Source organism: Podarcis cretensis (assembly GCF_951804945.1).
Source record: "Podarcis cretensis genome assembly, chromosome: 7".
NCBI lineage: Eukaryota > Metazoa > Chordata > Lepidosauria > Squamata > Lacertidae > Podarcis > Podarcis cretensis.
The window spans coordinates 32013825-32085913 of record NC_137176.1 but is presented as its reverse complement, the minus strand read 5'-3'; the positions used below and the strand labels follow the sequence as shown (position 1 = coordinate 32085913).

The 72089-nt window shown below is 43.9% G+C and overlaps 1 protein-coding gene and 1 long non-coding RNA gene across 2 annotated transcripts; both read left to right on the top strand.

Annotated features, from left to right (window-relative positions):
* The first annotated feature begins 31945 nt into the window (after positions 1-31945).
* Positions 31946-45512, top strand: LOC307219820. Its single transcript, XR_013840580.1, has 3 exons — positions 31946-32240; positions 39226-39339; positions 44945-45512. It is a non-coding gene; the product is annotated as an uncharacterized lncRNA (long non-coding RNA).
* A 3358-nt stretch (positions 45513-48870) lies between these two features.
* LOC307219570 (uncharacterized protein) lies at positions 48871-52295 on the top strand (the record flags this gene model as incomplete). Its single annotated transcript, XM_079982814.1, has 3 exons — positions 48871-49435; positions 49769-50043; positions 52263-52295. 3 exons carry the CDS (start codon positions 48871-48873, stop codon positions 52293-52295), a joined length of 873 nt encoding a protein of 290 aa, XP_079838940.1.
* Between the last annotated feature and the right edge of the window lie 19794 nt (positions 52296-72089).

Below are 72089 nucleotides of genomic sequence, written 5' to 3'. Positions count from 1 at the left end.
ACAAAAGCACACCGGGAAGTATGTCTGAACTAAGAAGGTGAAAGGGAGGGGGGATTCTGAGAAGACCATCATAGGAAGGATTAGGGGAAGAAGAGGGATTAAAGGAGAAGGAGAAAAGTGATTGATGCACAAAAGACATGCCAGCTATTGCACACACAGGAGATAGTATGAAAGAGGGTCACCTAAAGCAGCTTTCCCCATCCTGGTGCCCTCCAGATGTTTTAGACTCCAACTCCCATCAACCCAAGCCAGTGATTCCTTTGTTACATCATTGTCTGGACATAATGTATTAAAAGAATACTGATGGCAGAGGCAGAATTGGGCTGAAGGCCATCAATATGCACTGGGATGGATCTAATTGGGTGCAGGGATACCGGGGGTGGACTTTGGTAATCTTTGGTAGTGTGGCACCAAAATCTGGCACCCCCAAACGAATCTTCTCAGTTATGGATCTTCTCAGTTATGGATCTTCTCAGTGCCTTGTGAGGGGGAACTGCCCTAAATCTGGTGTTGGGACTGCAGCCTAGTATGAAAACAAAACAAAAACAAAAACAAATGGACGATTACCTAATCCTATTGGGATCTGGGATTATTATTATAATTACAAATTTTAATTATTATTTTATGATCTTTGGATCATATTTTAAGAATGCCTGTAAGATACCCTGAACTGCAGCAGAAAGAAGGGTGGGGTAGAAGAAAAATAAAGAAATAGAATAAAAATAACACAGAAAACAGCTGCATTGCTTAGAAAACCCTAGTTAATATTAATAAAATGATGGTGTGCTTCATATTGTCAGCTTGATCGAGTTTTGGAAGCAGATGTCACTTTCAGTAGATTCCTCTGCTTTCCTTGCAATGTTAATTGAGGGAATTGTTTGCATTTTAATAACTAGTGAATTAGTTCATGCGAGGACAGCTGGCCATCACTGAGAGAAATCGGAAAATCATGCCAGACATGGTTGATGTTAAGATGTCTCCCCTCAGTGTTGTGCATCAAAGGAGAATGCTTATTAGAAATTGTGCCTGCTCCAAAGCTTTGCCAGTGACGAACAGAGCCACTGTTTGGAGGACTCACCTCTCCAAAGAAAAAGTGGTCTTTTTATTTTGTTTATGTTTTGCTTTTTTAAAAAAAACATTATAAGGAAGGGTTAGTGCTCTGGAGATATTCTCAAAAGCTTGGATGGCTTAGGAAAGACCTTGTGCTTCCTATGTTCCAATTGCCCCTATCTCCTTAAATGAGCCTTGTACATTAAATGCTGACCTCATTTTGGAAGGCAGGCTGAGCATGGGCTGGAAAGCTCTCAGCCAAGAGAAAAGCCCCTGGGCCAGCTTCCATGTACAGATGATCAGGGTGTCTCGGGACAAATGAAGAGTACTGCGTGCTGGATGCCGACTAACTGCTTCCTCGGAAAAGAACACTCTGTAATCTCTGCGCCTGCAGCCAGCTAGGGTTGTGTAAAAGACACTGAACCCACTTTCATAATATCGACAATGCCGCTTGTATTTTTAGTTTCTGCCCAAGGGTATCTACTGAAAGGCTGTGTGGTACAGTACAGGAATCACATTTTTCAAGTTAAAAAAAGCAGCAGCAAAGAGTGAGAGGCGCATAAGACTCCAGTATTTTCTCTCTGAAATTTTTTTAGTAGCAAATGTACATGAAAGGTATTTAGGCTACTTAGCTAGTCAGCCTTATCCCAAAACAATAGGAAGTCATCTGCTTCAGGTGCCAGATTCTTCCTCTGCATATCATTACAAAAATGAGGTGGGGTTGTAGGTCACATGGAATTTTTGCTTCGGGTTGAAAAATGTCAAAAGCTATCAAGAGTTTAGCCTTGATCCAGGTAGGAGCACGTATGATGCAGGGCCTTGTCTGCATATGTGTCCCCTGCTCTGTGAACATGATGCAGTACAGTATATAATGCAGCCTGTACACTGCTATGCGCAATGACGCCACCTTGCAAGAAAAGCAGAAGTTGGGACTGTCCCCAGGTCCACACTGTATGACGAGATGGTCAAAAGGGTCAGATTCAGCACCAGTTTAATCTGGCTGAATCGGGGTCAGCTGTCTTGGTGCACAGGTTGATCACATTTCCCATGTTATTTAAAAAAATGCAAGGGTGATATAGTCAGAGAATGGGGTAGTAAGATTTGAACATGCACAGTAAGTTAATGAAATGTTAACACTGGAAATAAAGTGAGTGGTACTTTATCCAGTTGTGTCAATCTGCTCCTGAAAGGCTGTTTGCTGCAGCGGTGGGCATCTGTGAACAGAATGGAGAGGGAGGCAACTTTGGGGGGGCATGTGAATGCTCCCTTTCTCCTTCAGTTCCTTGCACGACCTTTTATGCTGTTCCAAAGAGTAAGAAACCCAGGAGTTGATCTGTGTGTGTGTGTGTGTGTGTGTGTGTGTGTGTGTGTGTGTGCAGGAACTGAAGCAGAAAGGGAGAATCAGCAAAAATCACACATGCCCCATGCTTCCATTCACAGAAGCCTCCATTGGACGCTTCTGCGAGCAGAGCAACATAACTGGGTACAACCCAGGATTTTTATTTGTTTTTGTTTTAATTAAGCACATTTGGTTAAAAGTTTCCGAAATCAGGGCAACCCATTCCTATTCTAGAGAGTTTTCATATTGAGTATTTCCAAAAGCTTTCTCTATAAGGATAGCAAACGGGAGCGAATTACACCCATCGTTTAAAAGACCTAGCGCATTATCTTCAATCTGCAGCTATTAACAAAGTAGGTCAGCTATGCGCAGGGCTCACAGGTGTCTATAGCAATGTAGCACAGTTTCTACGCAGGCCTTTTTGCTGAGGCCTGTAAAATCTCAGTTTCGGCTTGCGCAAAGAAACGGAAAGATGTGGGGAGAGGGAGCAAGAGATTTGGGAGGGTGGTGGTTGGCACAAAGGAAAAAAACAGGAGCAGGGAGAGAATAATGAAAAAGCGAGGACCTTCCAAGAAAGCCACCATATTCAAAGTCACAGGAGGAAGGAGAGGAGAAACAGGGTATGGAACCTAACTGTGCCGGTTAGGTCATAAGTCCTTTTTCAAGAACATAAAGCAAATGGAAGAGCAAATTCACCCCAACTCGCTTGAGTTGCAGGAAATAAAAATTGCTGCCAAACTTTCAAATTATGTTTCTGGTTTCAAGGAAACCATATCTACATCTATATTTCTCTATACCAGATCCATGGACCTTGCAAGAAATGAGCCTGTCTTAATGATAACTGCAGATCACTGAAGAGCTCAGGATAACATTTTTTGTTAAAGCATTTTTGTAAAACTTTGTGATAGACACTGCAAATAGAAAAACCCCAAAACAAACAAACAAACGGAGTCCACAGTCTGCTTGCGTTCACATTCTATTTAACATTCACAATAGCAATGGCAGCACTGAACATTTTCCCACCACTATATCGTGCTTTGAGGCTGGGGGATTGTCCTATCACCACAGTGTAAGTGCTAACCAGAAGGTAGATACCTAGACCCCTTACAGTACCAATTTTACATTGATTGTGGAGACCCAAGCAAATGACCTTGAAGTTATCATATTCCACTCTATTTGAAGTGTTGCTTCATTTCCATAAAATGGTACAGCCACAAACCTTTACAATAACTCATATAACTAAAAGAATAAGCTTGGTGCTATTCTTTTTCTCTTTTTTTTGCTTTCTTCTTCTTTAAAAGGAAAGTTGTGCTGCTATTCAAATAATCTTCTTGAACAGCAGAGAAATCCAGTGTGTCCATCCTTGTTTTTTATTGGCATGTGACCATGTATTCACTGCTGCATGGGAAACATCGGTCCAACCTGTCCAATGTTTTTTAGCAACTGTAAAAAACAATCAAATGTTAGCTCCTTTAATAACTAGTTATTCTTTCCCTCTCTCTTTTTTAACTGCCTAAGGCCAGGATGAACCTGGCGAGTTCCAAAGAGGAAGGGAAGCCTTTTCCAATCATTTGTTTAAACAGAACAGAGAGAGAGAGAGAGAAACCAGAAGCGGAATGAGCATAAACTCTTGTCATAACTATTTGAACAAGATAAAAGGTTAGATCAAGTGCCTCTTGGTCAAATGGCCATAAAGAGGGATCATAACCCAGTGAATCCACCTCATTCTTCCTGCTGCTGTTGCTGCTGCTGCTACTTTGTTCCTGGCTTTTTCCTGGCTGCCACTTTTCATGTGGTTAGCCACAGCCACACAGAAAGCTGTCTTATTTTTTATGCCCTTCTTGATTTGCAACAGAAACAACCATAAATCAAACCTCCTGCTTTTTAGTACTTGGGAGACCAAATTGGTAGTTTAGTTTTGTTTAAAAGTTCAGCTGTACAGAGCAAAGCAACAAATACTGGGGTGGGTGGGAATAATGTTTTCCAAGCTATCAGATATTTCTTCCAGGACAAGAGTACTCCTTGTCTTCCTGCTCTCAATCTAAAAACAAAACTGGGAAGCCACTGAAAGAACTCCACCACTTTGCCTTTTAGAATGTCAAATGTCAGTGTGTTAAGCAGGTTAGAGAATTGCACTGAGCCAATTGGCTTATTTGTTAGGATCTTCGTATGGGGTCAAATTCAATTTAGTTGTGTCAGCTAGTTTCTGAGAATAGGCTGTGCTTTAGAGTACGTTTTGCAGCACAAACAAGGAGCACAGGAGGACCAGCCATAAACATTGCTATTGTTAAGCATTTAAGCATCTGAAGACCCACCAAAACAATTGGTGGAGTGTTACCGATCCAGTAACAAAGAAGGAAAACTCTGATTCTAAACCGTCACTGCCTTGCTACTACAGTGGAACCTTGGGTTGCAAACATGCAGGAGGCACGTTCATAACCCGCAGCGTTCACAACCCGCAGTGCCACGTCTGTGCATGTGCGGGTCGCAATTCGGCACTTCTGCGCATGCACAAAGCGTGGTTTAGTAGTTCTGCACATGCATGAGCGCCGAAACCCGGAAGTAACCTGTTCCAGTACTTCCAGGTTCAGCGCAGTGCGAAACCTGAAAGCGCATAACCTGAAGTGTCTATAACCCGAGGTACCACTGTATACTCGTTTGTGAGAAAGGCTTCGGGAGTAAACCCCAAGGAAAAATCTGTACCCACTGCCTTGGGGGACATCTTCAGGAACAGAAAAGGCCAAGGAATAAACCCTACACATATCCAGAGTGGAGTACCTAAGACGGTTGGATGGTGTCTTGTACACCTCCTTCTGGCATCTCCTGCAGCCAAGCTGGTGCCACATGTATTGCTCTGCTTTCCTTTGGACCACATCAGCAAGGTCAAGGGAGGGGTGTGTGTCTTGTCATCTGTGCAGCCTAGGACCTCCATACCAGGTTTGCGCCCCAGAGAGGTAACTTTGGTGCTGCTATCACAGCAAAAAAATGCGCAGGAGGCAGCAGTTAGGAGTTACCAGTCTCTACAGCCATAGAAGGTGCTGTGATTCTCCAACAGTTTGACTTCACCCCCAGAGGCATATATGTCCTGCAAGCCTCAGTTCAGGTACTGCTACCCAGAGCTCCAGCCTGACTCTGACACACAAGCCCTAAAGTAGGAACAACACTGTGGATATCCTAAGGAGCTTGCTGCATTTCTTTTTTTTTTTTTTTTATAATGATTTTTATTAATTTTCCACACATAAAATGAAGAACAATGTAACACAATATTACTTCATAATCATCGGTTCATAGCCTTTTTTCTTTGACTTCCCCATACCTCCCAATCCCTGCATCCTTGTTTAAAATTCTTTAGCAACCCTTAAGTCCATTGTCTTAATTCTTTTTCAAAAATATTTCTTAAGTTTTTTTGTTTACTGCTGCAATTCTTTACTTCTTACCCCCTGACATCTTAACATTCCTCAATTTTACAATTATTTTTAAGATATATCTTGAAGTTCTTCCAGTCCTCTTCCACTGTCTCTTTCCCCTGGTCCCGGATTCTGCCCGTCATCTCAGCCAGTCCCATAAAGTCAATCACCTTTGTTTGCCATTCTTCCAGAGTAGGTAGTTCTTGCGTCTTCCAATACTTTGCCAGTAGAATTCTTGCTGCTGTAGTGGCATACATAAAGAATGTCCTATCCTTCCTTAACACCACTTGGCCCACCATACCCAAAAGGAAAGCCTCTGGTTTCTTAGGAAAAGTCCACTTAAGAACCTTCTTAATTTCATTATAGATCATTTCCCAGAAAGCTGCATTTCAAAGAGATGATCTGCTCCATTTGTCTTCAATTGCTGGCCTGGGTCACAGTAGCAGCAGCCACACCATACAAATATATGGTTATATAATTAAGAAATGGGTCCCTTCTTAAGTGTTTGGACTAAAAAGTGTATCCCATGAGTGGGCAACTTGTAACCCACTAAGCCTAGTCAATTGTTTGGTGAGCAATTATAACACTTCTGAATCTAGAAACACTTGCAGTGTGCCCTGTTAATGCTCTTTCTTGAAACTACTCGCAGATCTTCCAGTGCAAACTCCCTGCAGAGGAAGCGGGGGAGACTTGCAGCGGTAAATCGCCAGTAAAGTACAAGTGTGCATGGCACTATAATGTGCGTCTTTTGTAGCAGAATTAGTTTTCAAGTTTAAATCATTGTTATTACACAATTAAAGTTAACCTGCATTCCAAGACAATAATATTCTTTTTAAAAATGTAATTACCTTCTCATTTTCCAATAAACGGCAACAATTGCCTAAGGCCAAATAGAAATGTTAAATAATTCCCTTTTCAAGGGTTCTTCCCATTGGTTATTGTTCATGGGGAATGAACAATTGTAATTCATGTAATGAGTGAACTATGGGAAAGGGAAAAGGCTTTGTTGTTTAATGCATCTGTTAAATAATTTGTTGTATGTGGAAATTCTTTCGTACCCATCAAATTATATTAATTCATCCCACTGAAAGCATTTTCCATTTACAGTGTTTAGCACTAAGTTCCGTCATACTTCCACTATGTACTATTTTCTTAAGTGTAAAAAACCTGTATCATGGACAGCATTCATCAAAACCTTGATGACCTTGTATCTTTTCACTGATGCTACACTGATGATCCATTCAGTAAACATGGGAAATGTAGAGCTACACTAAACCAGAGAGGCAAGAAACAGCATAGCTAGCCAATTAATAGAAACAAACCATTCTATGACAAAACACACATGCACACCAAAATGTGGGCATAAATCCCAGGGAAATGAATGGGCTCCTTCACAATGCCAGTGTATTTCAATGTGTCTCACAAAGAATTCCCAGAGGATTGAGCCCAAACTGAAATATGAAAAAATCTGTAGCTCTAGGGGCAAGTTGTATGTGGAAATATGAACACATTATATCTGTGGTTCTGTGGACAGTGTGTTTGAATTATATCCCTACTACTCTGCCAAAGCCCGTGGTCTGTTGATTTGTGTTCCATCACAGAGGAGCATTAACATTTCCCCCCCTCACTGCTGTTTCGCTGGTGACCCTGCAGGTATGCAAACAGAAGATGACTTATGCCTGTGATCACAGAAACACACAAATGGGAATGTGTTTCCTACATACCAATCAGTTCCGCTCTTGTCAACAGACAAGGTGTTGAAATTTTCATAACTCTCATTTTCACTTACGTTGCCAAGTTAGGTTTTTATCCTGTTTGCATCCATGCCCCCCATGCCCCGGCTTCAGTGAGTATCTTGATCAAATTGCAGATATATATAGATGTGTGTGTGTGTGTATGCATCTATGTATTTTCACTTCCCTGATACGGTTTAGCTTAGCTTTCTGTTGCCTAAGGAGAAGCTCACTAGGATCAAGAGAATTTGGATGTGTAAGTTAGGGAGCCAAACCATAGACAGAAAACATATATGTATCTGTATTTAATTGGAATGTGAGCAGAAGCTTGAAGAATTTCCTTGATTAAAGGGTTAACTGGTGCTGTGTCATTTATTGCTTTACTGCTCCTGACACCCGCTCCTGACATTGACAGGTGGAGTTAACTAATTCTAATTTTGTCCCTATCCTCTTGCCCACTGCATTCTTCAAAAGGCAATGCTGAGACTAAGTAGGAGACCTTGCCACCCCTGGGTTGGCTGTTAAGTAAAAAGGCAGGCAGATGGTGGCTGGTTGGGGGTAGACTGATGTTGGTGGGGCAGTACTCTGTTTGCCCTAATGAACCATCCTCTGCTACCTAGAACTCTTTGCCTCCTCAGACAAATGTAGTTCTTCTGTCATATCTGGGTGGCTGCCCTCCCCCATGCAAGCCTGAAAATCCTTATTAGCTGTGGGGATGAAGTACACATGCAGGCATCATTGTCTTTCATATGCTTCCCCCATTTAACTGGTGTGGTTTAACTAAGCCGGATTGGGTGGTGTACATGGGTGGAAGCCTAACTTTTGGGTTCGTAGATATCTGAGTGCAAGTTACGATAAATCGGGTCCTCCTCACAGAGGGCACGTGTTGTGGTGAGATCAGGACTGACCTCATTGTTGGGTGGGTGGGTGGGAGCGACTGGATAGCCACAAAAACCTGATTGGAGGTCCCTTGCCTGTTGGGCAAATCTGGCCAATGAGAATTTTGTGTATTAACCGAGGGACCTTGCTTTGACCTTGCTATTCCGTCGTGGGTTGTCTGCTGTTGGGGCAGGGGCCCAGTAGGAATTTTCCCATTTGGCTGATTGGCTGGTGGGTTTCGCCTGCTGCATACCAAATCGTCACAATTTTGTAAGGTTTGGCTGTTAGGCATTGGTTAAATGGTGGTGTGGAGGGGAGGTCGGAGAACCTGGCCCCTCCAGTGGCAAGAGGTATTCCGTTAAAGGAATCCAGGAACTCGCCATGCTTTTGTCAACCCCTTTTGGGGGGGTAGGACTACGCAAGAGTCCCTGCACTGACGATATGATGGGGCCCAGTTGTTTACCTGCACTGATGCTATGGTGCGGCCCAGTTGTCAGTGTTGCATCCTAGTCAAACCAACGCCTAAACAAACCACTCACTATCTGTAATCAATAAAATTGTGGCCAAAATTATGCCAGTAGCCTAAAACTAAATTCTGTGTCATGTGTGTAATTATTTATGGGGTAGCTCCTGGGGTCTTCACACACAAAGACAAACTTGAATGTGAATTCAGTCAAAACTAACACTTGTTCAATTAAATTGTAGAAACAAATGTACAAGTCTAGTCCTTGGAGATTGTTTTATTGAATTTTATGTATTTTGTATTTTATTGTTGAAAAATTGCTTTGGGGTGCTTCTGGATGTGTGAAGTGATATATAAATCTAAGTAATAAACCGACTTAAGCTCTGCCAAGAATTATCCCCACAACATTCATTGAGATATTCATACTTCAAAAAGAAGTCTTGTCCTTTTCAGAGGAAGATTATCAGCATCCAACACCAAGCAATTTTAAGTTAGTACTTTAACCAATCCTCATTTCAGCATCGCAAGAGGTTGAAGAACAGGTCGTTTCCTTTATTATGAGAAAGGACTGAAGAATTCTTAAACTTGATGAAGCCAATAATGTTGTAAAGAATTAAGCTTTCTTTACAAATGCCTATACTAACCTATAATGAGTAGGATCCTTAGTTAAGAATTCTTGAACAGTTCTCTATAGAATTCTGGGTTGAATACAAACACAGGTTGGCTTAAAATCTATGGAAACACTTTTGTCCTTTGTCCAATTCAGTAATTCCAAAACAATTCCATGCTGGCTCCTGGCTCATTAGTGCACCTTTTGTGTGAAGGCATATACACTCATGCCACACACATATACAGATCTGGAGAAATAGGGTACAACAAGTGTTCAGTTTTAGCATTCCTTCCCACAATTCACAAAGCTTTATAGCATCATGAGACAAGACAATAAGAAGGCATAATTGATGTGTTGCAGATCTGTTCCTGACATCAATTTTGGTGTTGTTCAGTGTAATGTTTATAATAATAATAATAATAATAATAATAATAATAATAATAATTTATTATTTATACCCCGCCCATCTGGCTGGGCCTCCCCAGCCACTCTGGGAGGCTTCCATAGAAAGCAAAAATACACTAAAATATCACAGATTAAAAACTTCCCTGAACAGGGCTGCCTTAAGATGTCTTCTGAATGTCAGGTAGTTATTTATTGCTTTGACATCTGATGGGAGGGTGTTCCACAGGGCAGGCGCCACGACCGAGAAGGCCCTCTGCCTGGTTCCCTGTAGCTTTGCTTCTCGCAATGAGGGAACCGCCAGAAGGCCCTCGGCACTGGACCTCAGCGTCCGGGCTGAACGATGGAGGTGGAGACGCTCCTTCAGGTATACTGGGCCGAGGCCGTTTAGGGCTTTAAAGGTCAACACCAGCACTTTGAATTGTGCTCGGAAACATACTGGGAGCCAATGTAGGTCTTTCAAGACCGGTGTTATGTGGTCTCGGCGGCCGCCCCCAGTCACCAGTCTAGCTGCCGCATTCTGGATTAGCTGTAGTTTCCGAGTCACCTTCAAAGGTAGCCCCACGTAGAGCGCATTGCAGTAGTCCAAGCGGGACTCTGGCGAGACAGTCTGCAGGCAGGTAGGGTCTCAGCCTGCGTACCAGGTGGAGTTGGTAGACAGCTGCCCTGGATACAGAATTGACCTGCGCCTCCATGGACAGCTGTGAGTCCAAAATGACTCCCAGGCTGCGCACCTGGTCCTTCAGGGGCACAGTTACCCTATTCAGGACCAGGGAGTCCTCCACACCAGCCCGCCCCCTGTCCCCCAAAAACAGTACTTCTGTCTTGTCAGGATTCAACCTCAATCCATTAGCCGCCATCCATCCTCCAACCGCCTCCAGGCACTCACACAGGACCTTCACCGCCTTCACTGGTTCTGATTTGAAAGAGAGGTAGAGCTGGGTATCATCTGCATATTGATGAACACCCAGTCCAAACCCCCTGATGATCTCTCCCAGCGGCTTCATATAGATGTTAAAAAGCATGGGGGAGAGGACGGAACCTTGAGGCACCCCACAAGTGAGGGCCCAGGGGTCTGAACACTCATCACCCACCACCACTTTCTGAACACGGCCCAGGAGGAAGGAGCGAAACCACTGTATAACAGTGCCCCCAGCTCCCAGCCCCTCTAGACGGTCCAGAAGGATGTTATGGTCGATTGTATCAAAGGCCGCTGAGAGATCCAGCAGAACTAGGAAACAACTCTCACCTTTGTCCCTAGCTCGCCGGAGATCATCAACCAGCGCGACCAAGGCAGTTTCAGTCCCATGATGAGGCCTGAATCCCGATTGGAAGGGATCCAAATGGTCCGCATCCTCCAGGCGTGCCTGGAGTTGTTCAGCAACCACGCGCTCAATCACCTTGCCCAAGAAAGGAAGATTTGAGACTGGGCGATAGTTGGCCATACTGGCCGGGTCTAAAGATGGTTTTTTAAGAAGCGGTTTAATGACCGCCTCTTTCAGCGGATCTGGGAATGTTCCCTCACAGAGGGAAGCATTCACCACCCCGCAGAGCCCATCGCCCAGCCCTTCCCGGCTTGCTTTTATTAGCCAGGATGGGCAAGGATCCAGGAGACAGGTGGTTGGTTTCACGCGTCCAAGCAGCCTGTCCACATCCTCGGGGGTAACGGATTGAAATTGATTCCATGCAACTTGACCAGACAGAGCTCTAGCACTCTCCCGCCCCGGCACTGCTCCCACGGTGGTGTCTAGCTCCTTCCGAATATGAGTGATTTTATCTGCAAAAAACTTTGCAAAATCGTTGCAGGAGATCTTGGGGTCTTTACAAGGCCCCGGTGGTAAAGGTGGTTCCGTTAAATTACGAACCACCTGAAAGAGTCTCCTGCTACTATTTTCTGCAGATGCAATAGAGGCGGTGAAGAAAGTCTTCTTCGCCGTCGCTATCGCCACTTGGTAGGCTCGACGTTGAGCTCTAACCTGTGTCTGGTCAGATTCGGAGTGAGTTTTTTGCCACCGACGCTCTAGCCGTCTCAGCGATTGTTTCAACGCCCTCAGCTCCGAAGAAAACCACGGAGCTGTCCGGGCTCCATGCAATCGGAGAGGGCACTTCGGAGCCAGACAGTCGATAGCCCTGGTTAACTCCGCATTCCAGCGGGCCACCAGGGAATCAGCTGAAAGGCCATCAACATGGGATAAAGCATCCCCTACCACTCTCTGGAAACCATTTGGATCCATTAAGTGGCGGGGGCGGACCATCCGAATTGGTCCCACCTCCCTGCAGAGGGGAAGGGTCGCGGAGAAGTCCAGTTGCACCAGGAAGTGCAAAATGGGGGCGGGGGTGGGATTTTGCTTATATATAGAATTCCAAATTAGTCCATCCCAGGTATTACAAGAAATATGGGGATAACAAGCCAATCATATTCAGGGGAATCTGACAGTTTGACTCTATTGTATTACAGCTTTACACAGTTTTAACAGTCATTATTACAAATGGTCAGCTTTACTCTAATTGAAAGTTGGGTGATTAAGGAATTAACTTACAATTACAACCTAATTATAGTCACCACTTTGTACTGCTGTACAAAACCCCCCATAAATTTGAAATAAGTGATGTTTTATAGGATAGTTGCAAATGCTTAGAAGAGGGAAAGGCAATGAAGTGAGAGAGATTGAATAAACCAGCTAAATTATTATTATTATTATTATTATTATTATTATTATTATTATTATTTAAAAGGAATTGGAAGATGAGCTATTTGAAATTTCAGGAACCATGAAAGGACAATGGCTTAAGAAATCAATGAAACCCAGCACTTGGAATTTCTAGCACGTGGAAGCGCAAACAAGGGACATTCATAGCAATAAAATCACTGGGCTGCAGCTCATGTAAATGTACTACAGCAGCTTGTCTGACCATATGAAAGTCACTTGAATAGATTGGAATTTGGTTTTATAGAGTTCCTTTGATAATCGGGGCATCTCACGGCACTTTCAGAACAATGGGTTGAGCAAGCTGATCCTATTATGCACTTAGGGATAGCACCCAGGCAAATCTGAATAGTTAAGAATGTGGATTTCATCAAGAACTGATGGGCAGGGCTATGTCCTTTCTCATTCTTAAAGACCTCTGGTTAAAAGCACATCAGGGGACTCTTGAGGCTTTGACAAAACAACTTAGGACCAGTTAATGCAATACATTTTTCATCTGCGCAAGCAGCCCCAGCAGTCAAAAGGTTGACGTTTGCTCAGGCAATGTAATCTATCAACTGAGTGGTCAGCAACAATCTGCAATCACAATGAAAGTCTACACACACACTGCCACCCAATTATGGTCTCAGGTATTGTTGCTGACCATATCTGTGACTACCAATTCTGCAAGGATGTACTTGGGAAACATCTGGATGAATCACACAAATGAGACGTTTATTTTAAAATTAGCCCTCTATGAGAAGGGTATAATTCTTCTTACACAGTTATGAATTTGCCTCCTGATGCCAGACAACTAACACAAGTTATATGAGCTGGACAGTCCGCTCCCTGGCATAAGTCCAGGGCAAATGTATCTGCCTTTACTTAGTATACCATCTGCAGTCCTTTTTAAGGTGGCCATGTACCCCACTTTAGAGAGGACAGTCCTCTATTTAGAGAAGGCTTCTATTTGAAGGGCTGCCCAGTCCATTTTTTTAAAGAATATGTTTTTATTAAAGATTTCTTAGTTTACAAAAATACGTGCATTGTCTCTTTTTTTCAAGTTGTGTTTTCTACAGATCACTTCCATTTGTTGTGAGACATTAGTGTTGCATACAGTGTTAGGTTAGGAAGAATAGAGGGGGAAAGAGGGAGAGGGGGAACAGTGCGTGGGTTGGGGTCAGGTGGCAATGCTTCTATTCTACTTAGTGTATATGTGGGGTTTTGTGTCAGCTTCACTTGTGTGGGATCTTTTACTATTCGCTTGTTGTATTTCCTTGGTGGTGAAATAGGTTGGGGGTGGCCTAGGGTGTGGTTGGTTGTCTTTGGTTGCCTGTACAGTGGTACCTCAGGTTACATACGCTTCAGGTTACATACGCTTCAGGTTACACACTCCACTAACCCAGAAATAGTGCTTCAGGTTAAGAACTTTGCTTCAGGATAAGAACAGAAATCGGGCTCTGGCGGCGCGGCAGCAGCGGGAGGCCCCATTAGCTAAAGTGGTGCTTCAGGTTAAGAACAGTTTCAGGTTAAATATGGACCTCCGGAACGAATTAAGTACTTAACCTGAGGTACCACTGTAGTGAGATTTGTTTTTGTGTGTGAGTGGGGTATGCATGTGTGGTTTTTTTGGATCAGGTTGGCCAGATTGATTTGTATGCTGTTGGCGGATTCTTGTTGTCTTGTTGGGCTGTGTAGGTGATAAAGGGGAACCATACAGGGGTGAAGGCATCTTCTTCTATTTGTCCCCATGTGAGTTTCAGTTTATTGGTTAGTTTTTCAATAAGGCTGTTTCCCATACCATTGGTTCATGCTTACTCCTGACCGATCTCTAAAAAGTCTCGCTATTGTGCTTCTGGCTGCTGAAAGTAGGTGGGTTATGAGCTCTTTATGGTGTGAGTGGGCATTATTATGTTGGAAGATGCTGGGCCGTCTTAAGCATGTCTGGCACCATGGTGCAAAGCTCCCTCCAGCAGCCCAGCCCCCCACCCCCGTTGTCCACCTTTTTTTAGGGAGGACAGCGCTGCCAGTGGGATTGGAGGAGGCGGGCAGTGGCTGGAGGGCAGCTCCTCCGGCAGGGAAGAGGCAGAGGCTGGACACGGTGCCTCCTGGCTCAGCTGGCTGCTTTGTGCCGCGGTGGCCATGGCAGATGGAGGCTCCGGGTACAGCGCTGCTTTGGCGGCGAGCCAATGGGCGGCGAGCTGATGCTGGGAGGCGCCGCGTCCAGCCTCCGCCTCTTCCCTGGCACCCTCTAGAACTTGGCTCCCTGGCGCCCTGTGCCACTAACCTCTATGGGGAAGATGTTTAGTAGGGCCAGTTCTGGGGTGACTTCTAATACTTGCTTAGTTATTTTGCATATTTATTGTATGATTGATGTTTAGAAGAGTTGGATTTTAGGACATTCCCACCGCATGTGGAGGTATGTACCTGTGGAGGTGAATCCTCTCCAGCATTTTGGTGAGGTTCCTCGGCGTATTAGTGCTTTTTTCCATGGTGTTAGGTACCATCTGTAAGTGAGTTTCAGAGTGAGTTCTTTTCTTTTCACTGATATGGATTTAAAGAGAGGTTCTGACCACATTCTGGTCCATTGGGTGGGGTTAATCTCATAGCCTATGTTGTCCTCCCATTGTTTTTTGAGTCCATTTAAAGGTAAAAAGGGAGAGCAGGAGACCTGAAATTGCCTATCAACAGGAGGCTTAGCAGATCCCCAGTTCGCTTTATCTCAGTCTCCACTACAATGAGATGTGTAGCATTTCTATGTAATTATTGTCTTTATTTCTAAATGTTCAACTATGCAAGGTAGAATATGCAAATTGTATGCAAATTTCTGCACTCTTTTATACTCCTCCCTTTTTGGTAATGCATAAGTGGCCCACTCGTATGGCTGGGAATGCCTATGAAATAGCTGGGAATGCCTATAAAATGCAGATTGACAAGCTGCCCCCATCTATCCCATTTAGAGTCACGTAACAGTTTCTGACCATGCTGTTCATGGTGTATCTGATGAAAGTAGCTGTTCCCAAAGTGATGTGACAATAGTTCACCCTGGTCAGATAGCACCTGATTCTAGGGCTCTTAACAAAGCTGGTGCCATGCCATTGAGTGTGCATTACCAGCACACTGGACAAAGAATCAGGTCATAAGTAAAGTGCCTCAGATGTGATATGTATAAAATAAAATAAAATAAAACAGATCTCAGCTACTTCATATGAGAAACAGACACAATGCAATAGGGCTATTTTTAGTGCGATATATGCTAGTGCCAGAACTTTTTGGACTAATTCCAGACTAGATAATTATAGTTTGCTGGCCTAAATTCCTCCTTCAGTTTCTAAATTTGGATACAGAATTTCCTCCCACTGGTACTGCACACTGAATCATTCACCAGTTTAGAGGATTTTCACAAGATTATTAATTTGCATGAGCCGATAAACTTCCTTCCCATCCTCCTCACCTTTTTCTTCTTCTAATTTTTATCCACCAAAATTAGGGGGATTACAAAGTGATGAGATGTGTATACCCCCAGTCACGCAAAAGGCATCTTAGGAGCAGCATGGCTAGTCTCATACATACAGCCTCCCCATTGCACACGTTCATGCGCAGAAGTTGCCTTAAGCTTATTTTTGGGATGCAGGAGCGGACTTCTGCTCCTTATTTATCCTGCTTGTGTAGTGTTGTGTCAAGTAAAGAACTGGGAATCAGAATTAAGGAACTTGTTTATTTATTTAATTTGTATACTGCCCTTCATCTGTAGATCTCAGAGTGGTTCCAATTCCTTACTTGGAGTGTGCTCAAGTATTTGGTTTATTAACACATACCCTTGATCTCAAACTAGCTGAAGACCTGGCAGGTTTGGCTGGAGAGAGAAGGAAGGAAAGTCCATCTCCTTCCCTAACTCCCTCCCCAGTTATACATCACAGAGGCCAGAGCCTCTGACACCAATGAAGAGACATTGGCTGTACACATCCAGTGTGCTCCCATTGCTGATTCTGAAGTGATGTAAATACAGCATCACCCACAATCCATCTGTATCTGCATCTGCCCTGTTGTTTCTTATGAAACGCTTTTTATTCAAACCTGCTTTGATCCAAATTGAGAAAAAGAACCAGATGTCTTTTGAGCTGGCAAGGTGTACATCACCATTAAGAACCAAATCAGCCCTGCCCCCTGTTCCAGTTCTTAGGCTCCATCTGCACTATACATTTAAAGTAGCATCTTTACCACTTTAAATAGTCATGGCTTCCCCCAAAGAATTATGGGAGCTCTAGTTCGATAAGGGTGCTGAGAGTTTTAGGAGGCCCCTATTCCCCTCACAGAGCTATGAATGCTGGTAAAACAACAGCAACCTCAAAGCAGTACACAGCCGTCATGGACTAGTTTCCATTGATAGCCTTGTCCTCCATGAATTTCTCTAATCTCCTTTTAAAGGGCACCCAAGTTTGTGGACCTCACTGCTTCCTGTGGAAGCGAGTTCCAAAGTTTAACTATGTGCACTCAGATAGTTAGAAGGACAAAACCTGAGTTTGAGGACAGAGATTGTGCTTCAGGTGCCAAAACGGGACTGGCCACCCCTGCTGACTGAGAAAGAGTCCCAAGAGCTGGGGGGGGGGATGGACTGGAGGGTCACATTGGACCCCTGGCTTCAGATTCCCCCCCCCCACTGTACACAATGCTGGGATTGTGGAGAGGGATGGAATATTTGAAACTGTCAAAATGTTATTTGTATTGGGTTCTGTCTCCACCAAGTCAATTTTGCAAAGGAAAAATGTTTTCATTCAAGATAACACATAAATAGCTATAAATTTATTTGTGTCATGCAGGCTTAGGAATCTATTGCTGTGCTAGCTTTTTTGTATGTCTTTCTGTTCATGCTCTCTCCTTTTTAATGTCATCACGTGGCTTGCAAAGACTACATTGCTTCATCACATCCAGCTCTACTAAAACTTTTATGGCTCCCCATGCTCATGAAAATGTGAATTGAAGTGCACTCGTGTTCAACCACTTTCTTGGTACTGTATATATATATAGAAAGAAAACCTGCACTGGAACAGATTATTTTAGGCTCTTTCATGCTATTTGTCTGCAGACAGGCTTTGCTGGGTTATGCTGAGCACTCTTTATTTCCCCACCCCCTTTGCAAAATGGGTCATCAAAACAGCTTTTCAATTTGTCAGCAGATGCTGTGCATGTTTCATAACCAATGGACTGTACCCTTGGGAAGATAAGATCAGATTCTCTAGTTTATAAATGGACCTGTCTTGTAAACTCACATGAACAGAATCACACTGATTATCCTACAGGCTGCAAACATGTTTATTGCTTTATTAATCATCTCTATAGCACCTTTAATGTGAACTATACTAAGCCATCTTGATCCCATGCTTTCCCACAGCACCCCTTTCAGACAGGACTCAATGCCACCACCCAATAGGTACTCAAGGGAAGCCCTTTCACACATTCCTCTGAGGATTCAGGAACAAGCAGAGGAACAAGCAGAAAAGAGGCATCCTTTCCCTGGGCACCCAAGATATGTGAAGTAAGTTATCTGGTCCATGGGGTCACGAAGAGTCGGACATGACTAAACGACTAAACAACAACAACAATGGCTGTGCCAAAGCAGACCAAAGTAAACATGGCATGAGAGACATCAGAACAACGATTATGTGTTTATTATTGAGTTTATATCCAACCTTGCCTTTCCTCCTCTCTGTTTTATCCTCACAACAACCCTGTGAGGGAGGCTAAGCTGAGAAGCAGTGGACCCAGTGAGGTTGTGGCTGGGTGGAGATCAAACCCTGGTACCCCAGGTCCTAGTCTGACACACTAATCACTACTCTACCTTAGCTCCACAGTGATGGGCTGCAGGCTCCTTGCCTACAGGCATTTTCTGCTTTTAAAAAAATGCTGTTCTCATATATTCTGGCCCAGCAAAGTCACAGGAAGTAGCTTGCCAGCCCCCACAGCCTTATTTCCTGATTTTAGTGTTGCAGTGCTTGGCTCTGAGATAATGTTACGGAAGGGGGGGGGCATGTCTTCTTCACCTTCTTCGCTACAATATATTTGCTCAATTTCTCTAGGACTCCATCACCCCTCCCCTGTCCTCCATAATCCCTCAAGGTGTCAAGACCCTAATCCTGTCAAATCGCTCTGATCAGCCTTTCCTCCAGGCAATGTCAGGTGGCAGACTGGACCATTGTCTTCTCATCCCCAATACTCAGGAAGTGTTTATCTGCGCATATCTCCGACTCTGCATATTCCCCCCTCCCTCCTCCATATGTTAATCTGTGTAACCAAACCTCTCTTTAATGTATTCATGACGTGTTTTGCACTGTATTCTGGGACATGGAGGGAGTTTCAAAAACTCATGTCACCCCTTTCTCACTGTTCAATCTCACCTTGAACCTGTTGCGCAATAAACTTGGATCTTCTGCAGTTTGCTCCTGTCCATGGCTGAGCTCATTTTCCTCCGCAGGGACCCACAGACTTAGTCCGATGAGCTGGGTGGCAGAGCAGCCTCGCACTCAGATTTTGCCGTAACAGATAAGAAGATAAAATCCCACTGCCTGCTCTTAGAGATGAAGAGTAAAGGGCAGCCTTTCCAACTCCCCCACCCCCACGACTGCGTAGGAAAACGGGCCCTGGAAGCACTGCCTTACGCTCTTCTTTCTGTGAAGGGGAAAAATGCAGCCACTCCCTCACCCCACATTGCACCTTGTGTGCGAGAGAGTATATATAAACCTACAACTGTGTGCATGTGAGGGGAGGGACACATGCTGTGTGCTTTATATGTGGACTTGTGTTATATGTATGTGCAGTGAGAGAGAGTGAATGACAGCGCTGTGTGGTTTATGTTTGCGTGGCTTGTACATGAAGTATGTGTTTGCGCACATATGAATACATGTAAGAAGTATACATTGGCTATGTCTACTGCTAATATGTGGCCCTCAGGGTGATGGCTGACCACTAGCACAACCCTCAAGCCAAAGTATTTTTTAGCCACCACTGGAGTGGAAGATTGCTGCCTAAGAGTCAGGAAATAAGTAGAGCTTGTTGCTATTTGAGTATTTTATAACTGAAAGGGATTCTTTGCTTATCTGGGCAGGATAGGTTGGCTTCTAAACTGCCTAGATACAGGTAGTCCAACTTTTCATACCAAGTGAGCTGCAAGAGTACTTTGACACAGAACCTGTGGGCCACACACTGCCTTGTCGCATTGGGGACTGGGAAAGCGAGGCAACCTCCGCCCCCGCAACAACCCTCATGTTGCCTTCCCAAAGTCAGATAAGCAAGACACCATGCTTTAGGAAGGAGGGATGAGGCTCTGACAGCGTCCTAGAGCCTTTCCATCTTCTTTCCAAAGCTGGGAAAGTACTAACTAGGCTTTGGGAAGAAGGTGGGAGGACTCTAGGATCCTGTCAGAGCCTCATGCCTCCTTCCCAAAGCCCAGAGCCTTGCTTACCTGACTTTGGGAAGGCAGCATAAGGGCTGCAGGGCAGGGCATCTCATGTTGCCGAGGGCTGCCAAGCAAAGGCCTTGTGTTGGACTACCCTGGCCTAGAACCAGCAGAACACAATGCTACGGGCAGGATATTTTTTGCTGGGAGAGTACTACCCTAAGGCCAGTGGGAAATTTAACATTAGCTTAAACTGGTGAGATGGGCTGCTGCTTGGGAAAGAGTCTGCTAAGATTGGCCAGCTTTATTATACTGAAGGGTTGATACTGCGGGATAGTAGCCAAGATTCAGAGAGTTCTGAATCAAGAGATTCAGAGATTTCTGGTGAAGCACATCAAACAGCAAAAGATGAGTGTTTGTCTAATTGTAAACTCTGGTTAAACCTGCCTATCTAGTCTTGTTTCCAGCTAATATACGGTAGATGTCTTTCACAGATGTGGAAGATTGATTTGGCTCCACTTTTCTTCGCACAGCTCTGTGAAAGGCAGAACCAGAACCGCACTTCCAGTTTCCCACAGTACTGATGTCATTCCCCCAAGCCTGGATGGTCACTTTCTCAATCCCAGCATTTCTACAGGGGTTCCAGAATAACATGGCCTCTTAGTAACCTCTGCGGAACAAAGCGTTTTCCCAAACTGCACGAAAGCTCATGAGGTTGGACCATTTGCTGTACTCTTCACATTAAATCCCCTGGCTCATATGAACTACTTGTATTCCAAGAAATATGACTATCATTTTGTTCAGAACATAGGGTTTTGGGGAGATTTATTGAGATATGGGGAAATTGTTATTGCTACCACCGTTGATTAAACAGATCACATTTGGTATCTCCTTCAAATTAAATTTATGTCCTAGAAAATTAACTCTCTTGAGTCATAAGAACTAGTCCAGCATCCTGTTCTCACAGTGGCCAACCAGATGCCTGTGGGAAGCCTTAAAACGGGCTTCCGCCCAACCTTAACTCAGCAGTAAAATGAAGGAATAGTCAAAGGCTTTTATAGATTGCAGTGTATTTTTTTAAAAAAGTATTTTCTGAGAATATGACCAAATAAATCTGTGTGTTTGTGCTTAGCTTTTTCTGGTGGGAAGTTTGTAATGCATTTTCGGAATCGGAAGTAATCTGGAATTGCTGCTATATGCTGCTGCTCTCCTCCACGCTACAAATCGAATCTCAAAAGAAGGTCTCGGTGCCTTTGTTTTCCCCCAGTGATGTATCCTACTAGCACACTTAACCAGTATGCAGCCATAACAGGATAAAGTGAACCCAGACAAGCAGAGAGGTTTAACAACACAGGCCAAATGTTTCTTTTAACTGGTGTGACTCAACTCTCATAGATAGGAGGGAAGCTTGGTTCCCTAGAATGATGATTCCTCCAAAAATGAGGCGGAAATTATGTTATATATGATAACACTTTTTGAGGACACATTCCGAGAAATATTTTGCAAATGAATAAGCATCTACATATTGGATGCTTGCAGAAACACAGGGACAGAGTGATTCTATTGTTTCTTTTATTTAAACAAAATATTTATATCCCACATTTTAATTTAAAAGGCTATACAAGGGTACTCCCCCAGCCCACCACAACAAACCTTTAAAATACAATAAAATGCACAAAATGCTGAAACAACAACAAAAACACAGCAGTAATATTTCAAAGTAGCACACAAGTCAAGGAATTTTTCACTAAAAGTCTAGACAAATAAAACAGCTTTGGCCTAATGCCCCAAACTGAACAGGTGAACATTTCTGGAAAGCCTGTTCTACAGCTGGGTGCCACGACCAAAAGGCCATCTCTCCATTTTCTGCACACCTAACCTAACAGGGCACTCCTCCAAAGAAGGCCTCGAAAGGTCTTCAAAACCTGGCGGGTTCATATGGGTCACTGATGGAGATTAGGCCACTAGGTCTATTGGGCACAGCCCACCCAAGGAGGACGGCAAGCAATCCTTAGCAGGGAGCAATCCCCATGGAATTCAGTGGGGCTAACCTAATGCAGTTCTTGTAGAATGAACCCAAATTAGAAATTGTGGTAGGAGTAACCCCTTCTTTCCCCTTGGAAGGTGGTGGGCTCCCTTTTCATTGGAGATTTTTAAACAGAGGTTGGATGGTCATCTGTCAGGGATTCTTTAATTGTGATTCTTGCATTGATGAGGGTTGGACTAGATGACCCTTGGGGTCCCTTCCAACGCTACAGTTCTATGATTCTATAAACCAAGGTGAGACACTTGGGTGCTAAGGACTGACAGAAAATAAATGTTTAAGTGTCCACTGTTTCTTCACAAAAAAGGAAGACAAGGAGAGAATCAGAACAGGTGGGGGCCACACAGTTTCCCCCCAGCAGAGAAGCAACTGTGACAGAAGGGCCCATTCTGAGCCAAAGTAAGACAAAATAAAATTTAAAATTTCCTTCCATTAGCACCTTAAAAAGGTAAAGGTACCCCTGCCCATACGGGCCAGTCTTGACAGACTCTGGGGTTGTGCGCCCATCTCACTTAAGAGGCCAGGGGCCAGCGCTGTCCGGAGACACTTCCGGGTCACGTGGCCAGCGTGACATCGCTGCTCTGGCGAGCCAGAGTCGCACACGGAAACGCCGTTTACCTTCCCGCTGGTAAGCGGTCCCTATTTATCTACTTGCACCCGGAGGTGCTTTCAAACTGCCAGGTTGGCAGGCGCTGGGACCGAGCAGCGGGAGCGCACCCCGCCGCAGGGATTCGAACCGCTGACCTTTCAATCGGCAAGTCCTAGGCGCTGAGGCTTTAACCCACAGCGCCACCTGCGTCCCTTAAGTAAGTAGCACCTTAGAGGTCAGCTAAGTTTGTTATTCGTATGAGCTTTCGTGTGCATGCACACTTCTTCAGATACCAAAGTAAGACACTTCAGTTTGGTTAGGGGCTGAGTATTCATATAGCTGCAGTGCTTAAGCTCCCACAGTATCTTTGTAAAGGAGAAGGATGGGTAAGAACCTACAGCAACTTGGCCCCAGGGCCTCACATCAGCCATGCCCTTATGACCCTCTTGGAGCCCCACCATGGTGAACGGGCTACCACTCACAGTGGGTCACAGTGTGAAGCAGTATCTTGACAAAAACTACAATCTGGGAATGGTGGTTAAAAAATTATGGAAATGCTAGAGGAAACATCCACAGTTCCTTACAAGGATATATAAATGTGACTCAGAACAGCCAAATCATGAACCAGACAGATAGCAGGATGAAGCGTAGGCACTGCATATGAATCAATCTCTTGAGCAAAACATGTGAGTCTACAGGGAATAGCACATTATAATTAGATTTAATATAGGGTATGATCATCAAAGCCACTGCTACTCCACAAGCATCTCTTCTTATTCGTATCTTCTAAGAAACCTAGATAGGTACTAAGGAAAACAAAACAAGGAGGATGTTTATACTGCCTGGTTTTGTAGATACTTACATTGCAATGGTTTGGGGCAAGGGTGGGAGGTCTGAAATTGTGGATGTTGATGGGAGAGAGCAGGGGAGAGGCACCTCAGACCCAGACCTTGGGGTTTTCTCCAGACCATGCCCACTGTCCCTGGCCATGGCCTCCTTCTGTGTTTTTATCTGGGTGGACTGTGTCCCTGAATTGTGATAACTCCTCTTGATTGTCTGTATGAAAAGTATGTGTAGAAGCTTTTGGTATTTGAGTGGCCAGAGTGTTGTCTGTTGTGCAGAGCTAAGAGTTCTATTCCTTCTCTCTAGCCTCACCTACATTATGCTTCTGTCCCTGCCCACCACTGGCCTGCAGACTGCCCCCCTTGGTGTGGGAGATGCCCTTGAAGAAATGCAGACCTCAGACTGAAAAACAAACATATCAGGCACGAATGATCCTCAGTTAGGAGAAGGGCAAATGTCAGTAAAATCCCCTTGCACCAAAGCAAGGGTAGCCAATGTGATGTCCTGCAGGTGTTGGCCTGATCATTGGCCAGATTGGTTGAGGCTGATGGGACTTGTAGTCCAACATCATTTGGAAGGCACCAAATGGGGTGTCCCTAGTCTAGAGGAATTTAAACCCATTTTTCTGTTATGCAAAACAGACAACTACAAGACATTTGACACAATCAAGACTGTTTTAGTGCAGCTTCACCTTTCTAGCAAGAACCACCCCACCGTTTATTTCTTTCTGCAGCAAGAGTTAGACCCTAGCCACAGAAATAGACTTCGACTGGCTTAGTCGTTATTCCCAAGATGTTTCAAGATAAACTCTTTTTCAAGAGAAGCTGTATTGACAATTAAGTCAACACAGTAGTCTTGCTGAAAGCCACTTCAAAAATGATGATATATTTGAAGTGGGTTTGAGCAGCTCCACCGCCTTGACTTAATTGTAAAGACAGCTTCCCTTTTTACAGCTTATCTCAAAAGGCATCAGAAACTATGGATACTGGTATTTCCTTCCCCAATACAGCTCTTTACCCGTGTGTGTGTGTGTGTGTGTGTGTGTGTGTGTGTGTACTCGCACGCACGCACGTACACATGTGCATGCGAGAAAGAGATGTTTCTAATTTACAGTTACCTGGGAACCCAAGAAACTGTATTACCTCTTCCACTGGGAATCCTGGGAACTGAGAATAAATTGAGGATTACTGCCAGAGAATTCAGAGCACCCGCACCAAACAACAATTCCCAGCTTTCAATGGTGGACTGAGAGAGGAAAATAAATACCACTAAGATGAAGTGCATAAAATCATCATAAATTTATGACAAATTTTCTAATCTGCACACACTATTCCAATGTGGAATGTCTAGCCTTAGACTGTGTGTCTGAATCTGTGCTGCATTCTGGGAAGAAACACACACACTCCAAGAAAACTCCAAGGAATGGACTCTGCATGCACAGGACAGTAGCATAAGGCTTCAATCTAGATTATACAGAGCTCTTTAACATGTGGACTTCCTATGTGTGTCCCAAGCGTAATGTGTGCAGCTGCTTATCCCCTATTGAACTGAAGGACAAGTCTTTTTGTGCCCAGGGTGTTCCATACATGTGCTGGAACCTCCAAACTGGAATGGGGCTTAACACAAGAGCATGGAGCAGAAAACAGTGTTGCTCTAACTGGGGTTTTCTTAAATGTGCCCTCTAAGCATATACACAGCTATTTGAAATACATGAGAATAGTGTAGCTTGCAGCTTTGGTCTGAACTCTATCCTGAGAGAGCCCTTTCTCATAAAACTCCCAGCTTTTCCACTTACGGCTTGGCAAGAAGTTGCATGAGAGCAACCTCCCTTGTGGTTCTTTGGCATTCTGGTTCCACTCCTCATTGCCAGAAAAACCACATAAGGAAACATATTTCAACTTGTACATTATCTGGACATTAGTTTACTAATATGGTTGTTTGTTTGTTTTTTGCTTCTCCAACAAGATTTCTGATGGGAGCAACAGAAATGTGCCAAACACACAGTTCATGCATTTCAAATTAAGCAGCTGAGTTTCCATAGCAGTGTACGCCACTGTAAAGTCAAACTAACATTTTAGCAGGCCCCTGGGTCTCTGTGAAATCCAATCAATGCCACAAGGCTGTTTCCCTACATTTAAGTTTCTGGTTTTAGGACAATGTGTCTTTTTAATTCACAGGCATATATAATGTAAAACAAGCAACTGTTCACAATTTGAAATGTATAGCCCTACATATAAGTCACCAAGCTAAATACATCACATTTATCAAAATAGGGAAGCTGAACCACAATGACAAATGCATACAGGAAATGGATTGTGGTCTCTTATTGGGAAAGGGAGACCCTGCCTCTCTCATTCACTAGCAAGGAGGATGAGCTCCTTGTGGGGTTTCCATAGGCATGTGGTTGACCAGTATGAGAATAGAATGCTGGTTGGATCTCCTTGTGTTACAACAGGTTACATGTGCAAGCTAAAGAAATCACCATGGTAAGGGAGCCAAACACATACCACAACCTAGTATATTGGCTAAAATAGTATGTTTCTTTCAAGGCTAATTTCAGGAAGGGGAGAGAGCCTGTGTAGCTATGGGCACCATGTTGGCAACCCCTGCCTTATGTTATTGGAAGGAAGAGTTCAAACAAACCTGGAGTGTGTAGCTGTGTGCAGCAGCAGGATTTCTGGTGCTGGAGTGAGCTCTGTTCCTCTGCTTTCCATCTGGCATACAAACTTTGGGTCGAATCTTTTTTCCATGTTCTGTTTACCAGTCTGTCCCCCACATGCTTGAGGTGAGCTGTCTCTTGTGGGCGGGGAGGTGAGATGCCTAGCATATTTCCAGTTTCAGCTGCAAATAGGTTCCACTTGGTCTGATTCAGGTGAGAAGGTGTTTTGTGTGCCTCAGTTGTAGGGCCCTCACAACTGAAGCCACACAGCCCCAATGCATTTCAGGGCAGCCACAGTTGAGGCTCCTGTTTGCACAATCACCGTCCAAGCTCCCTTTAGAAAATAACAGCTGGGAAACGCTCCTGTGAAGAACAATGAGAGCTATCCCACCAGAGCAGCAAGCAGGAGGATCAGGTCTTGGATACCCATCATGCTTACAATACAGCAGGAGCAGGAAGACACAGAGGATGTGTCACAGTTCAGTGGTGGAACATCTGCTCTGTATGCAGACGGTTCCTCCCCTGGCATCTCCAGGTAGGAATGGGAGAGAACCCCATGTGAAATCACCAAGAATTGCTACCAGTCAGGGCAGAGACAATGCTGAGCTCAATGGACTAATTCAGCATAAGGCCAACTCTTTCTGTGTTTCTTCCTATGCTGCTTCCTATTACAGGTGGTAGAGGAGGAAGTCAAGGGATGCCTACTAAGGCTGCTGTATGGTGTGCATTTCCTTGGGAGTAAGCCCCATTGCATTCATACCATTGCGTTCAAATGTAGCATCTAGTTGAAAACACTGGCAAAGTCAGCTGGCTCCAGAGAACAAACCTGAGCTAGCCATCTGACTTCCCAATACAGTGTGACCATGCCACACCCAAATGGCCTTCTCCAGCTGTGGATAAATCCCAAAACCAGGTCCTGCCTTTTCAACACAAAGAAATGCTAGTGTTGATGTGCTTCTGCTCTGATACTTGATATATGAAGCTGTCACCCTGCTGTGCTCATGTGGTTCTCATTTTCCGTCATTTCCCAAAGTCTTTCCTTGTACCCCCTGCAGTTCGCAGCTAATATCCATGACCATGTGGCTTTTCTTAAAGAATCCTTTCAATTTTAAGCCTTAATCTCCCTTTCCCCCGCCCTTTAGATTTGTATAATCAAGGTCTCTCTCCCACCCCCATCCCACGCCACCTCCAATTGCATATTGTGTTTCTGTCATCTCCTAGTTGAGGAACAAAAATACAAGAAAGATCCAACTGCCTTGGGATTGGACTGCATATGACATATCCACTTTGATCAGTAGCTGTGATTTCGCATGCTGCTACAAGCCTTTCAGAAGTGTGGGTGGAGTGGTGGGATGCAAAAACAGCAGATCCTTTTGCTTCTGGCAAATGAATCAGATGATCCAGTCACCACGAGTGGGAAGAGGGAGCTTGGCCACCACGCACCAGTTTCGTATACAGTATATCAGTCTGCGTAGGTCCGACCCTGAGAGAAACTGAACTACTAGTGGTCAGCTTTGCCGCTCTCCCTCATGTGTTGGAATATACATAGCACAGAGCCATCCTATTCTCTCTTGCTGCCAGTCTTTCATTTACACCCCTTGCTCTCTCCCAAACTTCTTTCGGGTCCAGAGTGGGAAGGCTGGTTCACACATGCATGCACGATGCTTGATTTCTCATCAATTGATTACTCAGCTCATCGCTATTTAATAACGGATTAGTCTACAGGAAGCATGTGCTCTGAAGGACTAGCAATTTGATGATTCACAGATGAATGCATGAACTGTCTCTGCTGAAAAGCATTGTGTTTAAAATGATTGATTTACAGGGATTCATTCACATATGTACGTCACCAATTGATGCTGCCTGAATCATATCTTGTAAATCAGTTCAGCTCCTGTGAATTAAGTTTAGCTCTATATCGATGCATTTATTTTGCTACAATTGGGGTTCTGTCACTAAATTTTACTCGGTTCAGTCTTGTCTTCTTTGATCATGGGCAGAGCAATCCGAACTCTGATCCACCAACCTGGTGGGAGTCTGGATGAAGCAGAGATGTCCGTTCTTCCTCTGTCAATGGAGGGGGGGGTAGCTCCACTATCAATAGGGAAGTCCTGCTGGCAAGGAGCACCTCAGTGTGCCCACCCAAATGACAGGCAGGTGAAAGCTACTGCTGCTGACATCCCTGCTGACAGTAGCCAATGGAACATCCTTTTATGGGATGTTTCATGAATGGGGAGCACAGGATCCACTGGGGAGCACAGGATCCTGTTCCCAACGACTGTCCTGGTCAGTGCAAGATATGGGGCTGTGGGTATCTTACTAATGCCTGAAGGCTGGACCACTGTAAATAGATTTTAAACTGAACTCATCTGGATTAACAGTTCCTTCATACAATAAATGCATGTTTTAAAAAAGTGAAATTACCTAGGTTTTTTCAAGTCATGTGATAAACTGCCAGAACATAAATACATGGGAACATGAGAAGACCCTGCTGGATCAAACCAAAAGCCTATCTAGTCCATCTTTCTGTCTCCTGCAGTGGCCAACCAGATGCTTTTGGGACGCCCCAAACTGGACATTAGGGCAATATAGTCCTCTCCCACTATAAATGCCCCAGTGACTGGTTTGCAGAGGCTCTGAACCTGAAGGTAGTAAGCAGCCCCTTTTAATGCTGTCTAAGTTGGTGGCCATCACCACAGGTTGTGGCAACGAATTCCACACTTCAACTATGTGGCTTTGTCCTTCCTAAACTTCTACCACTCAGCTTCATTGGATGTTCCCAGGTACTAGAATTATGAGAGTGGTGTTCATTTTCTCCACACCCTGCCCTGCATATTTGTATACACTCTATCACATTTCCTTACTCACCATTTTTCTAAACAAAAAAAGCTCTCAAATGTTGTAACCTTTCCTCAGCCCCTTGATCATTTTGACTGCTCTTTTCTGCAAAACTAACTGCAATGAGGAAAGTCTCTAAAACACATTCCATATATGTTTACTCAGAAATTGCTCCTACTAAAATCAATGGGTGCTTACTCCCTAGTAACTAGGCATTATAATGCATCCAAAACAAAATAGGAAAAGGCAAAGTGTTATTGCCTGAAATTGCAAAAGGTTTAAATCATATCCAAGATATTTAATTTCTTATTATATGACAGTTAAAACACACAACCACCCCCAAGTAATATTGTTCATGGCAGAAATCTGTACTTTTGTATAATGGATGTCACAAGCAACCACAGGCTTATGAATGTCTTCCTGTCAGTTGTCACTCCCATAGTCAGATCAGAGAAAATTGCAAAAGCTCAGATCATGAAAGAGTCGAAAGAGAAGCCCATACTCCAGCCATTCCCAGTTCTGATTAGAATACATATTCAACTTTTCCAGAGGACATATTTCATGGCTATTTCCAAAGGGTGCTATATCCTTTCACAACAGTACATGCCTACTAACCTTTGTTCCAACACTTATTTCTAAGAAGATAAAATCTGAGGAAACTAGCATGCCATTTATCTTCATTAAAAAGAGAGAGAGAAACCACACCTTAACAGGCTTGCACACACAACTTGTGATCCTCCATGCTTAGTAAGCCTCCTGATTTTGCTTGCCTGGTGACCTGCAGTCAGGTTGATGGGTCACCCAACAAGGGCACCACCACCAGACTGACAGTATTTTGTGAGGACACAATGGGAAATTTAGGTTTGTACATTCAAAGTGGATTAAAGCACTCCATTATCCTAGTACAACAAATCCACTTTAAAAAAAGACATTTTTTAAAGCAGATGTTTCACAATTAGGAAAGTAACAGGGTGGTGTATTGAAAACTGTGGAAAACAGGAAGACATATAAACACCCTGCAAGCAAATCAGGATGCATGCAAACAGAGCAGAAGGAACATTCAAGGAAGACCAGATATAATCTAACTTCTGTGTAAGTTTTGTGTGAGCAAATCAGGATGACTGCTCAGTAAACAAGCCATCTGGAGGCGGCCTATACCAAAAGAGTGTTAAAAGAGCAACCACCCAACAGCTTTTCAAGCACAGCATTTGGCTCCTCTTTGTGCCACTGGACAGTCTTGGTAGGAAGAATGCCAAATGTTGGGGAATTGTCAAAGGATGGGGAAGTAAGATGGATCGAAAGCATTGAGAACAGCCACAATGACCGAATGAGAACTGAGCTGGTGTGGCCAAGGAGATAGGATACCCCAGAGCAGAGGTTTTCAACCTTTTCTGGTCCATGGCTCCCTTGATCAACTATATACTTTCTGCAGCTCCCCTGTGGGGGAAGGCGCTACCAGCCTCAGGATCCCTCGCCTGCAGAGCCAGCAGCCCCTCACCCCTTTTCGAACACCCTCCCTTGTGGAGTGTTCCCTCAGCCTCCTCTCCCCTCCTTTCTCCTTGCAAGTCCTCCGGGCAGCCACTGCCAGCCACCACCTCTGGTCTCTGAGCCAAGAGAGGTACCTCCTCACACTGCCCCACAGGTGCCTGGGAAGAGGATGCCTCCAGCCTTAGCACCCCAATGGAGACGGGCCAAAGGTGACCGTGAGGCTAGCACCTTACTCACCTTAGGAACCAACAGTGGCAGCCGCTGGACCTGCATGGTGGAAAGGCTCCCCTTTGACGTTGGGCACTCAGCTCCCAAGCAGGCATCACACACAGAAAGCACAAGAAAAGACCAGTGTGGTGCCTGCTTGCCCGGTCTCCCATTTGTCTGTCCATTCCCAACAGCAAAGGCTGGTGGACTGGCTGGCTGGGCTCCCTCGCCCACTTGCTTGTCTGTTCCAAGGCCACCTCAGCTCCTGGCAACCAGCACCTCCTGGCCAGCTCCAGAGACGCCATTCGCCTGGGGAGATTGTGGTCAGGGCCACTGCAACAAACAGCCTCACAAGCCTTTGGGAGGCAGAAACACGAGAAGGCATCAGAGGAGGGAGGGAAGGAAAGAGGGACAGAGGCTATAGTTGCCTGTGGCACTCCTGACCACCCTTCAAGGCACCCCAAGGTGCAATGGCACACTGGTTGTAAACCACTGCCCTAGAGTAATGTTTTGAGTTGGAGGGTATGGAAGGAGCCCTAATATAATGTATGCTGCCCTGGATAGAAATCAAATTGCCATCCATTTGAGCTCCCTGGGGCTCAGACCAGGTTTTAGCCCTGCAAGAAACAGGAGGAGAACACTTACATCATGCCTTTATTTTCACAGAGGAGTAAACACAGACAGTCCCCATGCATATTTGATGAGCAGACAGGTCAGAGGATGAGACTTGCAGGCAGACTTGAGGCACGGCACCTTTAACTTTAGAAATTAAGTACTGAGTGCAAGCCAAGAGCTTCCCAGAATGTAACTATGCTAACACCCAGTTCCAGGAAGGCCCTCACAAAAATAGCTGATGGCTATGCCTTCTTTGGTGGTGTTCGCCACCAGGAAAGGCAACTGGTAGGAGGTGTCACCGCAACCCATCTCTAATTACTGTTCATTATTCCCTCTGGCTGCTTCTGAACGTGTTGTGTGAGCTTCCAGAGACTTTGGCGGAAGTCTGGCTAACATGTCTCATGACCCGAGTTCATTGTTGCTTCAAGGCCCGCATTAAATTAGTCTGGGCTATTCTGCGTGCAGCCTAATTTCAGTTTGCCACAGTGGCCTAACACACTGTAATATGGCAGAGCCTCAGAAAAGCACCAGATTTAGCAGGGCAGAAGGAGGTGTTTTGACAGGGCTACACTGTATTTCCAGTCCAATTCTGCATCGAGCCAGGGCTGTTCCCAGTTTCAGACACATACAGAGGTCATTGTGGTACCCTTCTACCCTTTCCCATATGTTTACTCTGCCATTCATTCTAATTACAGGACTGTGCTGCAGAGGAAGTGCTCCAATGGCTGTGGAGGTAGAAGCTGCTCATCGCCTCTGCCAAATGCATCATCCTGGCACTAACCTGTTTCCCTTCTGACAATGCCAACTGAGTGTCAACACTGCTGTTGATTTATATAGCACAGAGCATAGCAGGGTTTTATCAGAAAGAGTTTCAATTTGGTGGAGCTGTTGGGTGCAGGGGACAAAGACACAGCAATTTCAGAAACACTCATCAGCACGGCGGCGAAGCAACAACTCCAGCAACAAGAAACTAGATGGGCAGTCATTTTAAACAGTATAATTATTTCAGATACTTAAAGTAATGGAAAGTCCTCAGTTTGACCACAGCATACTTAATGTAATGGTTATTTTATTAATATACTGACAGTGCAATCTGATACATGCCCACCCAACAGCAGGTCCCATTGAGTTCAATGGGGTTTACTTCCAAGTAAAGTGGGTCTAGGATTGCAGCCTTAGGGATTGATACCCTGCCTTCCCACATATGCTTCATGGTGGCTAACAAAACCAATTAACACACACACACACACACACACACACACACACATATATATAAACAAAAACAGCAAAAACAGTATATAAAATCGAATATAATTGTAGGCTGCAATTTTTTTAAAAAAAGGGTTAATATTATCATCCAATTTAAACGGAGAAACCAGATATCATAAAAGGCAATCAAATGTAATGAAAAACACAAGTTTGCTGGCAGTTTTGTATGAGAAACACTAGGTAGACAAGCCTAGGAAGGGACCACCATCACTTGAAAATTATGAGCACCATCACTTACAAGGGTTTTCCTCCAGTAACCAACTGATAAGCCTTAGCATGCAGAGGTACCGAGAGAAGGGTCCCTAACACCCAACCCTGAAAAATTATTTGTTCAATTATATGGAATGCTGCTGGGAAGTCCAGGACAATCCACAGGATTGTTGCTCTCCTATTACAGCTCATTCACCAGGGCAACAAAAATCATTTCTATCCCAAGCCTGCCCCAGAAGCCAGACTGAAATATATTTAGAAAAACAGTGTCATCCTGTAGGGAAAATTCAATTTTTAAAACAAATAATAATTTATTTCCTCCACTGCACAGTATCTAAAAGAAATTTACCAGAGAAATATTACCAAAGTGTGGAATGGATAACAGGGCAATAAACTAGACTGACTCTTAAAATTGGCAACTAGGTGCTTGAACGGTCCCTGCTTATTCCTCTCTTGGGGGATTCCTTCAGCAGTCCAAAATCAACTTAAGTTGGAATGGATAATTGGTTTTGGACTCCTTCCCTGAAAACCTTTCCTTGTTGAGTTCTTTGGCGAGGAAATATGGCCATTTCTTTCACTGGAAACCTACTTGTAAAGGTCATTTGTGAAACAAAATGGAAACCGGCGTGCTAAGGACTCGATTTTATGGCAATCTGAACAACATCCAATCAAGATGGTTACGACGACGGCCTGATAGAACAGAATTGCAATCTTACATTAATAGGCCAAGATGAATAGACGAGCGCCCGAACCCTGAGGAGACAGAGACAGAGGTCAGTGCTTAAGGCTTTGAACATGAATGCCTCTCTTCCTCCCGTCCCTTTTCACATGTGGCACCGTAACAGTAGCAGACAGATGCTACATAAAGGCAGACACACCTGATTAACCATGAATACAACAGCTGCCATTTCCCCACTGCCCCCTCTATCCACCGCAAGGCTGTTTCCGTTTTGTTTTTCCCTTTCATGAGGAAATTAAGCCCACCATTAAAACCCAAAGTTAGTGGGAGGGTGTCAGCGTTGCGGGTCTTTGTTTCCTTCCTTGCAAATGTGTAATGGCTACCTTCTGATTTTCCCTTTCATCTGAGGCGTGGACGAGGCCTACAGCAGGCAGAGCAGTCAACACCCAACCTCAAGCACAGGAATAAAGGAGAGCAAGGGGCAAAAGGCTGGCAATCAGTCCAGGAAGGGAGATAAAGGACATTTACACAAAGCAGCAGCACCTGATTCCCCCACTGCCCTTCAAAATATTCACTCCATGAGCCAATGGCTTCTAATTCTTCCATATGATGCTCTGGCAGAGCTCCAAGTACAGTGGTACCTCGGGTTACATACGCTTCAGGTTACATACGCTTCAGGTTACAGACTCCGCTAACCCAGAAATAGTGCTTCAGGTTAAGAACTTTGCTTCAGGATGAGAACAGAAATCGTGCTCTGGCGGCACGGGGGCAGCAGGAGGCCCCATTAGCTAAAGTGGTGCTTCAGGTTAAGAACAGTTTCAGGTTAAGTATGGACCTCCGGAACGAATTAAGTACTTAACCCAAGGTACCACTGTATATGGATAGTACTTTGTAAACAGCAATAGCAAGTGTGTCCCTTGCTAACAGCCTTCTAAAACATACTGCAAAATATCCCCTCCCACTGTTAATTAGATGTTACAAATCACTTTGGTAGGCAGGTACAAACAACAACAATCACATCATCAGCTCTGACAGCTTAACTAGCTAGCAATAGCTCTTGCCCAGTACCAGATATGAAGGTCTTAGCAAAATGCTGGCTGCTCTAAGGAGAGGTGGTAGATACAAGAAGTGATGCCGGGTTTCAACAAGGTTAATTGTATTTTGCAGTTCTTGCTACAGTTACCGTATAGATATGCCATTCTTTGCTAACCATTCATGCGTTTGAGCACCTTCTGCTCTCTTACCCTTTAGACTTGTAGCTGTATACAATGGGGAATCGCCTCTTCTCTTTTTAGCCAGTCTAGGGCAGTTTCTTTCTTTGAAACTAAAGTGCATCACACTCTTCACTTTCCCCTTCAAATGGGAGTAAATAGGCTGTGGCTTGCAAATTTGTTCTAAAGGGCGATAAGCATTTTAAAGACGGGAAGTCCCTACACCATTCTACGGTCACGGGTGACATACTATTCTAAGGAGCTGTTTCACAGATTACCATTTCCCTACGCAAAGATAATCTCCATGAGCGAAAATGTGCTTAGCATAAATGTGTGAAGAGAGGTGTGTTTCCTGTGCTGTTTGAGCAAATGGGTCAGGCAGCCATTGCCTTCAGTGGATGCCTGGTCCATGTTCTTATAGCATGAAAACCAATTATGCCACACTTCACACATTATGGTAAACACATTTCCCTACATATGTTTCCTACATTATCTTTATACAGAGAAATAGTAATGTGTGAAACACCCCTAAGGCTAACGCTGTGCAGAACTTTGAAATGGCGACATTACCTCCCTCCCCCCCCCCCCCGATTTAGAATCAAACATCAATGCACATGCAAAAAATAAAATAAAGCTTATTTCAGGTGTAGCTTTAGTTCTTTATTTATTTATATCTGTTACTCTTGGAAATAGCTCCAACAAAATAAGATAAGAGGCTGATTCTGTATCTAAATAAGAACCTCCCTTCTCAAGATCAAAGGTCCAGCAGCAATATGTGATTTCCAATTTTATCCTAGGCATATTTGTTTCCAAAAAAGTCCCTTCTCTTAAATGGTGCTTACTCCCAGATAAGCATGCACAGGATTGCAGCCTTATTTTCTGCGTTAAGCATAGGAGTGCATAGAACTGCAGCCTTCGTTTATGAAATGAGGAATACACACAAGCTTTAAAATGTGGATAAAGATTTGCACACAAACTGATTTAAAAACCTAGAAGCATAAGGGTAAGCACTGACAACTCAGAGGATGAACAGTGACAGGGAACAGTTTGGGGGGTGGGGGTGATGCTGAGTAAACAGAGGAACAGTCACAAACAGGCAACTTGACAGCCGAAATTGTTTGGATTTTAAATGAGTTCAGTGAACAAAAAAGGGGAGAGATCATTGAACTGTTGCCCATAAATGACAAGCAGTGCAGTAGGAGAAAGAAGACATCCGTTCTGTTTGGCAGCAATAACTTTTAGGAGACTCTCTGAGAAGGACATAGTGCTGGCAAGCAACCGATACTGCTTGGACTATGACATATATCAAAGAAAGAGGGGAAAGGATGTCTGGAAAAGCGCCTGACCTAGGAAGAAAGATAGAGATACAAGAAGCAGCAGAGAAGTCAGTAAGGCCAGAGAAAATGAGAAGTTAAGCCCGTGGGCAACAGCAGAAAGTGCTAATGCAGCATTTAATGATGAGTTTGTGATTGCAAAGTCCTTTTGTTATATCAACTCAACAGGCAAGAAAGGAAGGTCAGGGCATCACAGAGGAAAATGTCAAAGCAAATCTCTAGGAGAGCCAAATCCACAGAGTGGGTATGCCCAGATTGGGGGTGATGGAGAATTCAATTAGAAATGGAAACGGGAGAATAAGTTGCTATACTCTACATACTGGTCAGAAATCAGGCCAGTGGACATGAACACTGTATGCTGTTGTCTTCTTCTTTTGTCCGCAAATGTAACATAAACAATTACATTACTTTCCCTGTTGTTTTTGACGTTCCCCTTGTACTGAAATTACTTGTGGGATTAATAGCATCATTAATTGCATTTATTTAGGTCGTAGCAGGTAGTGAGACGAATAGTGTAGGTTTTAGTAGAAGCCAAAATGTAGCAGAATGGAAACATTTCTGATTGCGACTAACACTGGAAGGGATGGAAATTGCTGTCTCCTTAACATCTTTAGAACAGATGCCACAAAACTATCATTGTCTATTGTTGAGGGAGGAATGCAAAGGGCCCTCAATGAAATACACAATACCCATCCTAGATTTTCCCCAGTTTTAGCCAAATGATGACTGTCTTGTAGCCTTCTAAAAATAGTGGCTACGGGAAGCATCATAAAAGGGGGCAAACCGTCCCCCCATTCAAGTTGTTGTTGTTGTTGTTGTTGTTAATTATGTTTATATCCTGCCTTTCTTCTAAGGAGCTCAAAGGGGGGTACATAATTCTCCCCCTCCCCCTTTTATCTCTGTGAAGTAGGCCAGGCTAAGAGAAAGTGACAGACTCCATTTCACCCAGTGAGCTTCATGGCTGGTCTACCAAGGTCAAGTCCAACACTCTAACTGCTACACCACACTGCCTCTATCTGAATCTAGCATCTAACTATCACAAACGCTTGATAGAAAAAAAATAAAATGTGTTTCCTGCTCCTCTAGCATAGTATCCCTTCTGATTTATAGCACTAGTATCTCATAACATTTTGTGCTGCTAATTTTAAGAGAATTGGGGAAGCAGAGGCTGACATTGTGGTATGAAGTCGCAGGTGCTGATGAGTTAGCTCCTTTGTAATGGTTTCTTGGCCATGAAGAGAGTTCCGTCATTTGAGTGGAGTGTGACATTTGAAACCCCATTCATAGGGGCAAAGGATAGAAGAAGACAGAGTATGCAGAACGCAATGCACTAGCAGCAGAGCACCGCAAAGCAAAAGATTCATAAACATTCAGCCCACAATTTACTTTGATGTTTCTATTTCCAAAAAGATTCCATACATCAAACACTTCATTTACGAAGAAGTGACCTTAAAGGTGCATCTCCAGCTCTTAGACTTTTATTTTACACTATCCCATGCTGTTAACAAAGATCCTATGAAGGGTCTTTGTCCCAGCTGCATAGGCCAGCTCCTTTTCCTTTTTAAGCCAAAGCAATGATATTAAAGGACTATCAACATCCTGTTGTTCTGCTAAAAGCCAATATGCTTTTGCTGTGTTACCAAATCATTCTGTAATTGCAACCGATTGAAATGCCATATAAAAGAGATGATTGTAGTATGGATATTCATCTCTCTTTTTCAATTATTTGGTTTACTACCCAGTGTGCAATTCTTGTTCTCCTTCCCCTTTTTGGAAATAGTGACATTTGGAAACAATTTGGTTTTACAAGGATAATTCACTTTCGTAGGAATTCATGAAACGTTACAGTGTAAGGAAATCTGCAATAGTATATGATGATAAAGCCCATTATTCTATTGCTACTCCTAGATAAGACATTTTATTTTATACACTACAAAGCAATCTGAATTAAATAGGCCTTAACTTTCTTTTAAAATATTCCTTTAAATGTATTGTAAAGCTCATTTAAAAAAAAAAAAAAACCCACCATTTTATCACGTTTTAGTTTTTCCTCCATTTATAGTTCTGTTGTTTTCCTTTCCTTTTTTGCAGTTATTGAACTAATGGCAAAATAGTGCTGAAATTAAAAAAGCCCTTTAGCACCCATTTTAACATGATTTTCAAAACTGAGTGGGGGGAAATGGTTTAAAAATGATGTGCTATAATAAGTCTTAGTCAGTTTCCCACAGATACATTTGTACTCAGAGTAGTTTACAGAAAATAAACAATCTCACTACAATCATCATTGTACATAAAGAAAATGGTGAGTGGTATCCAACAAAATTATTCTATTAGCGCCATGACTTTTGTCTGTGCAATGGGACTTCCTCTCTCTACAGGCCATCTTAGCCCCCCAAATCTGCTCGTTAAAATCGTCTACATATATGAAACACTGTATATATATATCCTTGTTACCTGATCCTCAGGTGATAAGGAGGGCAAAATATGATTCATCACTTCAATCACCTCTCTTACATGCTTCTCAGAAACAGAAAACATTATCCCATCCTTACAAAGCAAGATCAAGTAATACATATAATACAACTATCATTTGCTTTTCATTCTGGCACTTGCTTACATAATATAACTCCATGTGGAATATGAGTCTCCTGTTTATTCCTTGCCCACAAACAATTCTAATAGTTAAGGATATCCTCAACACTTCTCAAAAGCCCTTATCCCTAATGTTTAAAAGACATTTATATAGCCAGTTCTTCCTACCAACTCATTAACACCAGAGTGTGCGTTCCATTTCCTAACAAATGTCACTCCCAGAGCACCTTGGGAGAATTTCCTCCTTTCTTTTCTAAGCTTAAACACTCTCCATCCCTGAAAGTGGTCACCTTTTCCCCTCCCTCTTTTTAACAGGCACTCTTAACCTTCTTAGGAGATTAAGTATCCCAAGATGCTGTGCATGAAGAGAGCACTGGAGAACAGCAAGATGCTACTGTATTGTATTAATGTCACTTAATGGTAACTGTCAGTGATAGTGATGGAATAAATATGGAAAAGGAAATTGCTGTAATTGATTGACAGTCTGCAATCCTCCACATGGAGTTTAATGAGAGGGAGTTGTAAAAAGCTGCCTCTATGCAGGCTATTAATGCAAATCATGTGCACCGGGCCTACTTTCTGAATTATGCAATGCTATGCGAATGTCTGTGTCTAATCCATTTCAGCAACCTTGTCTTTATTCAGAAAAAATAGCCTACTGACATGCTGATTACTGTATTACAGGAGTATCAGAAGTTTGGAGCAAAAAGTGAGTTCCAAGAGCCATGTTATAAATTTTGCTCAGAACAAGAGAAGTGTTTTAACACTGCCCTTACGTTCACCACGCAGTTCTACAAGGTATGTTTGTCAGAGCTGACAGGGATTTACGGGATGAGGGTGGTGAACCTTTGATATGTAGTAAGAATGATCAAAAATTGCTTTTGTTAGAAAACTAGGTAGTTAAACCGCCATCTTGCTTTGGTGAAGTAACTAAATGTAATCTTTGTAATAATATCCTGCATTTCCAGGGAGAATATCATAAAAACTAGAATGGAAGTTTGGAAATTATGAGCCTAAATGACTTAATCATCACTATTATAATAATTTTAATAACACTTTAGAACATTTTGCAGCATTTCATATACATTCATCATCATCATCATCATCATTTCTTATCACCAAAATTTTTCTAATTTCTAGAGGGGTAGCCATTGGAAGAAAAAGAATTTCGTGGCACTTTGAAGACTAACACATTTATTAATACACAAGCTTTCTGGGCGACAGTCCACTTCATCAGATTGGTTGGCCTTCCCACTGCTGTGATATTCTTCCTGGGTGGCAAGAAGTGAAGCTTCTGAGTGGCCTACCTCTCCATGAACTGGCTGGTAGCAGAGTCGGTACTAGCGGTTCCTAAAGTGGGCTGTGATGATAGATAGATAGGTAGGTAGGTAGGTAGGTAGGTAGGTAGGTAGGTAGGTAGATAGATAGATAGATAGATAGATAGATAGATAGATAGATATTGGTGTATATATATATATATCTTTGGTTATATAAGCTGCACCAACGGACTGCATTGTTGCAAAGAGCAGTATGTAGGATTGCCCTTGAGGTTGATCCAGAAGCTGTAGTTGATGCAGAATGCAGCAGCTAGACTACTAACTGGAGCAGCCTTCCACCAGCATATAACATATCTATTGAGAAAGTTGGACAGATAGCCAGTATGCTACCCAGCCACATTTAAGGCTTGAATACTTGCGTACAAGGCCCTAAACAACTCAGGACTAAGTTACTTGAAAGATCCCCTGCATCCCTGTTGAGCCACTGCATGATGGTACCTAGGTAATCTGAGGCCCACTCCATTACAGTTCAATGAAGAGCCTTCCGTGTCACAGCACCAGTGGCTGATAGTATGGTAGGGCTGTAGCACTCACCTGACCTCCCAACAACTAAGTTGCTGCTGCTTATCGGGAGGGAGAGTTGGACAGGTGAGGTGACCAAATGTTTTGGCAGAGCCAATCCAGCACACTTGATGGTATGTTTGCACAGCGCTAACCGCCTTGTCGCTTCATGTCTCCAACTCTCTCTCCTGGTATGTAGCAGCTACTGTGCTGCTCAGAGGTCAGGTGAGCACTACTGCCTATCGCACCATCTGCTACTTCACAACACCAAAAATATGGAATTGCCTCCCTATACAAATTAGGCACCATACTTGCTGGTTTTTCAGACCATGGTGGAAAGATTCTTCTGTAGTCAAGCTTCCTCAGAGGGGTGAGAACTCAGCCATACTGAATCATCAGGTTGAAAATATTGTTTGCCTTTTTACATTGCTTATTGTTGAATGCAAGGCTTTTTATACATTGCTTTGAATTTCTTTCTCAGATACAAAGCAGTTCACAAATTGTGTAAATATGTAAGAAAAGATGTGGCAGAGATTGGAGAGAAGGCACAATTACTCTTATATAAGATAAGGGCAATAGATGTAAAGCACGGCGATTGTAAATCATGTGCTGTTTTAGAATACAGTTAACAGAGTTTTGTAATGAGGGATTGCTGTATTTAACATTCCAGTCAAAACATAATCAGGAGGAGGAGGAGAACTTATGTTTCTGGTGTCAGATTCAATTAGGACGGACAGAAGCCACAGATGAGAAATAAAAAGCATCTGTATATGGAAGTATGTTAAGCTTTGAAGCTGGTGTGGAAATATTGGCTTAGTTCTTATTTTCCCCCAAGTGTTATGTCGTTTTATGTATGATGTTCACACTTACAAGGATTCCTTGTTAAATAATTTCTCTGCACAAACAACAGGGAATAAACTCTGGCCTTTGATATCGGCAGATTAGGATCTTACAAGCTATCATCGAGATCATATAGCTTTAGATGAGCGGAAGGCATTCTCAGCCAAGGGGAGGAACAAGATAAATGCAAAGTACAGAGAATAAGCCATATGATCAACAAACAGAAACTCGTGACCACAGGAGATCTTCAGTTTGCAATGAACACACTGCAAATCACACATAAATTTCCCATTTAGGAAAAGAGAAAATATCTTGTTTTGTGACCATTACAAAGGGTGGTTTCATCTATTTAAGCCATTAAATAAGCTTATTCGTTATGGCTATTTTACACTGTTTAAATTGGTGCAATCTTTAATGGGGCCACCTGGAAGGTTATTTTGGTGGGAAGGCAAGATAAAAATCATTTACAGTGCAATCCTACACATTGGATTGTGTTAAATGTTTTAACTAGAAGCAGGCAGCTACCAGCAGGAGCAGAAAGAGCCCAGCTCACCTCTCCTCTGTAAGTAGCAGTGACTCAGCTGCTGGGAGTTGATATGAGTGCTGTCCCCCCACCCCACCACCCACTCCTGGTTTCAGTTGTACTTCAATGTAATGTTTATTGTATTTCAAATTGTTGTGATACACCCTGAGATCATCTGTAATAAAAGGCAGAAATAAATATAACCATAATGTCTTACTCAGAAGTAAATCCCACTTGGTTCAGCTGCAACACTCTACAGCAGCTGCAGCTTCTGCAACAATTTCAAGGGAAGCACCACATACAGCATGTTGCAGAAGTCAAATTGTGAGGCTACCAACACATGCATCACAGTGACTAAACTATCCCTCTCCACAAAAGGGCACAGTTTGCGTAGTAACCTAAGCTACTTGCCGTTAACTTTGAAAATTGTTCAAATGCAAACAATTGTGGGTGGATGCTCAGTCACAAACATGAGGTACACGCCTCCCCAAACTCCGGGAATCTCTTGGGCAGCAAATATCTGTACTCACATCTGACTACCATTATTAAGAGGCAAGTAACAAACTCCCACAATGTTCGAGAAGCTAAAATCCAGAGTCAATGTGTTTGTGTCATAGAAAACCCTGAGATTTAAGATACGCAGTCATTTTTCTCTCTGATTCATAACCATCTTTCCCCTCTGACTCATAACAATCTGGTACATTGTTGGTTCAGATTTACTCCTGCCACCCTCTTGACTTCAGGAACACGAACCAGTGCCAGCAGTTTTCTCTTTCTCATGTTTCATTACACGCTCATACTTCTTCTTTTTAACTTACGCCTTTCTGAGCATCTATTATGAAAATAATGGCATCTTTAAAAAGAAATGTAGAAGGACCATAACAAAAGGGGGGAAATTTGGTGGTGCCAATTGAGCCTCTGCCACTGAAAACGCATTGAGATATTGTTCTTCTATAATATTTATGTGAATCCATAACGATGAGGAAAGACTTCCTTCGTACCCTCACATGGTATTGCAAAATAATTAGGTAGCTTGGAGATGGGAAATCCTGCAGTCTTGTCTGTTCAGACAAACAAGCTGATTTTATGATGGCAACAGCAGAACAGATCCAACAGCCACAAATCTCATTCAGGTCCTATATATGTAGCCCGTGGTGAAGGAACAGGATGCTGTTTTTACTTCACTGGTTACGTATCTGCTTCCAGATTGCACACTGCATAAGGAAAAGACGGCTGGCTCTGCCCCTTACATAACTGAATGCAGGAATGGAGCCCACACATACAGCTGCACATGTGGGGTTGGCCTATGCAATCAGGGACCTGTTTGTGTCAGGATTCCTGGTAGCCTGGGCAGAGGCCTCAATGAGTATGAGCATTCAGTGCAGGTGAGGGGCTGAGCAGGCCCCACTCCCCAGACACACATTAATTCAGGTCACTACCTGAATAGGGGGACGCGGGTGGCGCTGTGGGTTAAACCACAGAGCCTAGGACTTGCCAATCAGAACGTCGGTGGTTTGAATCCCTGAGACAGGGTGAGGTCCCGTTGCTCGGTCCCTGCTCCTGCCAACCTAGCAGTTCGAAAGCACGTCAAAGTGCAAGTAGATAAATAGGTACCACTCTGGTGGGAAGGTAAACAGCGTTTCTGTGTGCTGCTCTGGTTCGCCAGAAGCGGCTTAGTCATGCTGGTCACATGACCCGGAAGCTGTATGCCGGCTCCCTTGGCCAATAAAGCGAGATGAGCGCCACAACCCCAGAGTTGGTCACGACTGGACCTAATGGTCAGGGGTCGCTTTACCTTTACCTGAATAGGGCAGTTGGATGGTTAGAGGGATAGTTTACAAGGGGACAACTAGAGGACAAGGGGAGTTAGCATGATTGGAAGGCACAGCAGTTTGAAAGATGAGTGGAAGCTCAAGTCAAAAGGGGGCAAGGATGACCTTCCTCACAAGCTGTCATCCTCAGTGCTAAACATAGAACATGGCAGGCAGAGCACCAACCAAGTGTGTTTTGAGGTCAGAAGCAGGAAAAGCCTGACTAGATTAGCGAGCAGGGGAGGCAGACAGAAAGGCAGGAATGGCAAGCTTTGCAGCAGCAGACTGAACAATCTGCTGGTGGTAGTCAGGGCAATCTGTCAGCAGCAGAGGCAAAATTGGAGACTGCCACCAAAGCAGCAGCAAAATCAGCAGTGGCTGCAACAGTGGGAGGTTACATGGAGGACAGATGAGGGCCACATGTGGCTTGCGGATTGTCCATGTAGAAGCCAACCCAAGCTTTCAGAAGTGAGACGGGGCTATGCATATATATATATATATATATATATATATATATATATGAATATATAAATAAGTGAGCCAATCAGTACCTATACATTCTCTAAGCTATTATGCAAGTTGGGGGGGCACCTTTAAACAGACACCCAGAGAGCATTTTCTAAGCCTTGGGAGACCAGCCCCTTTCCTACCACCAACAATGCTACTCTGTCACTGACATAAATAAAAATGTCACAAGGCAGTTTCGTGAAGCCATACCATGAATGCCGGGTATTGAGCCGCAGCAGCTGCGTGGAGACTTTGTGGTTTCTCCTCCGAGACTTTCGCTGCTACTGCTGGCTCCCACTCAAGTCACTACATCCATGCCCTGCCTCCTTGCTGCTGCTAAATTTAATCACATCCTTTTCCATATCATGTCTTCACTTCCTTGCACTCCAAGATGGGTTAAAATCTGACCCTAGACTAAACTAGCTAAACCAAAGTGTAGAAGTAATAGTAGTAGTAGTAGTAGTAGCAGTAGTAGTAATGTATCTATAAAGAGCCTAGCTTCACTAAAGCAGGGGGGTGAGAGTCTGTGGCTCTCCAGATGTTTTGGACTACAATTCCCATCACCCCTGACTTTCAACCATGCTGGCTGGGGCTGATGGGAGTTGGAGTCCTGCAACATCTGGAGGGCCACTACTGAATCACAGTTCAGTTCATAGAGTGAAATGCATGTGATCAGGCTGGTAGGTACACAACTGGCTTGGACCTGCTAGGAGCCACCAGCTCACCTGATCATATATAACTCCGCATTTCCCCAACTATGGGTTGCAAGCCACAAGTGGGTTGTGAAGTCTGTGCAAGTGGATCGTGTGCTTACAAGTAATTTTCATTTTTACCATTTCTTTTTAAATAACAAAGAGGACATTTTGCTCTCTCTCTTTTTTAAGGAACTCGATTTCCCTCCATCCCAGGGGAGCTGAAACTGGGGCAATTCAAAGAGGCTGTTAAGGCGGCAAATAAGAGACAACTCAGCATCAATTCCAAAGCCAAGAAAAACAAGAAGCAAGAAAATGGGCTGAACCTGCAAAGAGGAAGTGTTTAATTTAAAGGCATAGGAACCCTGTATGGCCTTAATGATACTTTGTTGGTGACATTCAATAGGGAAGTACTACAACTGCATTTTATTACATCCCTCCCCCACTACCACCCCCCAAAACCCAACGACAAATTAGATCTGGTGGAAATGTGCAAGGACAGCAGAGGGAACACTGGATTGCAATGAATTTAGAAGCTTTGTAAAAAGTAAATGAAAAAAATATGGCAATTCCTGAGAAAAGGGCTCATGCTTGCCTCTACTCTGGTCTATTTTGCTTTCCTTGATGTTTCTTGAACAAAATTATTAGTGTGTTGCCTACTGGACCTTGGAAGAGCTAAGGCTACAGTACAGGCAGGACAATATCACAAATAGCAATAATTGAACTTGGATAAAATTAAAGCAAAATTTTGGAAAATAAACTTTGGCTTGTTTTTATTTCATTTTGCTTTATTTTGTTATTGAACAGAACAATATTTAGCTTTCAGTTTGTAACTGAGTTCAGCCTTAAGCCCACGATACTTTGCCTTATTTTATTTATTTGTAAAAAGGTTTATATGCAGCTAAATCATTTTTAAAGAAAGTGGTTTGCAACATAAAAGTGTAAAAAGGTTTGCAGTGAAGAAGACCGAGACAAGCCCAAACGGTATTATGGTAGCGTTAATGCCCCACTCCTCTACTATAAAATTACATATGGCACAGATAGAGAAAGGTTTTCTCCCTTTCTTATAGCACTAGACTAGAACTTGTGGACATCCATGAAGCTGAATGGTGGCTAAAGGAAGGACCTCTTCATGCAGCACAAAGCTGAACTGTGGAACCCATTCCTATAGGAGGCAGCGATGGCCACCAGCTTGGATGGCTTTAAAAGAGGATTAGACAAATTCATGGAGGATAAGGCAGATGACTGTGCTTTGCTTCCACAGTCAAATGCCATTTGCTGGAAACCTCAGGAGGGGAGAGTGCTTTTGCATTCAGGTCCTGCTTGCAGGTTTCTCACGGGCTTCTGGTTCACCCCTGTAAGAACAGGATGCTGGACGAGATGGGCCATTGGCCTGACCCAACAGGCTCTTTTTATGTTCTTATATTTCTACTTGGTGGGTCACCAGCACAGGCTGGGGTCTTGGGAAGATCACCACCATCCATTGACCTTTTTCTCACTAGGAAACCCACCTACCTGGAAACCAGATGTGAAGGATTTTACCTGATGTGGGGCTAGAGACACGGAACATGTTTGCACTAAAATCTTGATAGATTTTTATGAGTTTTGTTTATGGTTTTGTTTTGTTTTTACAAGGGAGGCCGATTGCAAATTGCTGAAGAAATGTGAAGAACTTGATTTAAGCTTGGAAAAATGAGAAACCGGGAGAATCAAAATTAACAGATTTTGCCATCCCTGAAAACATATATTTTGATTAGAGTTTATGGGGTGGCTTTTTAATAACTGAAATATGCTATATAAATTTTATTTGTTTACAGAACTTTTGGACCATACTAAAGGTAGTCACAAGGCAGTTTCTGGCACAGTACATAAAAACAACGTATTAGACATAAGAAAACATTGCTACAATTAAAACCACTTAGAAACCAACAACCAGAAATGACAGCAGCTCAGAATAATACTTAGACCTTGGCTAACACAGTTGTTTATTATGCAAACAGGCTGAATGTACCTGCTTATCTTTACCGTACCCAGACCCGCTGAAAATATGTGCACGCTGAAAAGATAAAAACACCTAGCTGTTGAAGATGTGTTGTCTGCGCCAAACAAAGAGGACTTTGGGTGGCCTTCTGTCAATCAGCCAGGATGTTTGGATTCCTGGTAGCAACTACTGTTTTGTTCTTGAAGTGGACTACTTTCTAAAACATGCAGGCAGCATGGGAAGGGGGGGGCAGGCAGCAAATCCATGCTCAGGCACTCCAACAGCATGCAAGAGAGATCTCTGAGTGGGATTTGGCATAATGGGTGGGAATACAAGATTTTCTTCTCCCTTTTCCATCTCCAATCTTCTGTTCCACCTGACAATGTTTTCGCCCGGAGCGTACCTCAGGGCTACAGTGGAAGCTGTCCAAGTGGGGGAAGGCAACATAAAAGGCATTATTGTCTTATTAGGCTACAATCTGTGCTAATGTCCTTTCCATATTCCGTAGGAGAATGTAAGTGTCTAGAAAAGAAATGATTTTTGAAAGGAAGGGGAATTTGGGCCTGGATTTAGACCACCTGTCATCCTTCTCTCCCTCTCCACTAGTAAAAAAGAGGGAGGGAGGGATCCTTCCGCAATTCTAATGCCAACCTTTCAGCAACAGCAGCAGTCACATTTTTTTAATGAGTCCTCCCCAAAAAGGAGTGCCACTTTTTGTTCATGTACTAGGCTGGGGAATAGACAAGGATGAGTGAGAGGGGAGAAGATTTTGGGATCATTCCCATACAAATGGAGAGGCGTGTGAATGTGGAACTATTGTAAAGTACCCAGGTGGACCTTGAAGAAAACAAACACGAAGTTCCTGCCACACGGGACTGAAGGAAGCTGACATGCTGGCTGAGAATCTGTAGGTATCAGTAGACAGTGCAGAACAAGAGAGAGAGCAGTTGCCTGCCTCCGGGTCTGGTCCTGACCAGATGGATACTAGAATCAGCAAGAGATACCCACATGACCTGAAGGTGCTGCTGTGCAATGCCAGGTCAATGATTCATAAGACCACTGCCATCCATGACTTGATCATGGATGGAGGACTTGACCTGGCATGTGTAACAGAGACTTGGTTGGATGAAGCAGATGGGACTGTCCTTGCCGCTGCTTGTCCACCAGGTTTCTCTTACGCACAGCAACCCAGGTCATGTGGGTGGGGAGGGGGGGTTGCAGTGATTTTTAGGAAGTCATTAGTTTGCACCAGCGTCCTATTGGGAAGACCCAGTTTTCCGAGTGCATGTTCTGGAAGTTGGGCAATAGGGGCAGTACAGGATTCCTTTTGGTGTACCGACCTCCCCGCTGCACCAAGGATTCCCTGCCCGAACTGCTTCAGGTTGTGGCGGATGTTCTCCTGGAGACACTTAGCTTGGTTGTCCTAGGGGATTTTAACATCCATGCTGACACGACCTTACAAGGGGCCGCTCAGGACTTCGTGGAAAGCATGGCCTCCATGGGGCTGTCCCTGAATAAGTCTGGCCCAACCCATAGCCACGGACATGCCTTGGACCTGGTGTTTACCTCTATGGATGTTGGTGATCTGACACTAAGTAAAAGCGAAACGAAAGAAGTGCCATGGTCAGATCACTTCCTGGTGCAACTGGACTTCTCTGCAACCCATCCCCTCTGCAGGGAGGTGGGACCGATTCGGATGAGCCGCCCCAGCCACTTAATGGATCCAAATGGTTTCCAGAGAGTGGTAGGGGATGCTTTATCCCATGTTGATGGCCTTTCAGCCGATTCCCTGGTGGCCCGCTGGAATGTGGAGTTAACCAGGGCTATTGACTGTTTGGCTCCAAAGCGCCCTCTCCGATTGCATGGAGCCCAGACAGCCCTGTGGTTTTCCACGGATCTGAGGGCAATGAAACAATCGTTGAGACAGCTAGAGCGCCGGTGGCGGATAACTCATTCCGAATCTGACCGGACACAGATTAGAGCTCAACATCGAGCCTACCAAGTGGCGATAACGACGGCGAAGAAGACTTTCTTCGCCCCCTCCATTGCATCTGCAGAAAACAGCAGCAGGAGACTTTTTCAGGTGGTTCACAATTTAGCGGAACCACCTGTGACATCGGGGCCCAGTACGGGCCACATGATCTCCTGCAATGATTTTGCAAAGTTTTTTGCAGATAAAATCGCTCAGATTCGGGAAGAAGTAGACACCACCGTGGGAGCAGGGCCAGGACGGGAGAGTGCTAGAGTCCTGTCTAGTCAAATTGCGTGGGATCAATTCCAATCTGTTACCTCCGAGGATGTGGACAGGCTGCTTGGACGAGTGAAGCCAACCACCTGTCTCCTGGATCCTTGCCCATCCTGGCTTATAAAAGCTAGCCGGGAAGGACTGGGAGATGGGCTTCGTGGGGTGGTGAATGCTTCCCTCCATGAGGGAGCCTTCCCAGACCCGCTGAAAGAGGCGGTTATTAAACCGCTTCTTAAAAAACCATCTTTAGATGCGGCCACGATGGCCAATTATCGCCCAGTCTCAAATCTTCCATTCTTGGGCAAGGTGATTGAGAGAGTGGTTGCTGAACAACTCCAGGCACGCCTGGAAGAAGCGGACCATTTGGATCCCTTCCAGTTGGGATTCAGGCCTCATCATGGGACTGAAACTGCCTTGGTTGCACTGGTTGATGATCTCCGGCGGGCTAGGGACAAAGGTGAGAGCTGTTTCCTAGTTCTGCTGGATCTCTCAGCGGCGTTTGATACCATCGACCATAACATCCTTCTGGACCGTCTTGAGGGGCTGGGAGCTGGGGGCACTGTCCTACAGTGGTTCCGCTCCTTCCTCCTGGGCCGTGTTCAGAAAGTGGTGGTGGGGGATGAGTGTTCAGACCCCTGGGCTCTCACTTGTGGGGTGCCTCAGGGTTCTGTCCTCTCCCCCATGCTTTTCAACATTTACATGCAGCCACTGGGAGAGATCATCAGGAGGTTTGGGCTGGGTGTTCATCAGTATGCGGATGATACCCAGCTCTACCTCTCTTTTAAATCAGAACCAGTGAAGGCGGTGAAGGTCCTGTGTGAGTGTCTGGAGGCAGTTGGAGGATGGATGGCGGCTAACAGATTGAGGTTGAATCCTGACAAGACAGAAGTACTGTTTTTGGGGAACAGGAGGCGGGCAGGTGTGGAGGATTCCCTGGTCCTGAATGGGGTAACTGTGCCCCTGAAGGACCAGGTGCGCAGCCTGGGAGTCATTTTGGACTCACAGCTGTCCATGGAGGCACAGGTCAAATCTGTATCCAGGGCAGCTGTTTACCAGCTCAATATGGTACGTAGGCTGAGACCCTATCTGCCTGCAGACTGTCTCGCCAGAGTGGTGCATGCTATGGTTATCTCCTGCTTGGACTACTGCAATGCGCTCTACGTGGGGCTACCTTTGAAGGTGACCTGGAAACTACAACTAATCCAGAATGCGGCAGGTAGACTGGTGACTGGGAGCGGCCGCCGAGACCATATAACACCGGTCTTGAAAGACCTACATTGGCTACCAGTACGTTTCCGAGCACAATTCAAAGTGTTGGTGCTGACCTTTAAAGCCCTAAACGGCCTCAGTCCAGTATATCTGAAGGAGCGTCTCCTCCCCCATCGTTCTGCCCGGACACTGAGGTCCAGCACTGAGGGCCTTCTGGCAGTTCCCTCACTGCGAGAGGCCAAGTTACAGGGAACCAGGCAGAGGGCCTTGTCGGTAGTGGCGCCCGCCCTGTGGAACGCCCTCCCATCAGATGTCAAAGCGATAAACAACTACCTGACATTCAGAAGACATCTGAAGGCAGCCCTGTTCAGGGAAGTTTTTAATATGTGACATTTTAGTGTATTTTTCATCTTTGTTGGAAGCCACCCAGAGTGGCTGGGGAAACCCAGCCAGATAGGTGGGGTACAAATAATAAATTATTATTATTATTATTATTATTATTGCCAAAACACAGGGAATGGGATGGAGAAAACCCGTATAGAAAGGTTTAAATTAATCAGTCAGTCAGTCAATAGGGGAGAGGGTCAACAAACATAGGAAAACATATTTGTTGGGGGGGGGGCAGTCTATGATATCTATTGCCGCAGGAAAAGAGACAGCTATTTTATACCAAGCCAGTCAATTGGTCCATAGGGCTCTCTGGGATTTCAGATGCTCTGCAACTCTGCAATGGCTGATCCGAAGGAACATAGGAAGCTACCTTATACCCAGTCAGTCCACTGGTCCTTCTTGCTCAGTACTCTAAGCTATACTGATGGGCAGCGGCTCTCCATGGTTTCAGACACAGGACAGCTGCACATTCCTGCATTGCAGGGGGCGGGACTAGATGGTCCTCAGGATCCCTTCCAACTCTACAATTCTATGATTCTAAGCCTCTCTCCCCATCTTACTTGGAGATGATGAGGCTTGAACCTGAGGACTCTGCATGCAAAGTAGATGCTTTGCCACTGAGCTATAGGCCTTCACCCCTGGTCCGCAAGACACTAGTATTGTGGACTTCCTTCAGACCACCAGTGGCCACACTCTCCTCAAAACTCTGCAGTATATAAAAAAGTCCATATAAACACCCTGCAGCTTAGGATAAGGAGCGTTTGATTGGTATTTGGCAAGTGTTGAAGGAACCGCAGTCTGAATGCTAAATTGCCAGCATTTCTCTAAATAGAAAATGTCTGCCACCCTTTAATTTAGGGATGCCAGATCTCTAGGAAGATGGGCAGGGTAGAGGCCTCCTCTGCATATGTTAATTCATATATAAATGTATGTTTATTACCTAGCACTGAAGCCGAGTTGTTCAACACACACACACACAAACACACACACACGTATAAGCGCACACCAGGAGTCAGAGGCAAAAGAAAACTGACCATGTGGCAATCCCACTTCCATTTACCCATCTCAGCTGTGGGGCTTTTTGCTTAGGCAGAATTTTGCACCATATGCAGGAGGAAATACATTCAGAAGCCGCAAGGAGCCTTATGAATACATTATTAATCATTAGGCACATCGGGGATATTATCATGTTATCAGCAGAACCGTGAACAAGTTTTCCCCTGCTGAGAGTGAGAAAATAGACATGTGACACCTAAATAATCTACTCTATGGGCCAATTGTACCAATCTGTTGCATTAATGACAAGGTTTTCTCCGGGAAGAGGCGTGGGAGGGGAGAGCGAGAATGGGGAAAGGATTTGCACTGCTTTCTTCATGCCTGTCACACAGACGTCTTTCCAAAAGAAAGATCCTTGCATTAAAATTGCACAGGTTCAGTCCTCTCATATCTTACTGTTGTCTGGTATTGAAGCATAGGAAATCTTTTTTTAAATGCTGTCATACCATCTATGTATTAAGCATCAATATACACACAGCTTTGGCACCTCCATTCTCTAGGCAGCAACAGAGGGGAGCATGTCTGGAATTCACTTTGTGTGCAGTTATTGTTTAGGGTTGCCACCTGCATCCCTAAGAAAGCCCCAGGTTGCCGGCCACCTAATTTTGGCCCTGCTCCTGTGCCTTTAGCAGCAGCTCGACATGCAGATATCAAGCCGGTGAAGTGTTTGCCACTACCATTATTATTTATGCAACCCTTAATCCTGGGGCAATATCATAAATATAACCTCAGTGTCGTTAAAAGAATTACATTAACACACACACACTTTTAATGTTGATATGTCAGGCTGCTGGTTAAAAGCATGGAAGAATAGCCAGTAAAAATGATGGCAACTCTATACAATGCATTTCATACAAAAGAAGGAGACAAGGAAGAATTCAGGAACAGGCACCAGTTCACACTGAGTGTGATGCTCATGGAGGGGAGTGCCATGCTGCCAAACACCCTCAGCTTTTTGATCATCATGGATGATCTTGGCGGAGTGGGAGACAGGGAAAAACACAACAGACACACACACACACACACACACACAGCAACATGTTCAGAGCTGCCACTCACAGCAGACAATACTGAACTAAGGAGACCAAGTTTCAGGTAGGTAGACGTGTTGGCCTGACATATATTAGTCCAGTAGCACCTTAGAGACCAACTAAGTTTGTTCTTGGTACTCTGAAGAAGTGTGCATGCACACGAAAGCTCATACCAAGAACAAACTTAGTTGGTCTCTAAGGTGCTACTGGACAATTTTTAAATTATATATATATATTTCTAAGGAGACCAACTCAGTAGAAGGCAGCCTCTTCTGTTCCCAAGACCTTTATTAGAATATATGAATGGCCACAGTGATATGCATTATTTGAGGGCAAAGTGATTCCACATATTGTGGTTAGTTCATCAAAATTTACTGTCTCCTACCAAAACATTTTGGGCTCCTGTGTTCGAATCCTGTTTTCAGGATTCTCACAGGTACATCTTTGGCCACAGTGACTAGAGGGGCTATTGGCCAGATCCAGCAGACCCTTCATATGTTTTTATGGCATTTTTCTTTTGAAGCCTTCGGTTTTTTGAATATCATTTGGAGATGCAGGCCTTCACGGAGAAGAGTGACTGACCCTAGAAGTTCCTACTCTCCCATCAGCCATGGACTCATGGCTCTGGTGAGGCCATTTCCAATCTCATCTGCATTACGGAGAAAATAATCCCAGCCTGTCTTGTGGGACTGCTGTAGGGTATAGTAACACTTTATCAATTTTAAATAAGACGTTTTATAGGAGACAATTAATAGTATAGGGGGGGGGACGCAGGTGCGGCGCTATGGGTTAAACCACAGAGCCTAGGGCTTGCCGATCAGAAGGTCGGCAGTTCGAATCCCTGCGATGGGGTGAGCTCCCGTTGCTTGGTCCCTGCTCCTGCCAACCTAGCAGTTCGAAAGCACATCAAAGTGCAAGTAGATAAATAGGTACCGCTCTGGCAGGAAGGTAAACGGTGTTTCCGTGCACTGCTCTGGTTTGCCAGAAGTGGCTTAGTCATGCTGGCCACATGACCCGGAAGCTGTACACCAGCTCCCTTGGCCTATAAAGCGGGATGAGCGCCACAACCCCAGAGTCGGTCACGACTGGACCTAATGGTCAGGGGTCCCTTTACCTTTACCTATAGAGAGAGAGAGAACTTAAGCACCAGAGCCTAGCCTAAGCTGGCCCTACACCGTGTGTGGAAGGAAGGGGCCAAGCTAGGGTAGCCATGTGCCCTTCCTTAGGGAGGGCAGTTCTCTATTTGAGGGACTGCCCCATTTAAAAATAAGGATCTATAAACACAGGGACCTTGGCACTGGGACACCAGACAAGTCACATTTATTCAGTCAGTCTTGCTCCCCACTGCAGTGAGATGTATTAGAGACCATTTCATTAAGTTGCATATAAATTGCTGAAATAATATTGTTGAATTAAATTAGTATTCTATTTAAATTACAGTAATTGTTTCTATATGTGCATGTATAGCTTCTCTGTACTGGGCAAATATTTTAGAGTGACTGAAGCCTGAGGTTGCATTTTCTCTCACCTGAACCTTCTCTTTCATCCATTGTACATTGGAATATTTATTGCAGGGCCCCTGCTTTAACTCAAGTGAATCCCACTCAGCTTTGCCTGACCAGATTCTTCCCTGATTGTCCCGCTGCCATCCATCCTTCCACTTTTCTTTGAGCAGAATGACCTCAAGAGCACTTTTTTGTGCTTTAAAACACCCCACACAAAATGAGAGCAGAAGTTAAACAAAAGCCCACAACTGCCTTGTTTACTGGGAAGAATGATCAACCGAGCTTAAATGAAAGGACAGGAAGCCAATGTTTTCGCTGTAATTTGTTAGTTAAAGAGTGGCTAGTCCAATTGTTGCTGACAAGAGACTTCCCCCTCTCCCCCTTCTTTTTCAAATGAAGGTTCTGGGAGGAGGGGGGAAGCAAAGGTGTCAACAGCCCGTGAAATGGGTGACATCAGCAAGCTTATTCACCTCTTTTGTTTGTTCTGGGAGGCTGAGTTATACTGAAACTGAGTGAATGTCCAACTGAGTGAATGTCTCCTTTCCACCAAGAGAACCGACTATGAAAATTAGGAAGAAATAAGCACCATGAGAACCTAAACTGTTTGTCTCTGTTTTGTCGTAATCACTGCCATTATTATAACATCAACAATTTGAAGATATATGGGAGTAACTACTTTCGTTGTCAGAAAAATACTAAGAAATTAGGATTATGCGGTATGTTCACATTAGCATCCAGCGCACACTCCCACTGCTAATTTTTGAAGCTTCGTTCGCATGACATTAGCCGTAATCCATATTGATCCTGCAATCTCTTGGCAAATACTGCTGTTGGATGTGTGTGTGCTTTGCGTGTTCAGACCCAGAAACCTGCCCCTTAAATAAATTCACACATGACTCAAATTTTAGTCTTGATTTTTGGCAGAATTTAGGCCACAACTTTATTGATTACAGAAAGTGAGTGGTTGCATAGGCTCTGGTTCAACTAGCTCCCTGCCATGCAGGTAGCACTGACCCAGGGTTCCAGCATAGGTCAGCCAAGTGTGAACACCTGGATAAGCAAAAAGTCAGGAACGGACTATGTCTGCCACCCAGATGTCCCCCTGGACTCTGGCACGGGCACAACCCCCTCTCTGGGGTTGACCAACCCATTTGAGTCCCTGGATTCCTTTAATGGAATACCCTTCACACAGGGATAGTGAGAGCATTCTCCCATCCCTATCACCTGAACCAGAACCTATCTGCCACACAAGCACCCACGCTCACCGCCAACCACTCACATCTGTAACCAGTTCCTTAACCCCACTGTCACAGTGGTCAGCCACAAATCATTCCCAGTCACAGACAGATGAATCCCATCAAGCCTGTAAAGGGACGCATCTCAGAAGGTAATGCCCAGGTGACGGATCACCGTCCTGCCCCAGGCCAGAACCTTCTTGGCCACTGTGCTCTGGACACGCCTCCTGGCCCTCTCGGTGGCAGCTGGGCATCAGCTACCTCGCCACACACATCGCTGAAGCAGCTGCGACCAAACGATTTTGAGTCTGGGAAGAGCTACCTTCGACTCTTCCAAGTCCTCCTGCATGCGGGTCCACAGGCTCAAGCCAGGAGCTTCCAGAAAATCGTTCTTGCCCAGCTGCACCACCATCGCCGCAAGCGTACCTTCGCCCGCACCGTCGGGAGAAGTTCCTTCCAACGCATTCCTTGTCTGGATATCCAGGAGGCGCACACGTGGTCAGGGAGTCCGAGCCTGCGTCCGAATCCAGACTCTGCCACCCTTCTGGTGGCCCAGTGGACAATGCTGTGCCCGACTATCCAGACGTGCAGGGTAGGCGGACCTAAGAAAGAACAAAATAACATTAGTGACTGCACCTCAGCGCCACGTCCAAACATAACCCCAGTATGCTCCAACGGCCCAGATCCTTAATCCTGTCAACGGACAGGCCCCAATACACAGCGGTGGTAGCTGCCCCAATGCGAAAGGAATGAGGTGCAACCTCACTGGCCAACAGGCCACATGCTGCCAGCGCCTTGCGCATTACTGCAGCAAATTGATGCCTTCTTAACAGGGACCCATCCTTGTGGACCAGGAAGGGACCATCCTCAGGTGGGCAAAGTGACAAATATTTCTTGGCATCCTTCACTGGACAAGGGCCGGGCTTACCAGTGGTAGGCAGCCTCATCAAGGCGCCTCTGCCCAACTGGTCCATTTTGGAATTAAGAATAGGGAGCACCAGCTCTGCTTTGGACAGCTGAATGTCCTGCAAAAGCAAGCCCCTGGAAGCCCTTCCCTGCGCTGATTCCAGCACCACTTCACCCACACGCAGTGCATCAAAAAATGCAATTGAAAAGGCCACCAAAAAGAGTCTCACCTCATAAATAGACCAGCAAACTAGCCTCAGCACATAAAATGTCGAAAGTGACAGGCCTCCTACCTGGCGACTTAAGTGGCTGCAGCCTGGCCCAGCCCTCAAGAGCCTTGCGCACCACAAACTTTGCGCAAGGGTCTCTAGAATAAAGAGACTTACAGAAAAATGAAATGGCAGAAGACTGAATTTGGATGGACTTCACAGCACAACCCATAAACCGCAGGTGAGCCAAATACTGCAACACCTGGTGTGTGGTGACTCTGTACTGTCGCTTGTCGAATGCTGCACACTGAAAGTTAAAAAGTCCATCCAGGCCTTCTTATAAGATCTCAACGTAGAAGGAGAAACAGATGCTACTAGTCCCTGAAGGACTAGCTGTTGCCAAGGTTTTCTTAAGCCAGCTGCAATCTGCTTCAAAAACTGGATGCAAAGTAAGTGGTAATGTGAACATACCCTAATAGCTGTGCACTGGTGCAGGCACAGGTGTGCAAAAGTTTCCACCTCCAAGTAGGGCAGGAAAAGATCCCTGTCTGAAGCCCTAGAGCGGCAGTGAGAAAATGAACCAATGTCAGCTTCTTATATTCCAGTGAAAATATCAGAAGGATCCCTCTAAAACAGCAGAGATTGGGCTCAAGCTTGCCTACATTTCCTGCTTCTTAAATCACAGCAGGCTACCACTTAATAACTTGGGTTACTGAAATGCACTCTATTATTGAGCTAATATTGCACATCACATTAAGCCATAGAAGAGTTTACTATGAACGCACCTACCTGAGCTGTTTGTTGGAGCCAACCAAACTACAATGCTTGGTTCAGACATAGTGCTAAGCCAGGGATCATGGCTTGTTCCCTCTCATCATGGGCATGGAGGAGCAAATCAGGCACTGCTCACTTGTGCATGAAAAGCCACCGTTTATGGCATATGAAGTATCTCCTTCTTGTTTCCAGATGGGAGCAGCAAAAACAACAAAAGAGTCTTCTGGCATCTTAAAGACTAACAAATTTATTATGGCATAAGCTTTCGCGAACCAGAGTCCCTTTATCAGACGCATGAAGTGTAATCCTAAATTGGCAGGCTTCCTTTGCACCAGAAGATAAGTTATTCTTCTCAAGAAGCATTTGGGATGCAACTCCTTTGTGTCCATTATAACTTTCTAAAGGCTAGAGCCACAAAGCTCTGAGGACTTAAATCTGTAAGGGCCTTGGAAATACCCATATGCAGATAGACACTTGACACATTTTAATGTAGGAGGCTTAAATCATCTTTCAACTTCACTCACATAATGCATGTCAAATGTGTCCTTGACATTAATGCAGACAGAAAAAGCAGAAGGGGAGATCTTTATAATGTGAATGAGCATTCTGGCAACATTTGCATTACAAATACAAGGATGGCCTAATACGCATGAAAATGCCCTTCCTTCATCTTGTTTTGTGTAGGTGTACTTGACTGCTACATTAACCCAGGTGAGCTCCAACCACTCCTCCCCATATCTCACCTTGATAGTTTATGGCTGCTGCACAGCAGATCCTTTGATTAGTTCAGCTTCTGGGAGAGGCAGTGGAAAGTGTTAAATGTATTGATAAATGAACAAAGCAAGTTCCTTTCTTATTCTGAAGGTACAGAAGAAGAATTACTAAGGATTAAGCAAACCTTAGGGATCAGCAGAGGTTCACAGCATATTGGTGTGACAGGAGAGCTCAAACACCAAAATACAGAGCGTGGTTCAAATCCAGAGCCCAAATATTGAAAGAGGGGAGGGACCCAGCTGAGAATCACCTTGCACACACAGGAGGGCCCAGGTCCACCCCACCCCCCAGTTCCTGTGTATGTATAGTGAACTCCCCTTTGTTCAATAGGACTGTGTACCTCTTTCAATGAAAGGACGTCTGTGCAAAGCTCCCTAAAACTATAGCAATGGACTCTGTGCATGAACGTGGTGGGCACAAGGATACACAACAAGCCCATTGGATTCAAGCCCTCTCCATGAGTGAGTGAGCAAGCGAGTGTGTGTGTGTGCTCATCTTGCATGTTCTGCACATTAGGGATATACAGTTCTGTTTTGCACGCGGAGGCCGTGTGCCGCTGACAGAAATTAAAGCGCTGTCCTACAAATAAAGCCTAGTATTTTGCAAACATGAAAAGCTTAAATCTTTTGATCTCCCGAGCCTCCCCGCCAACGTCCTACTCATAAAATTTCAGATTTCAAATCTATCGTGAGGCTTAACACAGGGGAAATGGTGATTTTTTTTTTCCTAGGCGGCTCAAAGCGGAATTCAGGATTATATTAAAGGCACGAGGAAAGTTATTAGTAGCGCTGTTCTTCAAAGAATGACGGGATCTTGGGAGGATTGATGTCATGGGAAAGCACAGTAATCCGAGAAAGTGATTTAAAGAATTAACCCTTTCTTTTCTTTCTTCCTGTTCAAAAACAGGAAGGGAAAAAGTGCTGTCAAATACCTCAGACTAACCAATGCGATGGTTCAACGTATTGACCTCCCCACAGTCTAGCTGCAGCAAATGTGCATGATTTGGTGTAATTTTTCAAGATCTCAAAACCTCATGGGTCCATATTGGTTTTAGGTATGGTTCTGCCTTTACAATACAGAAACTTTTTAAAAAGTCCCACCTGTTTTTGCGGGGTTTGCCCTAATACAGAACTTTCAGTGTGATGCATCCCTTGATAATCATCTATGTCACAGAAGGTCCACATTAGGGCCTTCTCTTTGAAGGGCTCTACAGTCCAAGAATGGCTTAAACCATAAGAAGGAAGAGGAGGGGTCCTGAAGTTGCCCACCAACCTCTGGCCACAGGCTGCCACCCTCCCAGCACACCCTCCATACAGGCAGATGTACTGCATTTTTATTTGAATTATAGTAACGATATAATGACCTTGAGGCAAACCTACTAGAGTTCAGCACACATTTTATATAACCTTTGTGGTAGTCACCATTTTATAAGCTCAGGTTTTTCGGGTGTGTTTGTTTAATGATAACCCGACTGCACCAGCTACCAATTAGTTTCTGGACCCAATTCAAAGTGCTGGTTTTAACCTATAAAACAGCAAACTTTTTCAGCAGGGGGCTGGACCACTGTCCCTCAGACTTTGTGGTGGGCTGGATTATTATTATTATTTTTTTTTGGGGGGGGGGAAATGAACCAATTCCTATGCCCCACAAATAACCCAGAGATGCATTTTAAATAAAAGGACACATTCTACTCATGTAAAAAGACACTGATTCCCGGACCGTCTGCAGGCCGGATTGAGAAGGCGATTGGGCCATAATCCACTCCACGGGCGTTAGGTTGCCTACTCATGCTATAAAGCCTTATACAGCTCAGGACTGCAATACCCCAAGGACCACCTCTTTCCATTTGAACCTACCCCCGGAACCTGAGATCATCCAAGGCCCTTCTTCATGTGCCTCCTCCTCAAGAGGTCTGGAGGGTGGCAACACGAGAACGGGCCTTCTCTGCAGTGGCTCCCCATCTGTGGAACGCTCTCCCCAGGGAGACTCACCTGGCACTTTCATTATGCACCTTTAGGCTCCAGGCAAAAACGTTCCTTTTTAACCAGGCCTTTGCTTGATCTGATTTACATCCTATGCCCTTTTAAAATGTGTTTTTTTGGTGGGGGGGCTATTGGGTTGTTGTTTTTGTTTTTATTAAGCATTTTGTGGTTTTCTATCTTGATTTTATTCTGTGAACCGCCCTGAGACCCCCGGGTATAGGGCGGTATATAAATTCAATAAATAATAATAATTTAATCAGTACCAAAGTGCAGGGCTTTTTTTCAGCAGCACCCTCCCCATTAAACAGATCCACTGTACACAAGTGTTGAATACATTGATTTATACATAAATGTTTCATGGGTAGAGGTGGCCAATCACGTTTAAATGAATAAGCACTTAATAGTAAATAAATAATTGTTTTTTTAAAGGATTGTTTGGATAGTTTTTTCTTCTTCTAACCCCCACTGAAGTGAATTGGTCCCCAGCTGCATCAGCTATCAAACCCGCTAGTGTGGACAGAACATAGCTGGATGAATAGACAGGGGAGGTGCAGCATCCCCCATAGTACGGAAAGTCAATCGCAATTCTGCTTTTACCTTACAGCACAAGCGCAATGATTTATTAGCATTAGGAGCCATCCGTCTGGGAGCTGCCTTGGTCACGGGTGAAACAGTGGCACAGAGATTAGAGGAGTGAAACAAGAGTTGGGCAGGAGAAGGGGAGAGAAAAGAGTCCAGTCTTTTGCAGAATTCCAGCTGGTTTTTATGAATGACTGAGTTTATTACAACAAAATAATTATGAGTCAAGTTGTATCAGACGTTCCAGCTGTCACCACGATTCACTATTCCTTGCATCAAAAGGCAAGGTTGCTAGATGTTGTTTATTTTTGAAAAAATAATAATTTACACAGTTGTGAAAATTCAACCCCTACAACCTTCAGGATAAAAAAAATAAAAATCCCAGGAAATATGTTAACAGGCAAGATTGCTACAAACACATCTACTGAGCCTGCAGGAGATTAAAGGGGATTAGGGGGAGGACTTAAAAGGAAGATGAAACCATACCATGCTCACATATCCCAAGGGTTAACCTATTTTCCCCAGAACAATGCAACATATGCACATTGCTAAATATGCGTTTAAAACAGGAGTGCTACACAGAAGAGGAAATTCAGTAACACTGAATCCAAAGTAGTCCAGAAGAGCCTTGCAGATTCAGAATAAAGAGTCATAGGAAGTATAATGATCCACATCTTTACTCAGATGTAAATGGGCTTGGGGTAACAAGCTTAGCCTAGTATCTGTTTCTGGGGATGGCAGCAAGTTAACCCTCAGTGCAGCAACAATGGAAATAGCCCTGGGTTCAAGAAAACCCACAAACCAACCAGCCAAGCAACCAGCCCCACATTTTGCTTCTTTCTGTGGGGTCAATAATGTTTTGTAAATGCTTCTTACATCCCCACATTCTCACAAACATCCATAATCCTCTCTCTAGGCCAGCGGTCGGGAAGCATATTTGGCAATATACTTAATGGAAACTTAATAGTATCAGTAGTACCACTGAACACTACAAATGTGAAGAAAGCATGAAGGACAAAGACAAAAACTCTGAGATAGAATTTGCACCATTTAATCATATATGGGTTTTGAAATATATATTGTAATTACACAAGGATAAGTGGTGCAAGCAAGCAAGCAAGCAAGCAAGCGGAGATGTTGGTGATCTTTTTGTGTCAATGGGCAAGATCCAATACAGTGCAGTTGGCCACTAGCGCAACCAGAATTCTCTGTCCTCCTGGCATCTCCCCAATGGCTGCTCCCCCCAAATGTGCTCCAGGGGATTGAGGGAAACCCTCCAGATTAAATTTTGGGGTGGTGAAGAGGAGAAACCCCAAACCCTGTTCTACTGCTGCAGTCTCTGCAGGCAGACATAATTGGATCTCACGCAATACATTTATTTATTTATTTATTTATTTATTTATTTATTTATTTTATTTATTTATTTATTTATTTAAAAATATGTGTATCCTTCCTTTCTGTTATAATCTCCAAGCTGCCTCGCAGCACGATGCTATCATAAAACCAGGCAATGACAACAATATAACATAAAACAGAAGATAAAAAATGGTAGATAAAATTCAGCACCTAATAACACAGAGGACATTTTATGGAACTCATAGTTATTTGTTTTTGCTGTGTTAACATAGCGACATCTGTTAACTTTTCACTGTACTTTCCAGAGAGTAGTTCTTGTGTGATTTTTGTTGTACTTCTTAGTCTCTGGAACCTACTTTTATTTAAATTCTGTTGAGTTTTCAGTTCTGTTGTGTTTTAAGTTATTTATTTGTATGCTTCTGTGGATGAAATTTATATATATGAAAAAGAAAGGTCAACAACTCAGCAGGTAAAATGCCTGCTTGGAGGATTGAGGTTGGACATAAAGCCTTCATCTGCTGATGGAATGGTCAAACTTCCTGAGAGTGGGAATTCCAAAGCCAGAAGGTGACAACCAAGAAAGCCCTCTCCATCTCTTGCATCCTCAAGGAGATGCATCTCAGATGATGGTGATGATGGAGATGCAAAGAATATTTTCTCCAGGAGATATTTAAGACCGGACAGGCTCTTATAGGGAAAGACAATCATCCAGATATGAAGCAAAGAGTCTTTTCTATATCTAACATTATGTTACTGCTGGGTTTACTGATTTATTTTGGAAGAGGTAGGATTTGTGTGATACCTTTCCTCCCCATTAGATTGGCATGCTTTCCCTATTCATATTGTCTCTTAAATCAATAAATGTATTGTGCTAGTGAAGAGGTTTTTGCAACTCACCTTGATCTATTTGCCAGTGTAGGCCAGATATCTCCAAGCTTTTCAGACCCAAGACCCCACTCTTAACCCAAACATGCACTTGGGGACCTGTTTCTTAATCTATTGCCATATTTTTGCATGGTGGTAGTGCTCTCATTGCAACCTACTTTGGATAAAGCCACAATCCACTAGTGAGTCTTGACCCATCAGTTGCACACCAGGGACTGTAGGCGACACAGGCTGGTCCATAACATATAAGCTGAATGAACTCTCATCTGCATTTAAAGAGAATGCTGGTACTCAGATTAACCTTCCATTTCTTTTGCTGAATGGCTGGATGACATTAGATCACACCACACCACTAGCTTGCTGGCCCACAAAAGGCCCCCTGAAAGTGTATTACCGTCAGATAGATTCATCTCCTGTAGCACAGGAGCACACATGCTTAGCACATGCCTCCCATATGCTCTATGGTTCAGCAGAATAAAACAGTGCAGATTGCAGTCTCCTTGGTACTAAGAGAAAGCAGGATTCATAAAGCAGCACTGTCTGTTTTGGGCTAGAAGGCAGAAAATAAAGTGGCTGGCTAGGTTGCATTTACGTAATTCTTAAATACAGCAAACAAGAGTTTTTTAAGGGAGATGGTATTGGCCAGTGGAACATTCCAGGGAATACACGTAGAGCCAGGACACTGAATCCAAGCACAGTGTTTAGCTTGGTGCTGAAAGAACAGTGAATCACATGCATGGTGTTGATTGTCTAGCAGCAGTTTTAAGAAAACAAATGCTAGTGCTGCCAATTTGAAACTTTCACAGCCATCCCCCAGTTGTGCCTTTGAAGCTTCCTAACTTTAAAAAGGGACAGAGCAAAAGCAAGATGCAATTTTTAACCATCAAACAAGATACAAACAATTTAGAATTAAGTCACTTCCGGACATTCCTCCCAGCAACAGCAGTAGTGGAAGGAAGGCCTAGCTCCCCAAAGTAACCCATTAAAGGAAGTAATTCCTGTTGCAGAAGCTTTGTTCAGATGCAGCAATAGCCCACATTCCCATTGCAGACCCCGCACTAGTCCATAAGCAATAGCATCATCAGAGCTGGAAGCTCTTCCCTTCCTCCCACCCCTCCTGAATGTGTGATTCATGGGGTGGCAAGTGCTCTGATTCAGAGAGCTGATCGCTTGCAAATTGTGAGCACTCTTATCTAACCTTGCCTGATTACTATCTGCAGGGTTCAGCAGAAACAAGCACCAGCGAATCTTCAAAATGGTAAATTCCTGCTCGTTTTTGGTCATAGTTTTATACTTTTCCTGTTGTCCTTTGAATGCTGCTTTCTGTGCAGCTGGAACAGAACTGCTACTAGATCCTAATGCAGGAGGATACATTGGCTCACACAAACATGTTCAAGGCTATAAAGTCATCAATTCTGCCAACACTGTATTACAGCAAGCTGAAATGCACTGATAAGAATTTTCAAATAAAGAGTGAACTCAGGCTTTATGGGGCATTGGCTCTTTTTACTTTGATAATTTACCTGTTATGAGTCAACTTATATAAGGTAAGTTCTCGCTAGGGCACAATTACATAAGAAGAGGCCTGCTGGATCAGGCAGTGGCCCATCTAGTTCAGCATCACTGTTCCTCACAGTGCCAACCCAGATGCCTATGGACGGTCTATAACCAGGATCTCAGCACAATGGCACACTTATTTATGACACCCTTGTAAATAAGCCCACTAGTCTGTCTGTGTTTCTACGCTGGCCATGGATGACCCAGGGTGGAAACATAGGCTGCTAACCCTTCAGGCTAGTAAAAAGTATTGACTTCTGTGAAGCAGAACTTCTACTAAACAGAACTATGCCATTTCCCCCACCACCATCAGCTTGCCGTAGGAAGAGACTTTCTTTCCTCCATGGCTAGCCCAGAAACCTTGCTGGGCGGGAAAAGAGGAAGAGAGTCACCCATTCTTCCTTCTCCAGCTCATTCACTCACCTGCTTGGTCCTGGTCACCAAGCAGTCATTTAAAACCAGTCTGGTTTAGGGCCACCTGCTGACCTGCAGATTATGCCTGACTCTTTAAGGGTTCCAGGGCAGATATTGGTTGCTTCAAGATCTTCTTGTTTCCCTGTAAGGAAAGAGGAGTAGATACATGGGATGCTTTTATAGAGTGCTACTTTCCTAGAGTTTAGCAGGGCAGGGCAGGGCCACTACATTTGACATCGATATGGGACCTACTTGTCATTGTTTTTAAATTTAATTGTCCCACACTTGTTGGTTTTGTTTGTTATTATCATTGTTCTGCTTGTTCCACTTTTATGTACCTTAAACCTGATTTAAAAACTTAATAAATAATATTTTTTTAAAAGAATAGCTTTACAGTACTTTGCTGTGCTATACACACCTCTTAGAGTCAAGCTGCAAGCAGGCTGAGGCACACATTTGCCCAAGTCAGTGTGTTTGCTCATTCAGGAATCCCTTTAGGCTCCTCTGCCAAAATCTACATGGTTGGGTGAGTCAGACATAAAACAATTTCAGTTGCCCCAAGTGAATTTTTACACAAAAGAATAAAGCAAGTTTGTTGATGCAAGTATGGACCACCCAGTACAATGCCCTTCCTTATTAATCCATTCAGAGGCTTCAATGTCAAAAAGGAATATGAATCCACAAGCTCTCAGTTATTGGGTGGTAGCCAACTAAGCTCTGCTCAGAGTAGACCCACTGAAAATAACAAACCTAAGTTGGCCATGCCCTTTTTATTTCCAGGGGTCTATTCTGAGTATAACTAACATTGACTACAACTCACAGCAATTTTATCCCTTCAAAAAAGCCACATGGTGACCTTATGTTGTGCGTATTTGCGCATGCAGAAACTGATATAGAATTTCCTGGGAATCCATATTTGTTTTTTGTTTTTTTAAAGCTAGCTTGTAGCCCCTGTGGTTGAAAATAAAAGATTGAAAACATTCATGAGAAGTAAATATAGAGTGCTGTCAGGTATTGGTAGACAGCCCTTCTCCTGCTCATGATTCTTGTCTCTGCTCCTACTGACTTTAGGATCATCACATACCCTTATTGCTATGCAATATCTCCCAAGACTTTGCTGACATGCCTCCATTTTTATTTTTATTTTTTAAATGTGACAGTGGATGGGATTCACCTAACAAGACCAATCAGTGGAAGCCCTGTGCAAGAGGGCATTCCGCCTTCTTCACCCCCAGCATACTCCCATTCCCCACACAATTGTCTTTGGTGGGTGGGTGGGGGATCAGGTGGACCCTCAGAACAGCATGTGGGAGAGGAGAGGGGGGAATCATTCCACCTGGCAAGCTGAAATGCTTGTGCAGACAGAACATTTGTCATAGAGCAACATTGAATTCCACTCAGTACCTTAGAATTCCCAAGACTAGTGGCAGAGAAATTGAGACAGTAAAGAGAGTGCAGCTCTGTCTATTCTGATAAGGCTTTCAGGGGGGTGGGAAAGAGAAATTGACCTGGCTCAGATATCACAGTCTCAAGCCAAGAAACCATTGTTCATGGACCCAAAAATGGGCTGTGTTCCTGTGTGTCCCCCTTCTCCCTTCATGTGCCTGTCTTGGGCACTTGTATCCTAGCTACTTAAACCACAGTATCCCATAGTCAGGAAACTGTGTCTTAAGCGCTGCCTAAAATCCTGGTTTGTAAGCTGTGCATAAGGCAAGTTTCCTAGTTATGAAACATAAGCCAAGACACAAATATCAAAGCCAGACATTTTGAGGGAAAGGAGAGGGGTGAAGAGAAAATGCAGAGCCATAAAACTCTAATAGGTCATCAGCCTGATACCATTACATCTGAGCCAGCAATATGATGGGAAAGGTAGTCAGCAATACACTGGGGAATTGAGGATTTTTTTGTTAAGATTAGAAAGGAAAAGTTATTTTGCAGGCATTCTATAAATGTGCCATCAGAGAAGGCGTAGTACAATTAAAGGGGATTGCTTTAAAACATGGTGAGAAATAAAATCAAAGCCCCTTTTTGTTTCCTGAAATATTTACAGTGTACAAATGTGATTTAATGTTTACTAATTTTGTGTTATGTTTATTAACTGGCAGCACAATCCTATGCATTGTGCATGTTTATTAGAAACAAGTTCTATTGCATTTAATAGGGGGATTAAGAGTGTTTGGAATTGCAGAATTCTTGATCTTTTTTCTTAGGCATTCAATTTAAATTTTACTGATAGGCTACTGTAACATTTTAGCTATTAATTTCTGATACTGGTTCATTTTATATAAATATTAATGTTTTTGTTTTGCATTTTACTAATAGATGCTTTAAACTCTAGAAAGAAGAAAAGGTGGGATACAAACAATGAAATGAAATAAGAAAAATCCTAAGTAGAGTGTTAAGTTTAGAAAAGCATGCATTTTTTTATATACAATTGAAACATCCTGCTCGTTTGTGTGAAAAGGAGCTGGGAAATTATTCAAAATGGTTATTAAAAAAAACAACCCTCCCAAAATCAACTTGAGTTTCTGTTACATGAGCTCTAAATCCTATTTTCTCCCAGCTTTAATATAGGAGATTTAGTTTGTGGAAGCTACAGAACATACTTGAAGAGCAGGTGTCAAGAATGCAAATTGTTTAAAAACTAACGACTTGTAGCTTCTAAGAGAAAGCAAATGAGATGTATGAGATTCACAAGGAATACGTACCAGCTATAATTCACACTTTTGCTTTTAAAAAACTGTTTGAGAACTCAACAGCAAAACACCTTTCACAGAAAATTGTTTGTTACTTACAAAATGTATTTAGAACTGTAATTTAAATCAGGGATGGGGAATCTGTGGCACTCCAGATGCTGTTGACCTACAGGTCCCATCCTATCTGACCACTTGCCATGCTGTGTGGGGCTCATGGGAGGTCAACAGATTCCCCATCCCTGACTTAAATGAGAGAGAAAACTAATATGAGATTGCCACACATAAAATCCTTACATAAAGATATAGTGGTTACCAGTCAGGTAGCTGTGGCCAGCTCCACCTTCCCAGAACATGTCTTGGGATGTATGCCTCTACATCACGCTTAAAGGCAAAAATACAGGTGGGTGTAAAGAGGGAAGCGTCCCACATACACCATCAGGGCCAGCCCACACACAAGGCAAGGGGAAGTGACTGCCTTGGGTGGCAGGATCCACAGGGGCAGGAATGTATTGTTTCCTGCAGCTGCCGTGGTGGAAGGAATTGCTGTGGCGCACTCCTTTGCGGGAAATTGCTTTTCTTTTTATTATATGTTTTCTGTTTTTATGTTTTCTGTTTTTATGTTGTAAACCGCCCTGAGATCTATGGCTATTGGGCAGTATACAAATGCAATTAATTAATCATAATGATAATAATAATCCCATTGGCAGCGCCCCCCCCCCCCGCAACACCGCTTCTACAGTGGCCTCTTAGCAAATAGGAATCACTGCTGGTATGCTCCCACCTTTGTACCCAATGTAGATCTTGGTTTTTTGGGAGGTGGCAACATTTTGTGGTTCGCCTCAGGTGTCAAAATGTCTTGGGCTGGCCCTGCACACTGTCCACATACAAACAAGCTCTTTTAGTCTGCGGCAGCTCCCTGCTTTACTCTGCACATCTGACTTCCGGCTCTGAGGGGGGCGAGGAGGTGGTGTATACAGTGGTACCTTGGGTTAAGTACTTAATTCGTTCCAGAGGCCCGTTCTTAACCTGAAACTGTTCTTAACCTGAAGCACCACGTTAGCTAATGGGGCCTCCTCCTGCCGCCACGCTGCCAGAGCACGATTTCTGTTCTCATCCTGAAGCAAAGTTCTTAACCTGAAGCACTATTTCTGGGTTAGTGGAGTCTGTAACCTGAAGCGTCTGTAACCTGAAGTGTATGTAACCCGAGGTACCACTGTACATGGTGGGGCTTCTGCACTATGATGCCGAACAGGGTATATCAGAAGCTGCCATCCGGGTATGATTAAGATTTAATTCAATTGAAAAGCACAATTCTAAGACACCGTTAAGTGACATAAAGAAAAATATAGCTATGCCATTTCCAGATCAAAATGGTAATAATGGCAGATGCTGGACTTGGGGCAGGGGGTGGAGTGGAAGAGCAGTCAATAACCAGCACTGTAAAAGAATTTTAGCCCACAAATGTGATGATTGGGGGAGGAGATTGAATTAAGAAAGAGTATGTAAATAGGACTGCACTGCTTTCATGTAATCTGGATATTTACAGAACAGTTGATGCTTTATTCCATCCCTTTGCTTTGCATTCAGTTCAGTTACTAGTCAATTTGACCATGTGAGTGAAGAATTTTATCATTTTTCCTCCCTGTGCTCAGGCGCTTGTCGCCACTGTTATTTAATTAACACCACAATTACATTAGGGCCACCATTTTCATTTAATTAGAGCTCAGTTACATCAGCTTGTTTTCTGCAATTAGCTCTCTTCTTAAATGTGTATTAATCTTGTAACAGAAAAGCGCACCACAATCGAGAAAAAGAGATGTAACTTTGCGGAAACGATATCTTTAATAACTTGTCAATCAGGCGCGTTACACTTGGGTGATTTGTCCCATCAATACACTCCTGTTAGAAATATTTGCAGGATGAGATTGCAATTTAATTGATAGTCCTATCTTTATTCATGTGGGCACATTTAGAGACCCAGTGTGGTGCAGTGGTTAAGAGCAGTGGACTTGTAATCTGGTGAACCGGCTTCGCTTCCCCGCTCCTCCACATGCAGCTGTTGGGTGACCTTGGGCTAGTCACACTTCTCTGAAGTCTCTCAGCCCCACTCACCTCACAGAGTGTTTGTTGTGGGGGAGGAAGGGAAAGGAGAATGTTAGCCGCTTTGAGACTCCTTAGGGTAGTGATAAAGCGGGATATCAAATCCAAACTCTTCTTCTTTTTTAAAATCAGCTCATAGGTAGCTTAGGTCAAATTAAGAGTTCTGTTGGTCATAGACCACCCTCAGGAAAATACCCTACAATGCCATCCTACTATTCACTTCCAAGCACATAATTGTTCAAATGTTTAATTTGCTACATTTGATGCTTCCATTCTCTCTCTCTCTCTCTCTCTCTCTCTCTCTCTCTCTCTCTGTGTGTGTGTGTGTGTACGTATAACAGACCCAAGGTTGCCACTCTAAGCTTACCTCCAAGGAAGCCCATAAGAGCTAAACTAGCTTACAGTTGCTTATAGCTATTATATTATAACTCCATTGAAAGTTAGTTGCCCTTGTTTAAAGCAGAGGTTAAAACTGGGCTGGGGGAGCACTTTTTCAGTCTGAGGAGCACATCCCCCCATGGGCAACATTCCAGGGGTTGCATTAAGATTTCTGGAGAACTTGAAAGCTTGCACACTGTTTTGTGACGTTTTAGTTGGCCTAAGAAAGGCATTGCTGTAATATGTGACTTGCGTAAAGCCTGTTAATGAGTGGGCAGCCGTGATGACATTTGAGTTCTTCATAGCCTCTTGACCACTGTACCAGAACTGCGATCTTACCTCTGCCAGTTACCATCTCAAAGGCTTAAGCTGCAGGCAGTGGGGACAGCAAAGCTTGCTCCTGATTTTTATGGAGCTGGTATTTCACCCATGATGTCTAATGCCTCTTTGTGCTTCACGCACCTTAATACTGGTATGACTCCAGCAGAGTCGAGTTGCTCTGAAGTAATAAAATGGGTGTAACATAGTGGTGAGGCAGGTTCCCAGTCCTGGTCCATTAAGCATTTACAATCTGTATTACACAAGACACTTCACTGCAAGAGACAGCAACAGGCAAGGGGATAGGAACAGCCGAGAGATTTATGCAGGGAAAGGTCATAAGGTGACATGTTTCCACATTGTCCCATTTAATGTACTGTTTAAAGGCTATCGCCGAAAAAAAGCAAACAGCGTCATGCTGATTTTTATTTACGGCAGGTGGGATGGCTCTTTGGATCAAGGGTCTACCCCTAAATATTTTCTGTTGACTTTGGTCAACTCAGAGTCCCTGCCCCCGAGATTTAAAGGTTTCTCAGTTAACACAAACGACAATCAAGCCAATGCTGGCAAAACCCCACAAGAACCTTTCACTTGTCACCCGTAGTCCCAGTTAAGTCTCCAGGCTAGGGCAGCTGACACATTCCACTTCAGGGGACACCATCTCTCCTCAACCCAAAGCAGCTCCGCAAAAGTTCACAGCTATGCTACCGGGGAGCAATGGGAGTGCTAGTCCTAAACATCTGCAAGGCACCAGACTGGGGAAGACTGAATTAGAAAACTGTAAAGACTTCAAAAGGATTGACCACAGCAGATGCTGATACTGGCCACCTATCAACATGCTTCTACTCTTTGGTTAATTCAAGCTGTTTCAACAGAAAATTTTATGTTATTTTTTAAAAAAACAAGGATGAAAGTCTTAAAGAATGAACCCAAGTGTTAATATTCAGCAAGTGAATGTAGATGGGAATGATCCATTTCCTGTTAGCAACACCATCTGGTTCTTCTTGTTGAACGTTTTTCTCCACTAATTACAGTTCAGAGTGTGAAATACTGCTGTGTGGTGTTAGACATTATATAATTAATTTGGGGGGGGGGAGAAGGAATGTCTATGCACTTCATTTGTTGTTGTTGTTTTTAAAAAAACCAAAGAACCTCACTCCCACAAAAAAGCAAGGAAATTCAAGCTGAGCCACCAGCTTGTTTGCATGGTGACTACTGCACATTACAGACGTCACTGTGGCTCAAGCACAATACCAATTTGAAGACACACACACAATTGTAAATTTACACGATGCCTTCCCAGCTTGCACACTAAGGCCAAAATCCAATGCAGTTACGTAAGTGCATTTAGGCCCATATATTTTAATAGAACAGAGGAAGCGGCTCTATACTGAGTGAAACCATTGGTCCATTTAGCTCAGTATTGACAACTCTGGCTGACAGGATGTCAGACATGGCCCTTCCTGGGGATGCTCAAGATTGAACCTGGAACCTTTTACATTCAATGCCTGTGCTCCATCACTGAGCTACAGAACGTCCCCAATGGGTTTAAAGATGTTGCAGTTTATGTTGGATTACAGCCTTAATTGTCTCAGCAGTCATACGTACGTACATACATAATTCCGCCTTTCCACAATTCAAACCATGCTCAAGGCAGCTTACAACATGAAAAAAAGCATAACTACCACGGCGCTGTGGGTTAAACCACAGAGCCTAGGACTTGCCGATCAGAAGGTCGGCGGTTCGAATCCCCGCGA